Source organism: Vicia villosa, linkage group LG1 (genome assembly GCF_029867415.1).
Source record: "Vicia villosa cultivar HV-30 ecotype Madison, WI linkage group LG1, Vvil1.0, whole genome shotgun sequence".
In the NCBI taxonomy this organism is placed as follows: Eukaryota; Viridiplantae; Streptophyta; class Magnoliopsida; order Fabales; family Fabaceae; genus Vicia; species Vicia villosa.
This window is the reverse complement of record NC_081180.1, coordinates 217,747,663-217,819,751: the sequence shown is the minus strand read 5'-3', so window position 1 is coordinate 217,819,751 and position 72,089 is coordinate 217,747,663. Positions and strand designations below refer to the sequence as shown.

Here is a 72,089-nt window from a genome sequence, read left to right as displayed (position 1 = left end):
CACCATGATCACTTCTGACCTTTATGATTTTGCATTCCTTCTCAGATTGAATCTGAGTGCAGAAGTCAAAGAACACAAAATGAGACTCATCCTTGTGTTTCAAGAACTTTACCCACGTCCATCTGCTATAATCATCTACGATGACTAATCCATATTTCTTCCCTCTGACAGATGCTGTTTTGACTGGGCCAAACAGATCAATGTGCAGAAGTTCTAGCGGCCTAGAGGAAGAGACATCATTCTTAGATTTGAATGCAGGTTTGGAAAACCTCTCTTTTTGACATGCTTCGCAAAGAGCATCTGATTTGTATTTCAGATTAGGGAGTCCTCTGACCAGATTAAGTTTGTTAATCTGAGAAATCTTTCTCAAATTAGCATGACCTAATCTTCTGTGCCAGACCCACTGCTCTTCACTAACAGACATAAGGCAAGTGACCTTCTGATTCTTAAGATCTTGAAGATCAATCTTGTAAATGTTGTTCTTTCTCTTGCCTGTAAATAGGATAGAGCCATCCTTCTGACAAATAGCTTTGCAGGACTTTTGATTGAAGATTATGTCATAACCATTGTCACTTAATTGACTTATGGACAATAAGTTATAAGCTAATCCATCTACTAGAAGTACATTAGTTATGGAAGGAGAGTTACCCATACAAATGGTTCCAGAACCAATGATTTTGCCTTTTTGGTTCCCTCAAAACTTGACTTCACCAGCAGATTTAAGCACCAGGTCTTGGAACATAGACCTTTTTCCTGTCATGTGTCGCGAGCACCCAGAGTCCAGGTACCATGACATGTTTTCCTTTGTCCTTTTGGCTACCAAGGATATCTGCAACAGGAATAATCTCTTCCTTAGGTACCCACAATTTCTTGGGTCCTTTTTTGTTAGTTCTCCTCAAGTTCTGATTGAACTGAGGTTTAGCATGAAAATTAACAGGAGGAACAACATGAGATTCCCTATTCTGAATAGCATGATATTTCTTTGTGTGTGCAACATGCTTCTTGGTGTGTATAACATGAGAACTCTTAGAATTAGAAGTGAGCTTTATATCATGCGAGTGGCCAAACTTGAATTGATCATACAAGGGTTTGTATGTGATTTTCATATCATCAACCGGTTCAAGTTTGTATGGGGTTTCACCCTCATAGCCTATGCCAACTCTTTTGTTTCCACTAACTGCATATATCATAGAGGCAAGTTGACTTCTTCCAATACCTCTAGATAGAAATTTCTTGAAACTCAAGTCATATTCTTTAAGAATATTGTTCATGCTTGGAATAGACTTTTTTGAACTAGAAGATGACTCGGCATCTTTAGATAGTTTTAAACCTTTTCTTTGAGTTTAGCATTTTCTATTTAAAGCTTCTTAGTTTCAGATGCAAAGAGCTTTCTCAGCTTTTTGTATTTGATACTAAGTTTTGCCTTGATTTCCAGAATTTCAAATAAACTGGAAACTAGCTCATCTCTAGACAGTTTAGGAAATACCTCTTCAGAGTCTGAGTCTGATTCTGATGTAGATTGTGATTCAGCATCAACAGTAGCCATCGGCGCTATGTTTTCTTGATCGTCTTCAGAGTCTGACTCTAATTCTGATGAATCTGAGTCATCCCAAGTAGCCATAAGGCCTTTCTTCTTTTGAAACTTATTCTTGGGCTTTTCCCTCTGAAGCTTTGGACACTCATTCTTGTAATGTCCAGGCTCCTTGCATTTAAAGCACGTGACCTTCTTTTTGTCAGATCTTTTGAGTCCAAAAGATTCTCCTCTTTCAGGCCTTTTGGAACATCTGAAGTTCTTGAACTTCCTCTGTTTGCTCTTCCAGAGTTGATTTACTCTTCTGGAGATCATAGAGAGTTCATCTTCTTCTTCTTCTTCTTCTTCTGATTCTGACTCTTCAGAATCTTCTTCTTTCGCCTGAAAAGCGTTAGTGCATTTTTTATTCATAGATTTTAAAGCAATTGACTTACCTTTCTTCTGAGGTTCATTTGCGTCCAGCTCTATTTCATGACTTCTTAAGGCACTAATCAGCTCTTCAAGAGAAACTTCATTCAGATTCTTAGCAATCTTGAATGCAGTCACCATTGGGCCCCATCTTCTGGACAAGCTTCTGATGATCTTCTTGACGTGATCAGCCTTTGTATATCCCTTGTTAAGCACTCTTAATCCAGCAGTCAGAGTTTGAAATCTTGAGAACATTGCTTCAATGTTTTCATCTTACTCCATCTTGAAGGCTTCATACTTCTGGATTAAAGCAAGAGCTTTTGTCTCATTGACTTGGGCATTTCCTTCGTGAGTCATCTTCAAGGATTCAAAGATGTCATAGGCAATTTCTCTGTTTGTTATTTTCTCATATTCAACATGAGAAATAGCATTCAGTAGAATAGTCCTTGACTTGTGATGATTTTTGAATTGCTTCTTTTGATCATCACTCATTTCTTGTCTAGACATCTTTACTCCACGAGCATTTACAGGATGTCTGTAACCATCCAAGACTAGATCCCACAAGTCACCATCTTGACAAAGAAAGTAACTTTCGAGTCTATCTTTCCAATATTCAAAATTCTCACCATCAAAGACTGGTGGTCTATTATAGCCATTGAAGCTACTGCTTCCATTTCCATTGTTGTGTTGATCAGGTGTAGATGTGGATGTAGTTGTTTCAACCATATTGACTTTGTGTTTTTCTCCCTGAATCTTTTATCTAACACGGTTAAGTGCTTTCACCTAGAATCGACCATCTAATGCCAATTGAAGGATAGAAAAACACTTAGAAAGGGGGGTTTGAATAAGTGTGACTTCAAAAACTTGTAAGATAAAAACAATTAACACAATTATTTTTATTCTGGTTCATTGTTAACGAAACTACTCTAGTCCACCCCCTTAGAGTGATTTACCTCAACTGAGGATTTAATCCACTAATCAAACTGATTACAATGGTTATCCACTTAGATACCCTCTAAGTCTTCTAGTGTATATGATCACAACTTGATCACTCTAGGAAATCACCACTTAGAAAACCTCTAAGTCTTCTAGAGTCTACTGATCTAAATGATCACTCTAGGAACCTTTTACAATCAATGTAAAATAAATGTTTACAAGAGTAAGATTGCTTCTTATAAAGCTGTAATCACACTGTGATATTTCTCTTAAGTTCTAAGCTTAACACTCACTAAATATTACAAGAGTTTGTGAGGTTGAAGATGAAGTTCGTGAGCTTTGAATTTGACAGTGTTTCGGTATTTTGCAAGAGTTTTTATTGGCTGCTTTTGATCAAAACTTCTATATATAGGCGTTTGAGAAGATGACCATTGGGTTGCATTTATACAAAATTCATATATAACGTTATCATCAAAACATAGAATATTGCTCAGAACAAATCTTGTTCTAACATTTTGTAGCTTCTAACGTTCCTTTTGTCAGTCAGACAGATTTGACGTTTTAGCCTTTTTAATCTTGTACTTGCTTCTGGACTCAGACTATTAGAATAAACGTTTGAATATCAGAGTCTTCAGCTTTGGTGCAGATGCAACTTCAGTCATCAGACTTTGGAAGTGCTTTTGAGCGTAATACCATCAGATCTTTAGAGCCTTGCTTCTGACTACCATCTTCTGATGCTTTCCAGATCACGTTCTGATTTCTTCAAGACCATCTTCTGTTGTCTGCCAGACCATGTTCTGATGAAGCCATCCAGATCTTTTGGGTCAGAGCTTCTGAACACTGATTTTGTGCATACTCTTTTAGGCTTTTCCTTAAATGAAAAACGTAAAGAATTAGAGTACCACATTGTCTTATACAAAATTCATATATAATGTTATCATAAAAACTAAGAAAATTGATCAGAACATTTCTTGTTCTAACTGTTCTGTTATTTTTCTGCATAATCGCACGTCCGCTAAGCGGCCCTGGCTCGCTAAGTGGATGCTGAGGGAAAATTTGAAAATGCGCGAGCCCGCTAAGCGGATCTGGTCCGCTAAGCGAAGCTGCGAAAACTAAAAGTTTTTGGATTTAGTCGTAGGAAGCGTGCTTCAATCTGGGTTGATGAAAATTGAACTTCATCAAGCGCGCTGGAGGGTCGCTAAGCGGACTCTACTGTGTAAAACTTTTTGTAACTTTGAAACGTTGTATCTTTTAATTTGTAACTCCTTTTTTAGTGTCGTTTGAACCTCCGTGAAGTTCTAATTGATGTCTTTCTAATGGATATGATTTGAAAACCTTTGGATATCTTTTTGAAACTTTTCCTTAACTTGTATGTTGCCGAATTAATGAAGTTTTGTGAAGTAGTACGTGATGTATGCTTGTATTCCGTAACGATGTGATTGAGAAGTGGTAAATTACCATGATGGTAATGATACGGTTATTGCCATAGAATCGTGGCATTGATTTGATGATGTTTAGTTGATGTCGTTTATGTTGTTTAAGTTGTGATAATGGATGTGCATCATTGAGTCGCATCCATTGCATTGTTTAAGTTGGCCTATATGGAAATGTTTAAGTTATCCTATATGGCAATGTTTAAGTTGGCCCAAGTGGCAATTGTTTAAGTTGGGAGTTTTACTCCAAATGGTACCACATACATACGCATAAAGTCAAGTCGCATATTGAGTTGCATTTTGAATGTTTGTGATTATGAAGAGAAGGTTGTGATATGTCATTGATGTAGTTATGTTATTGAATGTGTTATTGCAATTGAATAATAACATTGTTGTTTGTGATGAAAGTTGTTGTAAGATGTTAGGTAATGAGAAGTGGTGAACTATGTATGATCTTTTCCTTGCAATGAATATTATCATTCGTTCCTTTATACTGTTTGATATCTTACCCCTTCTATTTAAATGTTACCATTTGTTGGTAACGTGCAGGTAACAACGTGGAGTAGCCGTTTACCTTATAGCTCGAGTCGGTGTGTCTATGCTCTGATACATAGCACTCGGGGGATGTTTATTTGTTTTGAATATGTTGTCATGCCTTGTTGGATTTTGTTGTCGTTCTCTTTATTTTGAGACATGTTGGATGTTGTTGCCATGTCGGCAAAGACGTTATGATTTGGATTATGTTGGTATTGAATTCCGCTGCGATGTTTTAAAGTTGTTTGGATTTAAATGACTAATGATGTATGATTTTCATCCGTTATACGTGTTATGTATCTTCATATATGAGCTTGCATGAGATTTGTTTAAGTTAATAAATGTGACGCCTCAAATATGATGTTTGTTTGAGATTTTTGTACTTTGATTTTCCTATTAATACGGGGTAGATTTGGGGTGTTATAGCCCAAACCACACCGCGAACACCCCTACGCCATCTATTGAATTTAAAACATAAGGTCTATTTGATAAAATATAGAGGTTGATTGATAAGTTAGCTGATAGCTTATAGTTTATAGTGGATGGCTGATGATTGATAGCTTATAGCTTATGGCTGATGGTTGAGACTGATAATTGATAAGTTAATTGAAGTGTTTGGTAAAATTAACGGTTCAAGTAACTTATAAATATAAAATGACATAAAAAAAATTTAATACATAATTATTTAATTTAAAATTAAAATAAATTATACAGAATAAAAAAAGAAAAATAACTATAGTTCATAAGTTAAAATGCTATTTAAAATAATGTCTGAAAATTATGTCTTATCAAACATAGGTATAGTTTAAAATATGTAATAATAATAATAATAATAATAATAATAATAATAATAATAATAATAATAATAATAATAATAATAATAATAATAATAATAATAATTGTCCTTTAAAAAACTAAAAAGCAGGCATTTGGAAAATTAATTGTAAGGGAAAAAAATCTAAAGCATATCTTTTTAATGTGATTTTTATTGTTTTATAATGTTATATGTCGTGTGCATCTTATATTTTAATCAAGCAGAAGAGTTCGTTTGATGATAAAGTTAGTCTTTATCTCATAGTTATCGTCACACATTGAGCCACATTCACTCATAAAAGCCACAACAGCATGGTAATTTCACAAAAAAATATTTTATACCGTTAATGATTTCGGGAATATTTTGATACATTTGTATACCTTGTATAAATACAACAAGTTATTATAAATTTATAATAATTATCTAAATACATAAATATTAAATTAATTGTTTAATCTTTTAAACTTCAAATCGGTGCATCTAGTGTTTTTTCCTCTTTCTTTTGGCTCTCTCTTTTAATTTTACTTTCCACTCATTGTTCCTTCTTCTTCACGGTAAAAACATTATTGAGTGCATGCCTCTCATAGCAAGTAATTGTTTATGTGTAGTTCAAGAAATGAATATTTTAATTTAGCATAAACTTAGAAATCGATGATAAAAAACCTATAAAACAATTTAACATGACTTTAGAGCATCTCCAAGGCAAATTATTTTTGGCTGTTTGAGTTATTTTATATGGGATTAATAGCTATTTTACATTTTAGTAACGTTTAAACAATCTAAACTAATTTTACGTCAATGATGATTTTAATAGATAATATATATATATATATATATATATATATATATATATATATATATATATATATATATATATATATATATATATATATATATATATAATTCAATCAATTTATATTTGACTCCAATTTATATGTCCTTTCTATTGATAAGCTAATACTTCTAGACCCAAGATTCTTTAGGATTTCACCGATAGATTTGGTCTAATTTATTAATTTATGAAAGTTTTTCACATAATTTGTTCACAAATCTTCTTACAATCAAACAAGAGTTTTATAATAGGTATTCTCATGCTTTGAACAACTCTTTAAAATTTGCAATTCGCTCTTTTAAAGCTGCAAAACATTTATGCAAAACAAATAAATTTTTTACCTTTGGTACCCAGATCTTTTTGGGTCCTAGTGCGTTAGTGACTTTAAGAGTTCTAGAGTTATTTTCTGAAAACCATCTTAGTTCATTTAATTTTGCATAACAATAAGCCTTGTTATGAGAAGATTAGCCTTATAACAATAGTTAGACTATGTACCACTTGTTGGACAAGTGACTTCAAACACAAGAGATGAGAAGTGAATTGCGTGAGTTTGAAAAATGATGTCCAATTAAAAATCTTTGATAAGTGAAATTGCTTAAAACAATATTGTAAACCAAACAAAGAATATGGAATGGAATAAACAAATAATCATAAATTAGAGTAAATAGCACAAATTGAAGGATAGAAAAACACTTAGAAAGGGGGGTTTGAATAAGTGTAGTTTAAAAACTTGAAAGATAAAAACAATTTGCACAGTTATTTTTATCCTGGTTCGTTGTTAACTAAACTACTCCAGTCCACCCCCACGGAGTGATTTACCTCACCTGAGGATTTAATCCACTAATCGCAACAGATTACAATGGTTTTCCACTTAGCCCACGACTAAGTCTTCTAGAGTATCCTGATCACAACCTGATCACTCTAGGAACAAATGCTTAGACACAAGCTAAGACTTTCTTAGAGTATCCTGACCACCACGTAATCACTCTAATTACAACTGCTTAGACACAAGCTAAGACTTCCTAGAGTATCCTGATCAACACTTGATAACTCTAGTTACTTACAAATTAATGTAATCAATTCTAAGAGTATTACAAATGCTTCTGAAAAGCTATAATCACAACAGTGATATTTCTCTTAACGTTTAAGCTTAATCTCACTAATATATTACAACAGCAATGTAGTGAGCTTTGATGAAGATGAAGTTTCTGAGCTTTGAGTTTGAACAGCGTTTCAGCAAGTTTTTCAGAATTAGTTCTTTTCAAAATCGTCTTCCTTGCTTCTCATCAGAACTTCATATTTATAGGCACTTGAGAAGATGACCGTTGGGAGCATTTAATGCTTTGCGTGTTCCGTACAGCATTGCATTTAATGTTTCACGCTTTTGTCAACTACCTCGAGCCTTGTTCACGCTGTGTCTACTGACGTTGCCTTTAATAGCTTCCAACGTTCCTTTTGTCAGTCAGCGTAGCCTGCCACCTGTACTTTCTTCTGATCTCATGTTTGTGAATATAATATTTGAATATCATCAGAGTCAAACAGCTTGGTGCATAGCATCTTCTTGTCTTCTGACCTTGAAGTGCTTCTGAGCGTGATACCATGAGAACTTCAGTGCTTCTGCTTCTGATCTCAAGTTCTTCTGATGCTTCCATAGACCCATGTTCTGATTCTGCCTTGACCATCTTCTGATGTCTTGCCAGACCATGTTCTGATGTTGCATGCTGAACCTTCTGAGACAAAGCTTCTAAGCGCTGATTTGTGCATACTCTTTATATATTTCCTGAAAGGGAAATTGCAATGTATTAGAGTACCACATTATCTCACACAAAATTCATATCCTTGTTATCATCAAAACTAAGAATATTGATCAGAACAAATCTTGTTCTAACAATCTCCCCCATTTTGATGATGACAAAAACATATATAAATGATATGAATTTGCGATCAGAAAGAGCAGACGGCTAAAGACAAATTACACAGCTATAGCATAAGCATGTGAATATGTCTCCCCCTTAACAATCTCCCCCTGAGATGAATAATCTCCCCCTGAAATTAATACTAGAAGAATTTTAATAATAAAAGACTTCCCTGATTATTTCGGTAGAGACGTTCACAGTGCTTGATCTTCAGAACATTCATGACTTCTGACTTCTGCTTCCATAGGACAGCTTCAGAACTCGAATTTCTTTAGATCCTCAGAACATTCACAGCTTCTGATTCCTGCTTCCATCGGACAGCTTCAGAACTTGAATTTCTTTGATCTTCAGAACATTCACAACTTCTGACTTTTGCTTCCATCGGACAGCTTCAGAACTTGAATTTCTTTGATCTTCAGAACATTCACAGCTTCTGACTTTTGCTTCCATCGGACAGCTTCAGAGCTTGAATTTCTTCTTACTTCACTTCATGCTAGAATGTATCAGAACATTGTTGAATGTACCAGAGCTTCATCAGAGCATCTCTACATCCTGAAATGTTACAGAACAAAACTAAACGACAAAAGTCGGCATGAATGAATCAAAACATAAAATATGTTTCAGAGCATATAATATGTATCAGAGCCATATAAGCCATATAGACTGTATCAGATCCATATAAAATGTATCAGAACAAATAGACATAATGTTTTAGATCATATTCTATCATCAGAATATCTGAACATTCTTGCTTCTGCTTCTGCTTCTGATTCTGAAGCTTCATAGCACTCAGCTTGCTTCAAGAATCCAAGAGCTTGATTCTCTTTTTGCTTCTAATGTTGATCTTGAATCTTCGATTCCTGCAACAACACAACTTAAAGCATAGAACTTTGCAAGTTCTGTTAGTAATGTGGGGCCTTTTTACCCGGTAACTGATAATATTAATCAGATCATTTATCATATATTTTCTCCCTCTTTTTGTCATAACATCAAAAAGAATATAAAAGATTCAGATGTAAAAAAAAACGACAAAGGAAAGAAACAGAAATAAACTTTTCATTGATTAAACAAACAGGATTACAAAAGATGTATGCAGAAAAACAGATGCAACAAGGAAGGAAAAACTACAAAGACTTAACGACTAAGACCCTAGCCTAGACAAAATCTGCGCCAGAAAAAATGAACACGTGTTTACCATCTGGATAGCCAGTTACAGCTGTTTTACTTTTAAAGAGATTCTGAATCAACTTAGACAATGAAACGTTAGTAATAACTGAATCACTACTTCTAATTGATTACAAACAGAACTTCTTATAAAAGACTAATCCAATCTCATTTCAGAAGATACTCATACATAAGATCTTCTCATCTTCTCATTCTGGGCATAAATCCATACTGATATTCTTCAGAATGAACTTAAACCTATCTTCAGCAAGGGGTTTTGTAAAGATATCAGCCCATTGATGGTCTGTATCCACAAAGTTTAAAGATATAACACCCTTCTGAACATAGTCCCTTATGAAATGATGTTTAATCTCAATATGTTTAGCTTTTGAATGTAAGATAGGATTCTTAGATAAACATATAGCAGAAGTATTATCACAGAAAATAGGAATGTTACTCTCATATATCTGATAATCTTCTAGCTGACTTCTCATCCAGAGCATTTGTGTGCTACATCCAGCAGCAGCAACATATTCTGCTTCTGTTGTTGAGAGGGCAATTGTAGCTTGCTTCTTGCTGTACCATGAGATCAGATGACTTCCAAGAAATTGACAACTTCCAGAAGTACTCTTCCTTTCTATTCTATCTCCAGCATAGTCAGCATCACAGAATCCTACTAAGTTGTAATCTTTGGATCTTCTGTAAACTAAACCAACATTAGTAGTACCTTTCAGATACCTCAGAATTCTCTTAACCGCAGTTAAATGAGATTCTCTCGGATCTGATTGGAATCTAGCACACAAACAAACACTGAAGAGAATGTCAGGTCTAGAAGCAGTTAGGTATAGAAGAGATCCAATCATACCTCTGTACAACTTCTGATCTACCTTCTTACTTACCTCATCCTTACCTAGGACACATGTTGGTTGCATAGGAGTTTTGGCTTCTTTGCTTTCAGAAAGATTAAACTTCTTCAGAAGTTCTTTCACATAATTCGTTTGATGAACATAGGTTCCATCAGAAGTTTGGTTGATTTGAATCCCAAGGAAATACTTGAGTTCTCCCATCATGCTCATTTCAAATTCAGCCTGCATAAACTTAGCAAACTCCTTTCCAAGTGTAGCATTAAATGTTCCAAAGATAATATCATCAACATATATTTGACAAATTAAAATATCCTTTTTAAATGATTTACAAAAGAGAGTAGTGTCCACTTTTCCTCTAGTGAAACCATTTTCCAGTAGGAAAGAACTCAAACGTTCATACCAAGCTCTAGGAGCTTGTTTCAATCCGTATAATGATTTCTTTAATTTAAAAACATGATTTGGAGACATGGAGTCTTCAAAACCAGGAGGTTGATGGACATAAACTTCTTCATCTATATAACCATTTAAGAAGGCACTTTTGACATCCATCTGATAAAGAGTGATGTTATGTTGAGTGGCAAAAGAAATTAATAGACGAATAGATTCTAACCTGGCCACTGGTGCAAAGGTTTCTGTGTAGTCAATCCCTTCTTGCTGACTATAACCTTGAGCAACCAGTCTGGCTTTGTTTCTTACCACTTCTCCCTTCTCGCTTAGCTTGTTTCTGAACACCCACTTAGTGCCGATGTTGTTAAATCCTTTTGGTCTAGGAACCAAGTCCCATACATCATTCCTTTTAAACTGATTGAGTTCTTCTTGCATGGCAATTATCCAGTCTGGATCTTCTAGAGCTTGATCAACAGAAGTTGGCTCGATCAAAGAAACAAGACCTAATTGACATTCTGCATTGTTCTTAAGGAATGCCCTTGTTCTGATGGGATCATCTTTCTTCCCAAGGATCACATCTTCTGAATGAGCTGAAGCAAGTCTAGGTGATCTCCTGACTGTTGGCTCTTCAGAAATCCTGAGATTCTCTAAAGATGCAGCAACTTGATCTTCTGATCCATTGCTTCTGAGACTGCCAGCTTCTGCAGCTTTGCTTCTTGGTTCTACAGCTTCTGATATATCAATATCTATATCTGCAAAATTCTCAAACTGCTTTGGTTTTTCAAGACCAAGCTTATCATCAAACCTGATATTGATTGATTCTTCTACAATCAATGTTTCAGTATTGTATACTCTGTAGCCTTTAGAGCGTTCAGAATATCCAAGAAGGAAACACTTTTGAGCTTTAGAATCAAACTTACCAAGATGATCTTTAGTATTCAGAATAAAACATACACATCCAAAAGGATGGACATATGAAATGTTGGGCTTTCTGTTCTTCCACAATTCATAAGGAGTCTTATTTAGAATAGGTCTGATAGAGATTCTATTCTGAATATAACATGCAGTGTTTATTGCTTCTGCCCAGAAATGCTTAGCCATATTGGTTTCATTGATCATGGTTCTGGCCATTTCTTGTAGAGTCCTATTCTTTCGCTCTACAACTCCATTTTGTTGTGGAGTTCTAGGACAAGAGAAATCATGGGCAATACCATTTTCTTTGAAGAACTCCTCAAAGAATTTGTTCTCAAATTCACCACCATGATCACTTCTGACCTTTATGATTTTGCACTCCTTCTCAGATTGGATCTGAGTGCAGAATTCAAAGAACACTGAATGAGACTCATCCTTGTGTTTCAAGAACTTTACCCATGTCCAGCGGCTATAATCATCAACGATGACTAATCCATATTTCTTCCCTCTGACAGATGCTGTTTTGACTGGGCCAAACAGATCAATGTGCAAGAGTTCTAACGGCCTTGAGGTAGAAACAACATTCTTAGACTTGAATGCAGGTCTGGAGAACTTGCCCTTCTGACATGCTTCACAAAGAGCATCTGATTTGAATTTCAGATTTGGGAGTCCTCTGACCAGATTTAGTTTGTTAATCTGAGAAATCTTTCTCAAACTAGCATGACCTAATCTTCTGTGCCAGACCCATTGCTCCTCAGAAACAGACATAAGACAAGTCACCTTCTGCTTCTCAAGATCAGAAAGATCAATCTTATAAATGTTGTTCTTCCTCTTGCCTGTAAATAGGATTGAGCCATCCTTCTGACTTACAGCCTTGCAAGACTTTTGATTGAAGATTATATCATAACCATTGTCACTTAATTGACTTATGGACAATAAGTTATGCGTTAATCCTTCAACAAGAAGTACATTAGATATGGAAGGAGAGTTACCAAGACTTATGGTTCCAAAACCAATGATTTTGCCCTTCTGATCTCCTCCAAACTTGACTTCTCCACCTGGTTTAAGCACCAGGTCTTGGAATGTAGACCTTCTTCCCGTCATGTGTCGCGAGCACCCAGAGTCCAGGTACCATGACATTTTGCTTTTTGTCCTCTTTGCCGCCAAGGATATCTGCAACAGAAATTATCTTCTCCTTAGGTACCCACAATTTCTTGGGTCCTTTCTTGTTAGTTCTCCTCAAGTTTTGATTGAACTTGGGTTTAGCAAAATATTTAACAGGAGGAACAGCATGATATTCATTAGGTTTGTCAGCATGATATTTCTTAGGATGTGTCACAAGCTTCTTGGTGTGAACAGTGTTAAACTTCTGTGCATGTGAAGTGAGCCTAATATCATGTGCATGGCCATATTTGAACTGATCATACAATGGCTTGTATGTGATCTTCAGATCATCAATAGGTTCAAATTTATGTGAGGTATCACCCTCATATCCAAAACCAAACCTTCTGTTTCCAGAAACACCATATATCATAGAAGCAAGATGACTTCTGCCAATACTTCTAGATAAGAACTTTCTGAAGCTCGAGTCATATTCTTTCAGAATATGATTCATGCTAGGAATGGATTTTTCTGTTTCAGAAGGAGATCCACTATCTTTGGATAGATTTAAAACTTTTTCCTTCAGTTCAGAATTTTCCAATTACAGCTTCTTAGTTTCAAATTCAAACTGCTTTTTCAGCTTTTTGTATTTGATACTAAGATGAGCCTTGAGTTCCAGAAGTTCTGTTAAACTGGAAACTAACTCTTCTCTAGATAGTTCAGAAAATACCTCTTCAGAATCTGATTCTGATGTAGATTCTGATCCATCATCTTCTGTAGCCATCAGCGCGAAGTTGGCCTGCTCTCCTTCAGAGTCTGATTCTGATTCTGATTCAGAATCATCCCATGTTTCCATAAGACCTTTCTTCTTATGAAACTTCTTCTTGGGATTCTCCTTCTGAAGTTTTGGACACTCGTTCTTGTAATGTCCAGGCTCATTGCACTCATAGCAGACAACCTTCTTCTTGTCATATCTTCTGTCACCAGAAGATTCTCCACGTTCAAATCTCTTTGAACTTCTGAAGCCTCTAAACTTCCTTTGCTTGCTCTTCCAGAGTTGGTTTACCTTTCTGGAGATCATGGACAGTTCATCTTCTTCTTCAGATTCTGATTCTTCAGGATCTTCTTTTCTAGCCTGAAAAGCGTTAGTGCATTTTTTAACATTAGATTTTAATGCAATAGACTTACCTTTCTTCAGAGGCTCGTTTGCGTCCAGCTCTATTTCATGGCTTCTCAAGGCACTGATAAGCTCTTCCAAAGAAACTTCATTCAGATTCTTTGCAATCTTGAATGCTGTTACCATTGGACCCCATCTTCTGGGTAAGCTTCTGATAATCTTCTTTACATGATCAGCCTTGGTGTAGCCTTTGTCCAGAACTCTTATTCCAGCAGTCAGAGTTTGAAATCTTGAAAACATCTTCTCAATGTCTTCATCATCCTCCATCTTGAAGGCTTCATATTTCTGGATTAGAGCAAGAGCTTTAGTCTCCTTGACTTGAGCATTTCCCTCATGAGTCATTTTCAATGACTCATATATATCATGGGCAGTTTCCCTGTTAGATGTCTTCTCATACTCAGCATGAGAGATAGCATTCAGCAAAACAGTCCTACATTTATGATATTCTTGAAATCTTTCTTTTGATCATCAGTCATTTCGCTTCTCGTGAGCCTTACACCAGTAGCTTTAACAGGATGTTTGTAACCATCCAGCAGAAGATCCCATAGATCAGCATCCAGACCAAGAAAGTAACTTTCCAGTTTATCTTTCCAATATTCAAAGTTTTCACCATTGAATATTGGTGGTCTAGTATAACCATTGTTACCATTGTATTGCTCAGCAGAGCCAGATGTAGATGCAGTTGGATTTGATTGAGATTCACCAGCCATCTTTTACTTAAGCGTTTTTCTCTTCCTGAATCTTTTCTAAACACGGTTAAGTGCTTGCACCTTAGAACCAGGCTCTGATACCAATTGAAGGATAGAAAAACACTTAGAAAGGGTGGTTTGAATAAGTGTAGTTTAAAAACTTAAAAGATAAAAACAATTTGCACAGTTATTTTTATCCTGGTTCGTTGTTAACCAAACTACTCCAGTCCACCCCCACGGAGTGATTTACCTCACCTGAGGATTTAATCCACTAATCGCAACAGATTACAATGGTTTTCCACTTAGCCCACGACTAAGTCTTCTAGAGTATCCTGATCACAACCTGATCACTCTAGGAACAAATGCTTAGACACAAGCTAAGACTTTCTTAGAGTATCCTGACCACCACGTGATCACTCTAATTACAACTGCTTAGACACAAGCTAAGACTTCCTAGAGTATCCTGATCAACACTTGATCACTCTAGTTACTTACAAATTAATGTAATCAATTCTAAGAGTATTACAAATGCTTCTGAAAAGCTATAATCACAACAGTGATATTTCTCTTAACGTTTAAGCTTAATCTCACTAATATATTACAACAGCATTGTAGTGAGCTTTGATGAAGATGAAGTTTCTGAGCTTCGAGTTTGAACAGCGTTTCAGCAAGTTTTTCAGAATTAGTTCTTTTCAAAATCGTCTTCCTTGCTTCTCATCAGAACTTCATATTTATAGGCACTTGAGAAGATGACCGTTGGGAGCATTTAATGCTTTGCGTGTTCCGTATAGCATTGCATTTAATGTTTCACACTTTTGTCAACTACCTCGAGCCTTGTTCACGCTGTGTCTACTGACGTTGGCTTTAATAGCTTCCAACGTTCCTTTTGTCAGTCAGCGTAGCCTGCCACCTGTACTTTCTTCTGATCTGATGTTTGTGAATATAATATTTGAATATCATCAGAGTCAAACAGCTTGGTGCATAGCATCTTCTTGTCTTCTGACCTTGAAGTGCTTCTGAGCGTGATACCATGAGAACTTCAGTGCTTCTGCTTCTGATCTCAAGTTCTTCTGATGCTTCCATAGACCCATGTTCTAATTCTGCCTTGACCATCTTCTGATGTCTTGCCAGACCATGTTCTGATGTTGCATGCTGAACCTTCTGAGACAAAGCTTCTAAGCGCTGATTTGTGCATACTCTTTATATATTTCCTAAAAGGGAAATTGCAATGTATTAGAGTACCACATTATCTCACACAAAATTCATATCCTTGTTATCATCAAAACTAAGAATATTGATCCGAACAAATCTTATTCTAACAATCTCCCCCTTTTTGATGATGACAAAAACATATATAAATGATATGAATTTGCGATCAGAAAGAGCAGACGGCTAAAGACAAATTACACAGCTATAGCATAAGCATGTGAATATGTCTCCCCCTGAGATTAACAATCTCCCCCTGAGATGAATAATCTCCCCCTGAAATTAATACTAGAAGAATTATAATAATAAAAGACTTCCCTGATTATTTCGGTAGAGACGTTCACAGTGCTTGATCTTCAGAACATTCATGACTTCTGATGTAACACCCCATACATAACTGACTAGTATATTATGCATGAAACATTATAAATTGATATTGAGTACATACAAAAGCTAAAGTTATAGAAAGATCCATATAAAATACAACATGAAATCCTAATAAGAATTACAAAACATGTGTCTTCAATGGATCTGCACAGCGGAGAATGAGATCTGACGAGGTCTCCAAGCCATCACCACTTCCAAGTCTTCAGTCCAAACCTGCTACTGACCAAAAGCTACTAAACCGCACCTGAAAAAAATATAAGTTGATTGGGGTGAGATTACTAAATCTCAGTGAGCCCTCCTATCCTATGGGTCCTCTCGGTTCTACAGGGTACATGCATCAACAGAACCGAATCCACCATTGATCCAGGGTTTATCCCCACATCCGGTACAAGTACGGAGCAAACACATGAATCGTCCACCATAGGAGTCATCGTATCACAAGTACACAAATAGTACAACAAACACGTATGCAGACCCATACCCATGTACGGGGAATCCAGAAGCGGTAACAACCAACTACCAAGGCTGCACACACACCCTCGGTGAGTAACCAAGTACCTGTCGTCAAGAAGACTCGCACAAGACCCATCGCTAGATGAAACAGATAGATCCTATGTGGCATTCCATCTGTGAAGAGTTATAGCGGTGACGTTGCCTACACGGCGTCACGGCCTCATCATCATCCATACGCAATATGGTATCCACAAGTGCGAATACGCCTAATTGACTGTACAAGCCCATCCGGTTAGGAGCCTAGTGGTGTAGCCTACGTGGCACCACTATAGGTGAGTTATCCAAGTGATATTGCCTAATTGGCATCACAACTCCACCATACCAAGCACGCCGATGTATCACGCCTTTGGGAAACGCTCTGAAAGACCCCGCAGGTACATCGCAATGATAGCTCAGGTGTGTAAATCATACCAAGAACGCCAATGTATCACGCCTTTGGGAAACGCCCTGAATGACCCCGCAGGTACATCGCAATGGTATCTTTGGAAACTAGTCCATACACAATGGTGCCTTACCACCTGGTATTGGCCCACTTCGATTCTAGCATACCACACGCATAACAAGCGTCAATCACACAATACAATCAATGACGATCGTTTAACCAAAACGACGGTGTCAACAAGATTTCATGCACATCACATAGTTGCATATCATCTCAAACATGGATATAATGTTCGTAATAGAAATAAACATTCTACTTAATACATGATATAATAGTTAATAACAATCGGAAAGACATAAATTCTCATGATAAGTTAATATTCTGGTTTGGGGACCAATTTAATTAGAAAGTACACGTCGCTGGCTTTCCAACGATATAAAGTTTGCGTAATTCCGATACCCGAGCTGAAAGTTACGAATTTCCGAAGTTTGCTGATTTTTCCCCCCTGCGCCCAGGGTATCCGATTACCCAGAGTCCAGTAACCGATTACTGGCTCTAAAACAGCCCAGAATTGCATTTTTAACAGCGTAATCGGTTACCCAAAGACCCGTAACCGATTACTCTGCATCAGAATGTGTTTTTCAGCATTTTAAGGGTTCTAAATCCATTCTAACTTTAATCCAAACACTTCTAACATCCCAATATCATTCCAAAAGAGTGCATTATCGATTATTAGTAGAAACAACATGGAACACAAGCACACTATCAACATGCAATATAGTTTAATCAGCAAAGAACATATATCATGCATCAAGTGTATCTCACCCTAGCCCCATAACATACAATTTCCCAATTTCTACCCAAGTTGCTATCTAAGGACTCACATTGGATTAATAGAGCTTTAGATGATGAACATGCTGCAATTGAGTTCCTATCTTGATCAAAACTCCAACTCCAAACTCATCAAACCCGTAGCCCATTCTTCATCACATTCAGCATGCATGTCCCAACTTCAAACTCGTTTTTCTCCTTCAAAACAGAAGCTATAAATGCGAACCATAGGTGCAAGTCGAAGAGAAATTCATTAGCTTTCCAATGGGACCAGAATCGTTACAATCGGAGTTACGAGTTGAGAGATATACCTGATTTAGTGGAGGCTGTACCCAAGGTGCGAAAATGGAATTGATGAACATAACTTCCTCCTTTCTCTCTTGCTCCAAATTCTGAATTGTGAAACAAAAATGAATAGCATGCACCCAAACAAGGCCTTATATCATGCAACATTACTCAAGGTCCATTATGCCCTCAAACTAAGTGATAATTACCATCATGCCATTAGTTGAATTCTAACTAAACTCTTTCCATTCTAACAACTTCCCTTCCTAATGCATAATTAATCCATAATTCTCTCTTAGTACTTCATAATCGTACTCAGGTAAATAGGGATGTTACATTCTCCCCCCCTTAAATTGAATTCGTCCTCGAATTCTTTTTGATCACCACGGAAACAACGTGTCCAAAACTATACCAACCAGGGGATGAAATGTTCCTTACATTTCTCTTCAGATAATCTCACTACTCTGTCTGAGGGTCATTCCATACGAAGAAGCATAATCAGCCAAAACACCTGTGTCCCACTATGCATGGTTAGGACCTTGACTCTCAAGCAACACATCTATCCAGATACTTCGTCTTGACATATCTGGGGAAATATCCTTCCAGGGTCCTTGACCTTCACTGCTCTGCTCTGAATCTCCCAAACTTCAAAAACTCTAAAAATCCACTCATGTCGGATATCCTTCGCTTCATTCTCTGGTGTGCTCACCCTCGTTCAATCAAACATTACTGATTCACCCAGCTCCTTGAATTACTTCCCACTTGAGGATTACCGCCACAACGTCGCTTCTGCGACAACACTTCAAGTTATTCTCCACTCGAGTCCATACAATGTCATTAGGTGATCTCCAAATTCCTCGGTCTTAACCTCTGGTTCCTAAAGTCTTAGGATAGTTGCCCCAAGCTTACCTTTACTTATACAACTGAATGTCCTCTCTAGCCTTCAGCATTTCGACGGTCTGATACTCAGTCCAACCCTTGTGACTTGCATGCTAAACTGATGACCTACGAACGTCGTACTGCATGCCATCCACAAAAAGTATTCCCAAGTTGGTCCATTGACAACACCTCTCGAGTTTATGGTGGACCCTCGAGAGACTGGAATGAACAAAACATTGTTTCAACAATTTGCCTTAGGAAGATACTTTCATCCCAACATAAAATCCTACAATTAGTCCATTCGTTCCTACCTCCGACTTATCTGATTCTTCCTTGATCTGTTGCGCTACTCTGATTCCAACAATTCACACACCTTGAAAATCCTCTGAGTCACATTATATCCATAATTCACTTAGCTTCCATTAATACACAATAATTCCTTATCCACAGTTTTCCAATTACAACACGTGCCAGAACTCTATATACATCCATCATCGACTACTACTCTTTGAAGTTGCGTACTTTCCAGAATCAAGCTTCTACTTGCTCTTCCATTCCATATAGTTCATCTACCACGACTTAGGTACACGTTTCGATCTCAGGACATTGAAACCCAAAAATTCACTGACTTAGAGGTTCGTCCTTGTCATTGATTTCCACAGCCTCCAACTGCTATGTTTGTCATTCCCACAAATCTTTGTTGCTCAACCGGTATATTGAATCCTTCACGACATACTGCAGTTCATGATAACTCTAGCAGTTCTACACAACTATTACTCAACCATACACCCTCATTCTCTTAGCGTAGTATCACCTCTGATAACTCGTGTGACTTACCGATATAACGATCCTCCCATAGCCACACTCCATTCACACAGTCATCTAACTATGTTCCACCTCTGAATCAGACACTGAACTGACTTCCTCAGCGGCTGCATCCTTCATTGCAGTGCTTCTAACAGTCAGAGTGTAGCCACAATGCAAGAAATTGCACTTTGCACTTCGAACATCTCTCTTATAAACTCCTTAGCAGTTCCTAAACCAAAATGTCCATGCTTTACCAAGATTAACACTTCTCCATTCAGAGTATCTAGCAATACCTTACCGGACACATCACACATCGAGCCGATCCAAGATACAACTTGCATATTCCATCACCGGTCGCCAATGGTACATGATAGCCACTCACTATGCTGACCAGGATATCATGAGCGCACATGAGTCCCACTCTAGACACTCATGGAAAAAAAATGCCAACTTAACACTTCATGAAACGAGAACGTCTCCAAGGTACAATCTAATACTAACTCACGCGATCACGATCACTCAGGGTCTCCATAAGTATAGCATTGGATCTTGATCCATTTCACCATCGGCTGCCTAGTCACTCCTCTACTATCGAGCGCGACGTATAGATCCTTATCCCACATACCTTATGAGAGTCTGGATCTGTGTCTCACGAGTGCCAAATCAGAATTCTACCTTGAGCTTCAGATCACCTTTGTCCCACACATGTCAGAAAAAGGATTACTCACGCATCTTGTGCACAATAGCGATACTGTGGCATTATACCCGTCTGGTAGTACCAACATGGTGGTCCAACTCCGAGGCCATGTATCTAGGTAACCTACCTCAGTGGCGTATAATAATCTCCACGCGTATCCTAAAGTCACAACTGACAAGTGTCTGAACAGGCCTCCAATAGGTTCATCGTTCCTCAAATCCTTCGAATCACACTACTCAGGATGCTAAAACCTGAGAGTGCTACACTTCAAGGTTCACTTACTTGGAAAGCCAAAACTCCAAGCACGAAGATTTGAAGTTCAACTTCGGATTACCATGCAGTGCGTGTACCCACTCGTCCCACGCATGCATGAGATTCCAAGGATAATTCAGTCCAGATAGGAATACTATGGTTCCTAACAACCAACTCAACTGCGATTATCCTACTGATGTTCCAGATAGATCTTAGTTCTTACTCGCCTGAACGCCCAACGCCAAGCGTAGTTCTATGGCTTCACTCGGGGTCAGACAAACAACAACTAACAAGAACTTAGGTCACTGCATTTCACGCTTCTGCATCATTTCATATTCCATCTAGCGTAGTTCTAGAACATAAATACAAAATGATAAGAACGGAAATGCATGCCTCTTCCACCGACAAGGTATTCAAGCCTCGCCAATCTTAAGTTACCACACTTATACATTCCACCAACATCTACTAGGTAACTACTCTCGCTTAGGGTACTTCAAGTTAAATCAGGATCTAATACTTCACCCATCCAATTACTGTCCGTACCAGCGCGATCAGAAAGGTCTGACTTCTGTGTCCGCACTTCCAAAGGTTATTCTGTCCTCTCAGCTCATCAGTCGCACTTAACACCGGCAGCATCATTAGTACTGAATCCTACTAATTCACAGCTCAACACCTTCGGAGAATCTCCCTTACAAGGCTCCTACTCAATCCTATTCGGATTTCCCTTGCTATTACCAAGACTTAGAGAAATCTTCACTTTGTTCAGTCAAAATCCTGGGGGTTCTAGTTGTCTCCATCCACATCTTTACAGTTCGGGTATCACTACTTTGCGTCAACCGCTCTCCTGAAGCTTGACGACTCCAATATCCCTTCTACTTACGTCGTCCAATAAATCCAGCTTCCATATACAATTCACCACCCAACTAATCCTTGCTACTTGGGTTCACGAAACTTACAGGTTTACGAGACCTTGTGGCGGCTCTGCCGTAATTCTACTGTCTCACACTCAGTCGATGAGTTGATCAAGTTCAACAACTGAATTAGATATCAGTAAAATCAAGCTAGCAACGCGCACATGTGAGGAAGAACGGAATTGCTAGTGATGTCTCATGGCTCGGCCGAGAATCGACCTGCTCTGATACCAACTGTAACACCCCATACATAACTGACTAGTATATTATGCATGAAACGTTATAAATTGATATTGAGTACATACAAAAGCTAAAGTTATAGAAAGATCCATATAAAATACAACATGAAATCCTAATAAGAATTACAAAACATGTGTCTTCAATGGATCTGCACAGCGGAGAATGAGATCTGACGAGGTCTCCAAGCCATCACCACTTCCAAGTCTTCAGTCCAAACCTGCTACTGACTAAAAGCTACTAAACCGCACCTGAAAAAAATATAAGTTGATTGGGGTGAGATTACTAAATCTCAGTGAGCCCTCCTATCCTATGGGTCCTCTCGGTTCTACAGGGTACATGCATCAACAGAACCGAATCCACCATTGATCCGGGGTTTATCCCCACATCCGGTACAAGTACGGAGCAAACACATGAATCGTCCACCATAGGAGTCATCGTATCACAAGTACACAAATAGTACAACAAACACGTATGCAGACCCATACCCATGTACGGGGAATCCAGAAGCGGTAACAACCAACTACCAAGGCTGCACACACACCCTCGGTGAGTAACCAAGTACCTGTCGTCAAGAAGACTCGCATAAGACCCATCGCTAGATGAAACAGATAGATCCTATGTGGCATTCCATCTGTGACGAGTTATAGCGGTGACGTTGCCTACACGGCGTCACGGCCTCATCATCATCCATACGCAATATGGTATCCACAAGTGCGAATACGCCTAATTGACTGTACAAGCCCATCCGGTTAGGAGCCTAGTGGTGTAGCCTACGTGGCACCACTATAGGTGAGTTATCCAAGTGATATTGCCTAATTGGCATCACAACTCCACCATACCAAGCACGCCGATGTATCACGCCTTTGGGAAACGCTCTGAAAGACCCCGCAGGTACATCGCAATGATAGCTCAGGTGTGTAAATCATACCAAGAACGCCAATGTATCACGCCATTGGGAAACGCCCTGAAAGACCCCGCGGGTACATCGCAATGGTATCTTTGGAAACTAGTCCATACACAATGGTGCCTTACCACCTGGTATTGGCCCACTTCGATTCTAGCATACCACACGCATAACAAGCGTCAATCACACAATACAATCAATGCCGATCGTTTAACCAAAACGACGGTGTCAACAAGATTTCATGCACATCACATAGTTGCATATCATCTCAAACATGGATATAATGTTCGTAATAGAAATAAACATTCTACTTAATACATGATATAATAATTAATAACAATCGGAAAGACATAAATTCTCATGATAAGTTAATATTCTGGTTTGGGGACCAATTTAATTAGAAAGTACACGTCGCTGGCTTTCCAACGATATAAAGTTTGCGTAATTCCGATACCCGAGCCGAAAGTTACGAATTTCCGAAGTTTGCTGATTTTTCCCCCCTGCGCCCAGGGTATCCGATTACCCAGAGTCCAGTAACCGATTACTGGCTCTAAAACAGCCCAGAATTGCATTTTTAACAGCGTAATCGGTTACCCAAAGACCCGTAACCGATTACTCTGCATCAGAATGTGTTTTTCAGCATTTTAAGGGTTCTAAATCCATTCTAACTTTAATCCAAACACTTCTAACATCCCAATATCATTCCAAAAGAGTGCATTATCGATTATTAGTAGAAACAACATGGAACACAAGCACACTATCAACATGCAATATAGTTTAATCAGCAAAGAACATATATCATGCATCAAGTGTATCTCACCCTAGCCCCATAACATACAATTTCCCAATTTCTACCCAAGTTGCTATCTAAGGACTCACATTGGATTAATAGAGCTTTAGATGATGAACATACTGCAATTGAGTTCCTATCTTGATCAAAACTCCAACTCCAAACTCATCAAACCCGTAGCCCATTCTTCATCACATTTAGCATGCATGTCCCAACTTCAAACTCGTTTTTCTCCTTCAAAACAGAAGCTATAAATGCGAACCATAGGTGCAAATCGAAGAGAAATTCATTAGCTTTCCAATGGGACCAGAATCGTTACAATCGGAGTTACGAGTTGAGAGATATACCTGATTTAGTGGAGGCTGTACCCAAGGTGCGAAAATGGAATTGATGAACATAACTTCCTCCTTTCTCTCTTGCTCCAAATTCTGAATTGTGAAACAAAAATGAATAGCATGCACCCAAACAAGGCCTTATATCATGCAACATTACTCAAGGTCCATTATGCCCTCAAACTAAGTGATAATTACCATCATGCCATTAGTTGAATTCTAACTAAACTCTTTCCATTCTAACAACTTCCCTTCCTAATGCACAATTAATCCATAATTCTCTCTTAGTACTTCATAATCGTACTCAGGTAAATAGGGATGTTACATCTGATTTCTGCTTCCATAGGACAGCTTCAGAACTTGAATTTCTTTAGATCCTCAGAACATTCACAGCTTCTGATTCCTGCTTCCATCGGACAGCTTCAGAACTTGAATTTCTTTGATCTTCAGAACATTCACAGCTTCTTACTTTTGCTTCCATCGGACAGCTTCAGAACTTGAATTTCTTTGATCTTCAGAACATTCACAGCTTCTGACTTTTGCTTCCATCGGACAGCTTCAGAGCTTGAATTTCTTCTTACTTCAATTCATGCTAGAATGTATCAGAACATTGTTGAATGTACCAGAGCTTCATGAGAGCATCTCTACATCCTGAAATGTTACAGAACAAAACTAAACGACAAAAGTCAGCATGAATGAATCAGACCATAAAATATTTTTCAGAGCATATAATATGTATCAGAGCCATATAAGCCATATAGACTGTATCAGATCCATATAAAATGTATCAGAACAAATAGACATAATGTTTCAGATCATATTCTATCATCAGAATATCTGAACATTCTTGCTTCTGCTTCTGCTTCTGATTCTGAAGCTTCATAGCACTCAGCTTGCTTCAAGAATCCAAGAGCTTGATTCTCTTGTTGCTTCTAATGTTGATCTTGAATCTTCGATTCCTGCAACAACACAACTTAAAGCATAGAACTTTGCAAGTTCTGTTAGTAATGTGGGGCCTTTTTACCCGGTAACTGATAATATTAATCAGATCATTTATCATATATTTTCTCCCCCTTTTTGTCATAACATCAAAAAGAATATAAAAGATTCAGATGTAAAAAAAAACGACAAAGGAAAGAAACAGAAATAAACTTTTCATTGATTAAACAAACAGGATTACAAAAGATGTATGCAGAAAAACAGATGCAACAAGGAAGGAAAAACTACAAAGACTTAACGACTAAGACCCTAGCCTAGACAAAATCTGCACCAGAAAAAATGAACACGTGTTTACCATCTGGATAGCCAGTTACAGCTGTTTTACTTTTAAAGAGATTCTGAATCAACTTAGACATTGAAACGTTAGTAATAACTGAATCACTACTTCTAATTGATTACAAACAGAACTTCTTATAAAAGACTAATCCAATCTCATTTCAGAAGATACTCATACATAAGATCTTCTCATCTTCTCATTCTGGGCATAAATCCATACTGATATTCTTCAGAATGAACTTAAACCTATCTTCAGCAAGGGGTTTTGTAAAGATATCAGCCCATTGATGGTCTGTATCCACAAAGTTTAAAGATATAACACCCTTCTGAACGTAGTCCCTTATGAAATGATGTTTAATCTCAATATGTTTAGCTTTTGAATGTAAGATAGGATTCTTAGATAAACATATAGCAGAAGTATTATCACAGAAAATAGGAATGTTACTCTCATATATCCGATAATCTTCTAGCTGACTTCTCATCCAGAGCATTTGTGTGCTACATCCAGCAGCAGCAACATATTCTGCTTCTGTTGTTGAGAGGGCAATTGTAGCTTGCTTCTTGCTGTACCATGAGATCAGATGACTTCCAAGAAATTGACAACTTCCAGAAGTACTCTTCCTTTACATTCTATCTCCAGCATAGTCAGCATCACAGAATCCTACTAAGTTGTAATCTTTGGATCTTCTGTAAACTAAACCAACATTAGTAGTACCTTTCAGATACCTCAGAATTCTCTTAACCGCAGTTAAATGAGATTCTCTCGGATCTGATTGGAATCTAGCACACAAACAAACACTGAAGAGAATGTCAGGTCTAGAAGCAGTTAGGTATAGAAGAGATCCAATCATACCTCTGTACAACTTCTGATCTACCTTCTTACTTACCTCATCCTTACCTAGGACACATGTTGGATGCATAGGAGTTTTGGCTTCTTTGCTTTCAGAAAGATTAAACTTCTTCAGAAGTTCTTTCACATACTTCGTTTGATGAACATAGGTTCCATCAAAAGTTTGGTTGATTTGAATCCCAAGGAAATACTTGAGTTCTCCCATCATGCTCATTTCAAATTCAGCCTGCATAAACTTAGCAAACTCCTTTCCAAGTGTAGCATTAGATGTTCCAAAGATAATATCATTAACATATATTTGACAAATTAAAATATCCTTTTTAAATGATTAACAAAAGAGAGTAGTGTCCACTTTTCCTCTAGTGAAACCATTTTCCAGAAGGAAAGAACTCAAACGTTCATACCAAGCTCTAGGAGCTTGTTTCAATCCTTATAATGATTTCTTTAATTTAAAAACATGATTTGGAGACATGGAGTCTTCAAAACCAGGAGGTTGATGGACATAAACTTCTTCATCTATATAACCATTTAAGAAGGCACTTTTGACATCCATCTGATAAAGAGTGATGTTATGTTGAGTGGCAAAAGAAATTAATAGACGAATAGATTCTAACCTGGCCACTGGTGCAAAGGTTTCTGTGTAGTCAATCCCTTCTTGCTGCCTATAACCTTGAGCAACCAGTCTGGCTTTGTTTCTTACCACTTCTCCCTTCTCGCTTAGCTTGTTTCTGAACACCCACTTAGTGCCGATGATGTTAAATCCTTTTGGTCTAGGAACCAAGTCCCATACATCATTCCTTGTAAACTGATTGAGTTCTTCTTGCATGGCAATTATCCAGTCTGGATCTTCTAGAGCTTGATCAACAGAAGTTGGCTCGATTAAAGAAACAAGACCTAATTGACATTCTGCATTGTTCTTAAGGAATGCCCTTGTTCTGATGGGATCATCTTTCTTCCCAAGGATCACATCTTCTGAATGAGCTGAAGCAAGTCTAGGTGATCTTCTGACTGTTGGCTCTTCAGAAATCCTGAGATTCTCTAAAGATGCAGCAACTTGATCTTCTGATCCATTGCTTCTGAGACTGCCAGCTTCTGCAGCTTTGCTTCTTGGTTCTACAGCTTCTGATATATCAATATCTATATCTGCAAAATTCTCAAACTGCTTTGGTTTTTCAAGACCAAGCTTATCATCAAACCTGATATTGATTGATTCTTCTACAATCAATGTTTCAGTATTGTATACTCTGTAGCCTTTAGAGCGTTCAGAATATCCAAGAAGGAAACACTTTTGAGCTTTAGAATCAAACTTACCAAGATGATCTTTAGTATTTAGAATAAAACATACACATCCAAAAGGATGGAAATATGAAATGTTGGGCTTTCTGTTCTTCCACAATTCATAAGGAGTCTTATTTAGAATAGGTCTGATAGAGATTCTATTCTGAATATAACATGCAGTGTTTATTGCTTCTGCCCAGAAATGCTTAGCCATATTGGTTTCATTGATCATGGTTCTGGCCATTTCTTGTAGAGTCCTATTCTTTCGCTCTACAACTCCATTTTGTTGTGGAGTTCTAGGACAAGAGAAATCATGGGCAATACCATTTTCTTTGAAGAACTCCTCAAAGAATTTGTTCTCAAATTCACCACCATGATCACTTCTGACCTTCATGATTTTGCACTCCTTCTCAGATTGGATCTGAGTGCAGAATTCAAAGAACACTGAATGAGACTCATCCTTGTGTTTCAAGAACTTTACCCATGTCCAGCGGCTATAATCATCAACGATGACTAATCCATATTTCTTCCCTCTGACAGATGCTGTTTTGACTGGGCCAAACAGATCAATGTGCAAGAGTTCTAACGGCCTTGAGGTAGAAACAACATTCTTAGACTTGAATGCAGGTCTGGAGAACTTTCCCTTCTGACATGCTTCACAAAGAGCATCTGATTTGAATTTCAGATTTGGGAGTCCTCTGACCAGATTTAGTTTGTTAATCTGAGAAATCTTTCTCAAACTAGCATGACCTAATCTTCTGTGCTAGACCCATTGCTCCTCAGAAACAGACATAAGACAAGTCACCTTCTGCTTCTCAAGATCAGAAAGATCAATCTTATAAGTGTTGTTCTTCCTCTTGCCTGTAAATAGGATTGAGCCATCCTTCTGACTTACAGCCTTGCAAGACTTTTGATTGAAGATTATATCATAACCATTGTCACTTAATTGACTTATGGACAATAAGTTATGCGTTAATCCTTCAACAAGAAGTACATTAGATATGGAAGGAGAGTTACCAAAACTTATGGTTCCAGAACCAATGATTTTGCCCTTCTGATCTCCTCCAAACTTGACTTCTCCACCTGGTTTAAGCACCAGGTCTTGGAATGTAGACCTTCTTCCCGTCATGTGTCGCGAGCACCCAGAGTCCAGGTACCATGGCATTTTGCTTTTTGTCCTCTTTGCCGCCAAGGATATCTGCAACAGAAACTATCTTCTCCTTAGGTACCCACAATTTCTTGGGTCCTTTCTTGTTAGTTCTCCTCAAGTTCTGATTGAACTTGGGTTTAGCAAAATATTTAACAGCAGGAACAGCATGATATTCTTTAGGTTTGTCAGCATGATATTTCTTAGGATGTGTCACAAGCTTCTTGGTGTGAACAGTGTTAAACTTCTGTGCATGTGAAGTGAGCCTAATATCATGTGCATGGCCATATTTGAACTGATCATACAATGGCTTGTATGTGATCTTCAGATCATCAATAGGTTCAAATTTATGTGAGGTATCACCCTCATAGCCAAAACCAAACCTTCTGTTTCCAGAAACACCATATATCATAGAAGCAAGATGACTTCTGCCAATACTTCTAGATAAGAACTTTCTGAAGCTCGAGTCATATTCTTTCGGAATATGATTCATGCTAGGAATGGATTTTTCTGTTTCAGAAGGAGATCCACTATCTTTGGATAGATTTAAAACTTTTTCCTTCAGTTCAGAATTTTCCAATTACAGCTTCTTAGTTTCAAATTCAAACTGCTTTTTCAGCTTTTTGTATTTGATACTAAGATGAGCCTTGAGTTCCAGAAGTTCTGTTAAACTGGAAACTAACTCTTCTCTAGATAGTTCAGAAAATACCTCTTCAGAATCTGATTCTGATGTAGATTCTGATCCATCATCTTCTGTAGCCATCAGCGTGAAGTTGGCCTGCTCTCCTTCAGAGTCTGATTCTGATTCTGATTCAGAATCATCCCATGTTGCCATAAGACCTTTCTTCTTATGAAACTTCTTCTTGGGATTCTCCTTCTGAAGTTTTGGACACTCGTTCTTGTAATGTCCAGGCTCATTGCACTCATAGCAGACAGCCTTCTTCTTGTCAGATCTTCTGTCACCAGAAGATTCTCCACGTTCAAATCTCTTTGAACTTCTGAAGCCTCTGAACTTCCTTTGCTTGCTCTTCCAGAGTTGGTTTACCCTTCTGGAGATCATGGACAGTTCATCTTCTTCTTCAGATTCTGATTCTTCAGGATCTTCTTTTCTAGCCTGAAAAGCGTTAGTGCATTTTTTAACATTAGATTTTAATGCAATAGACTTACCTTTCTTCAGAGGCTCGTTTGCGTCCAGCTCTATTTCATGGCTTCTCAAGGCACTGATAAGCTCTTCCAAAGAAACTTCATTCAAATTCTTTGCAATCTTGAATGCTGTTGCCATTGGACCCCATCTTCTGGGTAAGCTTCTGATAATCTTCTTTACATGATCAGCCTTGGGGTAGCCTTTGTCCAGAACTCTTAATCCAGCAGTCAGAGTTTGAAATCTTGAAAACATCTTCTCAATGTCTTCATCATCCTCCATCTTGAAGGCTTCATATTTCTGGATTAGAGCAAGAGCTTTAGTCTCCTTGACTTGAGCATTTCCCTCATGAGTCATTTTCAATGACTCATATATATCATGGGCAGTTTCCCTGTTAGATGTCTTCTCATACTCAGCATGAGAGATAGCATTCAGCAAAACAGTCCTACATTTATGATATTCTTGAAATCTTTCTTTTGATCACCAGTCATTTCGCTTCTCGTGAGCCTTACACCAGTAGCTTTAACAGGATGTTTGTAACCATCCAGCAGAAGATCCCATAGATTAGCATCCAGACCAAGAAAGTAACTTTCCAGTTTATCTTTCCAATATTCAAAGTTTTGACCATCGAATATTGGTGGTCTAGTATAACCATTGTTACCATTGTATTGCTCAGCAGAGCCAGATGTAGATGCAGTTGGATTTGATTGAGATTCACCAGCCATCTTTTACTTAAGCGTTATTCTCTTCCTGAATCTTTTCTAAACACGGTTAAGTGCTTGCACCTTAGAACCAGGCTCTGATACCAATTGAAGGATAGAAAAACACTTAGAAAGGGGGGTTTGAATAAGTGTAGTTTAAAAACTTAAAAGATAAAAACAATTTGCACAGTTATTTTTATCCTGGTTCGTTGTTAACCAAACTACTCCAGTCCACCCCCACGGAGTGATTTACCTCACCTGAGGATTTAATCCACTAATCGCAACAGATTACAATGGTTTTCCACTTAGCCCACGACTAAGTCTTCTAGAGTATCCTGATCACAACCTGATCACTCTAGGAACAAATGCTTAGACACAAGCTAAGACTTTCTTAGAGTATCCTGACCACCACGTGATCACTCTAATTACAACTGCTTAGACACAAGCTAAGACTTCCTAGAGTATCCTGATCAACACTTGATCACTCTAGTTACTTACAAATTAATGTAATCAATTCTAAGAGTTTTACAAATGCTTCTGAAAAGCTATAATCACAACAGTGATATTTCTCTTAACGTTTAAGCTTAATCTCACTAATATATTACAACAGCAATGTAGTGAGCTTTGATGAAGATGAAGTTTCTGAGCTTTGAGTTTGAACAGCGTTTCAGCAAGTTTTTCAGAATTAGTTCTTTTCAAAATCGTCTTCCTTGCTTCTCATCTGAACTTCATATTTATAGGCACTTGAGAAGATGACCGTTGGGAGCATTTAATGCTTTGCGTGTTCCGTACAGCATTGCATTTAATGTTTCACGCTTTTGTCAACTACCTCGAGCCTTGTTCACGCTGTGTCTACTGACGTTGGCTTTAATAGCTTCCAACGTTCCTTTTGTCAGTCAGCGTAGCCTGCCACCTGTACTTTCTTCTGATCTGATGTTTGTGAATATAATATTTGAATATCATCAGAGTCAAACAGCTTGGTGCATAGCATCTTCTTGTCTTCTGACCTTGAAGTGCTTCTGAGCGTGATACCATGAGAACTTCAGTGCTTCTGCTTCTGATCTCAAGTTCTTCTGATGCTTCCATAGACCCATGTTCTAATTCTGCCTTGACCCTCTTCTGATGTCTTGCCAGACCATGTTCTGATGTTGCATGCTGAACCTTCTGAGACAAAGCTTCTAAGCGCTGATTTGTGCATACTCTTTATATATTTCCTAAAAGGGAAATTGCAATGTATTAGAGTACCACATTATCTCACACAAAATTCATATCCTTGTTATCATCAAAACTAAGAATATTGATCAGAACAAATCTTATTCTAACAATCTCCCCCTTTTTGATGATGACAAAAACATATATAAATGATATGAATTTGCGATCAGAAAGAGCAGACGGCTAAAGACAAATTACACAGCTATAGCATAAGCATGTGAATATGTCTCCCCCTGAGATTAACAATCTCCCCCTGAGATGAATAATCTCCCCCTGAAATTAATACTAGAAGAATTATAATAATAAAAGACTTCCCTGATTATTTCGGTAGAGACGTTCACAGTGCTTGATCTTCAGAACATTCATGACTTCTGATGTAACACCCCATACATAACTGACTAGTATATTATGCATGAAACGTTATAAATTGATATTGAGTACATACAAAAGCTAAAGTTATAGAAAGATCCATATAAAATACAACATGAAATCCTAATAAGAATTACAAAACATATGTCTTCAATGGATCTGCACAGCGGAGAATGAGATCTGACGAGGTCTCCAAGCCATCACCACTTCCAAGTCTTCAGTCCAAACCTGCTACTGACCAAAAGCTACTAAACCGCACCTGAAAAAAATATAAGTTGATTGGGGTGAGATTACTAAATCTCAGTGAGCCCTCCTATCCTATGGGTCCTCTCGGTTCTACAGGGTACATGCATCAACAGAACCGAATCCACCATTGATCCGGGGTTTATCCCCACATCCGGTACAAGTACGGAGCAAACACATGAATCGTCCACCATAGGAGTCATCGTATCACAAGTACACAAATAGTACAACAAACACGTATGCAGACCCATACCCATGTACGGGGAATCCAGAAGCGGTAACAACCAACTACCAAGGCTGCACACACACCCTCGGTGAGTAACCAAGTACCTGTTGTCAAGAAGACTCGCACAAGACCCATCGCTAGATGAAACAGATAGATCCTATGTGGCATTCCATCTGTGACGAGTTATAGCGGTGACGTTGCCTACACGGCGTCACGGCCTCATCATCATCCATACGCAATATGGTATCCACAAGTGCGAATACGCCTAATTGACTGTACAAGCCCATCCGGTTAGGAGCCTAGTGGTGTAGCCTACGTGGCACCACTATAGGTGAGTTATCCAAGTGATATTGCCTAATTGGCATCACAACTCCACCATACCAAGCACGCCGATGTATCACGCCTTTGGGAAACGCTCTGAAAGACCCCGCAGGTACATCGCAATGATAGCTCAGGTGTGTAAATCATACCAAGAACGCCAATGTATCACGCCTTTGGGAAACGCCCTGAAAGACCCCGCAGGTACATCTCAATGGTATCTTTGGAAACTAGTCCATACACAATGGTGCCTTACCACCTGGTATTGGCCCACTTCGATTCTAGCATACCACACGCATAACAAGCGTCAATCACACAATACAATCAATGCCGATCGTTTAACCAAAACGACGGTGTCAACAAGATTTCATGCACATCACATAGTTGCATATCATCTCAAACATGGATATAATGTTCGTAATAGAAATAAACATTCTACTTAATACATGATATAATAATTAATAACAATCGGAAAGACATAAATTCTCATGATAAGTTAATATTCTGGTTTGGGGACCAATTTAATTAGAAAGTACACGTCGCTGGCTTTCCAACGATATAAAGTTTGCGTAATTCCGATACCCGAGCCGAAAGTTACGAATTTCCGAAGTTTACTGATTTTCCCCCCCTGCGCCCAGGGTATCCGATTACCCAGAGTCCAGTAACCGATTACTGGCTCTAAAACAGCCCAGAATTGCATTTTTAACAGCGTAATCGGTTACCCAAAGACCCGTAACCGATTACTCTGCATCAGAATGTGTTTTTCAGCATTTTAAGGGTTCTAAATCCATTCTACCTTTAATCCAAACACTTCTAACATCCCAATATCATTCCAAAAGAGTGCATTATCGATTATTAGTAGAAACAACATGGAACACAAGCACACTATCAACATGCAATATAGTTTAATCAGCAAAGAACATATATCATGCATCAAGTGTATCTCACCCTAGCCCCATAACATACAATTTCCCAATTTCTACCCAAGTTGCTATCTAAGGACTCACATTGGATTAATAGAACTTTAGATGATGAACATGCTGCAATTGAGTTCCTATCTTGATCAAAACTCCAACTCCAAACTCATCAAACCCGTAGCCCATTCTTCATCACATTCAGCATGCATGTCCCAACTTCAAACTCGTTTTTCTCCTTCAAAACAGAAGCTGTAAATGCGAACCATAGGTGCAAATCGAAGAGAAATTCGTTAGCTTTCCAATGGGACCAGAATCGTTACGATCGGAGTTACGAGTTGAGAGATATACCTGATTTAGTGGAGGCTGTACCCTAGGTGCGAAAATGGAATTGATGAACATAACTTCCTCCTTTCTCTCTTGCTCCAAATTCTGAATTGTGAAACAAAAATGAATAGCATGCACCCAAACAAGGCCTTATATCATGCAACATTACTCAAGGTCCATTATGCCCTCAAACTAAGTGATAATTACCATCATGCCATTAGTTGAATTCTAACTAAACTCTTTCCATTCTAACAACTTCCCTTCCTAATGCATAATTAATCCATAATTCTCTCTTAGTACTTCATAATCGTACTCAGGTAAATAGGGATGTTACATTCTCCCCCCCTTAAATTGAACTCGTCCTCAAATTCTTTTTGATCACCACGGAAACAACGTGTCCAAAACTATACCAACCAGGGGATGAAATGTTCCTTACATTTCTCTTCAGATAATCTCACTACTCTGTCTGAGGGTCATTCCATACGAAGAAGCATAATCAGCCAAAACACCTGTGTCCCACTATGCATGGTTAGGACCTTGACTCTCAAGCAACACGTCTATCCAGATACTTCGTCTTGACATATCTGTGGAAATATCCTTCTAGGGTCCTTGACCTTCACTGCTCTGCTCTGAATCTCCAAAACTTCAAAAACTCTAATAATCCACTCATGTCGGATATCCTTCGCTTCATTCTCTGGTGTGCTCACCCTCGTTCAATCAAACATTACTGATTCACTCAGCTCCTTGAATTACTTCCCACTTGAGGATTACCGCCACAACGTCGCTTCTGCGATAACACTTCAAGTTATTCTCCACTCGAGTCCATACAATGTCATTAGGTGATCTCCAAATTCCTCGGTCTTAACATCTGGTTCCTAAAGTCTTAGGATAGTTGCCCCAAGCTTACCTTTACTTATACAACTGAATGTCCTCTCTAGCCTTCAGCATTTCGACGGTCTGATACTCAGTCCAACCCTTGTGACTTGCATGCTAAACTGATGACCTACGAATGTCGTACTGCATGCCATCCACAAAAAGTATTCCCAAGTTGGTCCATTGACAACACCTCTCGAGTTTATGGTGGACCCTCGAGAGACTGGAATGAACAAAACATTGTTTCAACAATTTGCCTTAGGAAGATACTTTCATCCCAACATAAAATCCTACAATTAGTCCGTTCGTTCCTACCTCCGACTTATCTGATTCTTCCTTGATCTGTTGCGCTACTCTGATTCCAACAATTCACACACCTTGAAAATCCTCTGAGTCACATTATATCCATAATTCACTTAGCTTCCATTAATACACAATAATTCCTTATCCACAGTTTTCCAATTACAACACGTGCCAGAACTCTATATACATCCATCATCGACTACTACTCTTTGAAGTTGCGTACTTTCCCGAATCAAGCTTCTACTTGCTCTTCCATTCCATATAGTTCATCTACCACGACTTAGGTACACGTTTCGATCTCAGGACATTGAAACCCAAAAATTCACTGACTTAGAGGTTCGTCCTTGTCATTGATTTCCACAGCGTACAACTGCTATGTTTGTCATTCCCACAAATCTTTGTTGCTCAACCGGTATATTGAATCCTTCACGACATACTGCAGTTCATGATAACTCTAGCAGTTCTACACAACTATTACTCAACCATACACCCTCATTCTCTTAGCGTAGTATCACCTCTGATAACTCGTGTGACTTACCGATATAACGATCCTCCCATAGCCACACTCCATTCACACAGTCATCTAACGTATGTTCCACCTCTGAATCAGACACTGAACTGACTTCCTCAGCGGCTGCATCCTTCATTGCAGTGCTTCTAACAGTCAGAGTGTAGCCACAATGCAAGAAATTGCACTTTGCACTTCGAACATCTCTCTTATAAACTCCTTAGCAGTTCCTAAACCAAAATGTCCATGCTTTACCAAGATTAACACTTCTCCATTCAGAGTATCTAGCAATACCTTACCGGACACATCACACATCGAGCCGATCCAAGATACAACTTGCATATTCCATCACCGGTCGCCAATGGTACATGATAGCCACTCACTATGCTGACCAGGATATCATGAGCGCACATGAGTCCCACTCTAGACACTCATGGAAAAAAAATGCCAACTTAACACTTCATGAAACGAGAACGTCTCCAAGGTACAATCTAATACTAACTCACGCGATCACGATCACTCAGGGTCTCCATAAGTATAGCATTGGATCTTGATCCATTTCACCATCGGCTGCCTAGTCACTCCTCTACTATCGAGCGCGACGTATAGATCCTTATCCCACATACCTTATGAGAGTCTGGATCTGTGTCTCACGAGTGCCAAATCAGAATTCTACCTTGAGCTTCAGATCACCTTTGTCCCACACATGTCAGAAAAAGGATTACTCACGCATCTTGTGCACAATAGCGATACTGTGGCATTATACCCGTCTGGTAGTACCAACATGGTGGTCCAACTCCGAGGCCATGTATCTAGGTAACCTACCTCAGTGGCGTATAATAATCTCCACGCGTATCCTAAAGTCACAACCGACAAGTGTCTGAACAGGCCTCCAATAGGTTCATCGTTCCTCAAATCCTTCGAATCACACTACTCAGGATGCTAAAACCTGAGAGTGCTACACTTCAAGGTTCACTTACTTGGAAAGCCAAAACTCCAAGCACGAAGATTTGAAGTTCAACTTCGGATTACCATGCAGTGCGTGTACCCACTCGTCCCACGCATGCATGAGATTCCAAGGATAATTCAGTCCAGATAGGAATACTATGGTTCCTAACAACCAACTCAACTGCGATTATCCTACTGACGTTCTAGATAGATCTTAGTTCTTACTCGCCTGAACGCCCAACGCCAAGCGTAGTTCTATGGCTTCACTCGGGGTCAGACAAACAACAACTAACAAGAACTTAGGTCACTGCATTTCACGCTTCTGCATCATTTCATATTCCATCTAGCGTAGTTCTAGAACTTAAATACAAAATGATAAGAACGGAAATGCATGCCTCTTCCACCGACAAGGTATTCAAGCCTCGCCAATCTTAAGTTACCACACTTATACATTCCACCAACATCTACTAGGTAACTACTCTCGCTTAGGGTACTTCAAGTTAAATCAGGATCTAATACTTCACCCATCCAATTACTGTCCGTACCAGCGCGATCAGAAAGGTCTGACTTCTGTGTCCGCACTTCCAAAGGTTATTCTGTCCTATCAGCTCATCAGTCGCACTTAACACCGGCAGCATCATCAGTACTGAATCCTACTAATTCACAGCTCAACACCTTCGGAGAATCTCCCTTACAAGGCTCCTACTCAATCCTATTCGGATTTCCCTTGCTATTACCAAGACTTAGAGAAATCTTCACTTTGTTCAGTCAAAATCCTGGGGGTTCTAGTTGTCTCCATCCACATCTTGACAGTTCGAGTATCACTACTTTGCGTCAACCGCTCTCCTGAAGCTTGACGACTCCAATATCCCTTCTACTTACGTCGTCCAATGAATCCAGCTTCCATATACAATTCACCACCCAACTAATCCTTGCTACTTGGGTTCACGAAACTTACAGGTTTACGAGACCTTGTGGCGGCTCTGCCGTAATTCTACTGTCTCACACTCAGTCGATGAGTTGATCAAGTTCAACAACTGAATTAGATATCAGTAAAATCAAGCTAGCAACGCGCACATGTGAGGAAGAACGGAATTGCTAGTGATGTCTCATGGCTCGGCCGAGAATCGACCTGCTCTGATACCAACTGTAACACCCCATACATAACTGACTAGTATATTATGCATGAAACGTTATAAATTGATATTGAGTACATACAAAAGCTAAAGTTATAGAAAGATCCATATAAAATACAACATGAAATCCTAATAAGAATTACAAAACATGTGTCTTCAATGGATCTGCACAGCGGAGAATGAGATCTGACGAGGTCTCCAAGCCATCACCACTTCCAAGTCTTCAGTCCAAACCTGCTACTGACCAAAAGCTACTAAACCGCACCTGAAAAAAATATAAGTTGATTGGGGTGAGATTACTAAATCTCAGTGAGCCCTCCTATCCTATGGGTCTTCTCGGTTCTACAGGGTACATGCATCAACAGAACCGAATCCACCATTGATCCGGGGTTTATCCCCACATCCGGTACAAGTACGGAGCAAACACATGAATCGTCCACCATAGGAGTCATCGTATCACAAGTACACAAATAGTACAACAAACACGTATGAAGACCCATACCCATGTACGGGGAATCCAGAAGCGGTAACAACCAACTACCAAGGCTGCACACACACCCTCGGTGAGTAACCAAGTACCTGTCGTCAAGAAGACTCGCACAAGACCCATCGCTAGATGAAACAGATAGATCCTATGTGGCATTCCATCTGTGACGAGTTATAGCGGTGACGTTGCCTACACGGCGTCACGGCCTCATCATCATCCATACGCAATATGGTATCCACAAGTGCGAATACGCCTAATTGACTGTACAAGCCCATCCGGTTAGGAGCCTAGTGGTGTAGCCTACGTGGCACCACTATAGGTGAGTTATCCAAGTGATATTGCCTAATTGGCATCACAACTCCACCATACCAAGCACGCCGATGTATCACGCCTTTGGGAAACGCTCTGAAAGACCCCGCAGGTACATCGCAATGATAGCTCAGGTGTGTAAATCATACCAAGAACGCCAATGTATCACGCCTTTGGGAAACGCCCTGAAAGACCCCGCAGGTACATCGCAATGGTATCTTTGGAAACTAGTCCATACACAATGGTGCCTTACCACCTGGTATTGGCCCACTTCGATTCTAGCATACCACACGCATAACAAGCGTCAATCACACAATACAATCAATGCCGATCGTTTAACCAAAACGACGGTGTCAACAAGATTTCATGCACATCACATAGTTGCATATCATCTCAAACATGGATATAATGTTCGTAATAGAAATAAACATTCTACTTAATACATGATATAATAATTAATAACAATCGGAAAGACATAAATTCTCATGATAAGTTAATATTCTGGTTTGGGGACCAATTTAATTAGAAAGTACACGTCGCTGGCTTTCCAACGATATAAAGTTTGCGTAATTCCGATACCCGAGCCGAAAGTTACGAATTTCCGAAGTTTACTGATTTTTCCCCCTGCGCCCAGGGTATCCGATTACCCAGAGTCCAGTAACCGATTACTGGCTCTAAAACAGCCCAGAATTGCATTTTTAACAGCGTAATCGGTTACCCAAAGACCCGTAACCGATTACTCTGCATCAGAATGTGTTTTTCAGCATTTTAAGGGTTCTAAATCCATTCTAACTTTAATCCAAACACTTCTAACATCCCAATATCATTCCAAAAGAGTGCATTATCGATTATTAGTAGAAACAACATGGAACACAAGCACACTATCAACATGCAATATAGTTTAATCAGCAAAGAACATATATTATGCATCAAGTGTATCTCACCCTAGCCCCATAACATACAATTTCCCAATTTCTACCCAAGTTGCTATCTAAGGACTCACATTGGATTAATAGAGCTTTAGATGATGAACATGCTGCAATTGAGTTCCTATCTTGATCAAAACTCCAACTCCAAACTCATCAAACCCGTAGCCCATTCTTCATCACATTCAGCATGCATGTCCCAACTTCAAACTCGTTTTTCTCCTTCAAAACAGAAGCTGTAAATGCGAACCATAGGTGCAAATCGAAGAGAAATTCGTTAGCTTTCCAATGGGACCAGAATCGTTACGATCGGAGTTACGAGTTGAGAGATATACCTGATTTAGTGGAGGCTGTACCCAAGGTGCGAAAATGGAATTGATGAACATAACTTCCTCCTTTCTCTCTTGCTCCAAATTCTGAATTGTGAAACAAAAATGAATAGCATGCACCCAAACAAGGCCTTATATCATGCAACATTACTCAAGGTCCATTATGCCCTCAAACTAAGTGATAATTACCATCATGCCATTAGTTGAATTCTAACTAAACTCTTTCCATTCTAACAACTTCCCTTCCTAATGCATAATTAATCCATAATTCTCTCTTAGTACTTCATAATCGTACTCAGGTAAATAGGGATGTTACATTCTCCCCCCCTTAAATTGAACTCGTCCTCGAATTCTTTTTGATCACCACGGAAACAACGTGTCCAAAACTATACCAACCAGGGGATGAAATGTTCCTTACATTTCTCTTCAGATAATCTCACTACTCTGTCTGAGGGTCATTCCATACGAAGAAGCATAATCAGCCAAAACACCTGTGTCCCACTATGCATGGTTAGGACCTTGACTCTCAAGCAACACGTCTATCCAGATACTTCGTCTTGACATATCTGGGGAAATATCCTTCCAGGGTCCTTGACCTTCACTGCTCTGCTCTGAATCTCCAAAACTTCAAAAACTCTAATAATCCACTCATGTCGGATATCCTTCGCTTCATTCTCTGGTGTGCTCACCCTCGTTCAATCAAACATTACTGATTCACTCAGCTCCTTGAATTACTTCCCACTTGAGGATTACCGCCACAACGTCGCTTCTGCGATAACACTTCAAGTTATTCTCCACTCGAGTCCATACAATGTCATTAGGTGATCTCCAAATTCCTCGGTCTTAACCTCTGGTTCCTAAAGTCTTAGGATAGTTGCCCCAAGCTTACCTTTACTTATACAACTGAATGTCCTCTCTAGCCTTCAGCATTTCGACGGTCTGATACTCAGTCCAACCCTTGTGACTTGCATGCTAAACTGATGACCTACGAACGTCGTACTGCATGCCATCCACAAAAAGTATTCCCAAGTTGGTCCATTGACAACACCTCTCGAGTTTATGGTGGACCCTCGAGAGACTGGAATGAACAAAACATTGTTTCAACAATTTGCCTTAGGAAGATACTTTCATCCCAACATAAAATCCTACAATTAGTCCGTTCGTTCCTACCTCCGACTTATCTGATTCTTCCTTGATCTGTTGCGCTACTCTGATTCCAACAATTCACACACCTTGAAAATCCTCTGAGTCACATTATATCCATAATTCACTTAGCTTCCATTAATACACAATAATTCCTTATCCACAGTTTTCCAATTACAACACGTGCCAGAACTCTATATACATCCATCATCGACTACTACTCTTTGAAGTTGCGTACTTTCCAGAATCAAGCTTCTACTTGCTCTTCCATTCCATATAGTTCATCTACCACGACTTAGGTACACGTTTCGATCTCAGGACATTGAAACCCAAAAATTCACTGACTTAGAGGTTCGTCCTTGTCATTGATTTCCACAGCGTACAACTGCTATGTTTGTCATTCCCACAAATCTTTGTTGCTCAACCGGTATATTGAATCCTTCACGACATACTGCAGTTCATGATAACTCTAGCAGTTCTACACAACTATTACTCAACCATACACCCTCATTCTCTTAGCGTAGTATCACCTCTGATAACTCGTGTGACTTACCGATATAACGATCCTCCCATAGCCACACTCCATTCACACAGTCATCTAACTATGTTCCACCTCTGAATCAGACACTGAACTGACTTCCTCAGCGGCTGCATCCTTCATTGCAGTGCTTCTAACAGTCAGAGTGTAGCCACAATGCAAGAAATTGCACTTTGCACTTCGAACATCTCTCTTATAAACTCCTTAGCAGTTCCTAAACCAAAATGTCCATGCTTTACCAAGATTAACACTTCTCCATTCAGAGTATCTAGCAATACCTTACCGGACACATCACACATCGAGCCGATCCAAGATACAACTTGCATATTCCATCACCGGTCGCCAATGGTACATGATAGCCACTCACTATGCTGACCAGGATATCATGAGCGCACATGAGTCCCACTCTAGACACTCATGGAAAAAAAATGCCAACTTAACACTTCATGAAACGAGAACGTCTCCAAGGTACAATCTAATACTAACTCACGCGATCACGATCACTCAGGGTCTCCATAAGTATAGCATTGGATCTTGATCCATTTCACCATCGGCTGCCTAGTCACTCCTCTACTATCGAGCGCGACGTATAGATCCTTATCCCACATACCTTATGAGAGTCTGGATCTGTGTCTCACGAGTGCCAAATCAGAATTCTACCTTGAGCTTCAGATCACCTTTGTCCCACACATGTCAGAAAAAGGATTACTCACGCATCTTGTGCACAATAGCGATACTGTGGCATTATACCCGTCTGGTAGTACCAACATGGTGGTCCAACTCCGAGGCCATGTATCTAGGTAACCTACCTCAGTGGCGTATAATAATCTCCACGCGTATCCTAAAGTCACAACCGACAAGTGTCTGAACAGGCCTCCAATAGGTTCATCGTTCCTCAAATCCTTCGAATCACACTACTCAGGATGCTAAAACCTGAGAGTGCTACACTTCAAGGTTCACTTACTTGGAAAGCCAAAACTCCAAGCACGAAGATTTGAAGTTCAACTTCGGATTACCATGCAGTGCGTGTACCCACTCGTCCCACGCATGCATGAGATTCCAAGGATAATTCAGTCCAGATAGGAATACTATGGTTCCTAACAACCAACTCAACTGCGATTATCCTACTGACGTTCTAGATAGATCTTAGTTCTTACTCGCCTGAACGCCCAACGCCAAGCGTAGTTCTATGGCTTCACTCGGGGTCAGACAAACAACAACTAACAAGAACTTAGGTCACTGCATTTCACGCTTCTGCATCATTTCATATTCCATCTAGCGTAGTTCTAGAACTTAAATACAAAATGATAAGAACGGAAATGCATGCCTCTTCCACCGACAAGGTATTCAAGCCTCGCCAATCTTAAGTTACCACACTTATACATTCCACCAACATCTACTAGGTAACTACTCTCGCTTAGGGTACTTCAAGTTAAATCAGGATCTAATACTTCACCCATCCAATTACTGTCCGTACCAGCGCGATCAGAAAGGTCTGACTTCTGTGTCCGCACTTCCAAAGGTTATTCTGTCCTATCAGCTCATCAGTCGCACTTAACACCGGCAGCATCATCAGTACTGAATCCTACTAATTCACAGCTCAACACCTTCGGAGAATCTCCCTTACAAGGCTCCTACTCAATCCTATTCGGATTTCCCTTGCTATTACCAAGACTTAGAGAAATCTTCACTTTGTTCAGTCAAAATCCTGGGGGTTCTAGTTGTCTCCATCCACATCTTGACAGTTCGAGTATCACTACTTTGCGTCAACCGCTCTCCTGAAGCTTGACGACTCCAATATCCCTTCTACTTACGTCGTCCAATAAATCCAGCTTCCATATACAATTCACCACCCAACTAATCCTTGCTACTTGGGTTCACGAAACTTACAGGTTTACGAGACCTTGTGGCGGCTCTGCCGTAATTCTACTGTCTCACACTCAGTCGATGAGTTGATCAAGTTCAACAACTGAATTAGATATCAGTAAAATCAAGCTAGCAACGCGCACATGTGAGGAAGAACGGAATTGCTAGTGATGTCTCATGGCTCGGCCGAGAATCGACCTGCTCTGATACCAACTGTAACACCCCATACATAACTGACTAGTATATTATGCATGAAACGTTATAAATTGATATTGAGTACATACAAAAGCTAAAGTTATAGAAAGATCCATATAAAATACAACATGAAATCCTAATAAGAATTACAAAACATGTGTCTTCAATGGATCTGCACAGCGGAGAATGAGATCTGACGAGGTCTCCAAGCCATCACCACTTCCAAGTCTTCAGTCCAAACCTGCTACTGACCAAAAGCTACTAAACCGCACCTGAAAAAAATATAAGTTGATTGGGGTGAGATTACTAAATCTCAGTGAGCCCTCCTATCCTATGGGTCTTCTCGGTTCTACAGGGTACATGCATCAACAGAACCGAATCCACCATTGATCCGGGGTTTATCCCCACATCCGGTACAAGTACGGAGCAAACACATGAATCGTCCACCATAGGAGTCATCGTATCACAAGTACACAAATAGTACAACAAACACGTATGAAGACCCATACCCATGTACGGGGAATCCAGAAGCGGTAACAACCAACTACCAAGGCTGCACACACACCCTCGGTGAGTAACCAAGTACCTGTCGTCAAGAAGACTCGCACAAGACCCATCGCTAGATGAAACAGATAGATCCTATGTGGCATTCCATCTGTGACGAGTTATAGCGGTGACGTTGCCTACACGGCGTCACGGCCTCATCATCATCCATACGCAATATGGTATCCACAAGTGCGAATACGCCTAATTGACTGTACAAGCCCATCCGGTTAGGAGCCTAGTGGTGTAGCCTACGTGGCACCACTATAGGTGAGTTATCCAAGTGATATTGCCTAATTGGCATCACAACTCCACCATACCAAGCACGCCGATGTATCACGCCTTTGGGAAACGCTCTGAAAGACCCCGCAGGTACATCGCAATGATAGCTCAGGTGTGTAAATCATACCAAGAACGCCAATGTATCACGCCTTTGGGAAACGCCCTGAAAGACCCCGCAGGTACATCGCAATGGTATCTTTGGAAACTAGTCCATACACAATGGTGCCTTACCACCTGGTATTGGCCCACTTCGATTCTAGCATACCACACGCATAACAAGCGTCAATCACACAATACAATCAATGCCGATCGTTTAACCAAAACGACGGTGTCAACAAGATTTCATGCACATCACATAGTTGCATATCATCTCAGACATGGATATAATGTTCGTAATAGAAATAAACATTCTACTTAATACATGATATAATAATTAATAACAATCGGAAAGACATAAATTCTCATGATAAGTTAATATTCTGGTTTGGGGACCAACTTAATTAGAAAGTACACGTCGCTGGCTTTCCAACGATATAAAGTTTGCGTAATTCCGATACCCGAGCCGAAAGTTACGAATTTCCGAAGTTTACTGATTTTTCCCCCTGCGCCCAGGGTATCCGATTACCCAGAGTCCAGTAACCGATTACTGGCTCTAAAACAGCCCAGAATTGCATTTTTAACAGCGTAATCGGTTACCCAAAGACCCGTAACCGATTACTCTGCATCAGAATGTGTTTTTCAGCATTTTAAGGGTTCTAAATCCATTCTAACTTTAATCCAAACACTTCTAACATCCCAATATCATTCCAAAAGAGTGCATTATCGATTATTAGTAGAAACAACATGGAACACAAGCACACTATCAACATGCAATATAGTTTAATCAGCAAAGAACATATATTATGCATCAAGTGTATCTCACCCTAGCCCCATAACATACAATTTCCCAATTTCTACCCAAGTTGCTATCTAAGGACTCACATTGGATTAATAGAGCTTTAGATGATGAACATGCTGCAATTGAGTTCCTATCTTGATCAAAACTCCAACTCCAAACTCATCAAACCCGTAGCCCATTCTTCATCACATTCAGCATGCATGTCCCAACTTCAAACTCGTTTTTCTCCTTCAAAACAGAAGCTGTAAATGCGAACCATAGGTGCAAATCGAAGAGAAATTCGTTAGCTTTCCAATGGGACCAGAATCGTTACGATCGGAGTTACGAGTTGAGAGATATACCTGATTTAGTGGAGGCTGTACCCAAGGTGCGAAAATGGAATTGATGAACATAACTTCCTCCTTTCTCTCTTGCTCCAAATTCTGAATTGTGAAACAAAAATGAATAGCATGCACCCAAACAAGGCCTTATATCATGCAACATTACTCAAGGTCCATTATGCCCTCAAACTAAGTGATAATTACCATCATGCCATTAGTTGAATTCTAACTAAACTCTTTCCATTCTAACAACTTCCCTTCCTAATGCATAATTAATCCATAATTCTCTCTTAGTACTTCATAATCGTACTCAGGTAAATAGGGATGTTACATTCTCCCCCCCTTAAATTGAACTCGTCCTCGAATTCTTTTTGATCACCACGGAAACAACGTGTCCAAAACTATACCAACCAGGGGATGAAATGTTCCTTACATTTCTCTTCAGATAATCTCACTACTCTGTCTGAGGGTCATTCCATACGAAGAAGCATAATCAGCCAAAACACCTGTGTCCCACTATGCATGGTTAGGACCTTGACTCTCAAGCAACACGTCTATCCAGATACTTCGTCTTGACATATCTGGGGAAATATTCTTCCAGGGTCCTTGACCTTCACTGCTCTGCTCTGAATCTCCAAAACTTCAAAAACTCTAATAATCCACTCATGTCGGATATCCTTCGCTTCATTCTCTGGTGTGCTCACCCTCGTTCAATCAAACATTACTGATTCACTCAGCTCCTTGAATTACTTCCCACTTGAGGATTACCGCCACAACGTCGCTTCTGCGATAACACTTCAAGTTATTCTCCACTCGAGTCCATACAATGTCATTAGGTGATCTCCAAATTCCTCGGTCTTAACCTCTGGTTCCTAAAGTCTTAGGATAGTTGCCCCAAGCTTACCTTTACTTATAAAACTGAATGTCCTCTCTAGCCTTCAGCATTTCGACGGTCTGATACTCAGTCCAACCCTTGTGACTTGCATGCTAAACTGATGACCTACGAACGTCGTACTGCATGCCATCCACAAAAAGTATTCCCAAGTTGGTCCATTGACAACACCTCTCGAGTTTATGGTGGACCCTCGAGAGACTGGAATGAACAAAACATTGTTTCAACAATTTGCCTTAGGAAGATACTTTCATCCCAACATAAAATCCTACAATTAGTCCGTTCGTTCCTACCTCCGACTTATCTGATTCTTCCTTGATCTGTTGCGCTACTCTGATTCCAACAATTCACACACCTTGAAAATCCTCTGAGTCACATTATATCCATAATTCACTTAGCTTCCATTAATACACAATAATTCCTTATCCACAGTTTTCCAATTACAACACGTGCCAGAACTCTATATACATCCATCATCGACTACTACTCTTTGAAGTTGCGTACTTTCCCGAATCAAGCTTCTACTTGCTCTTCCATTCCATATAGTTCATCTACCACGACTTAGGTACACGTTTCGATCTCAGGACATTGAAACCCAAAAATTCACTGACTTAGAGGTTCGTCCTTGTCATTGATTTCCACAGCGTACAACTGCTATGTTTGTCATTCCCACAAATCTTTGTTGCTCAACCGGTATATTGAATCCTTCACGACATACTGCAGTTCATGATAACTCTAGCAGTTCTACACAACTATTACTCAACCATACACCCTCATTCTCTTAGCGTAGTATCACCTCTGATAACTCGTGTGACTTACCGATATAACGATCCTCCCATAGCCACACTCCATTCACACAGTCATCTAACGTATGTTCCACCTCTGAATCAGACACTGAACTGACTTCCTCAGCGGCTGCATCCTTCATTGCAGTGCTTCTAACAGTCAGAGTGTAGCCACAATGCAAGAAATTGCACTTTGCACTTCGAACATCTCTCTTATAAACTCCTTAGCAGTTCCTAAACCAAAATGTCCATGCTTTACCAAGATTAACACTTCTCCATTCAGAGTATCTAGCAATACCTTACCGGACACATCACACATCGAGCCGATCCAAGATACAACTTGCATATTCCATCACCGGTCGCCAATGGTACATGATAGCCACTCACTATGCTGACCAGGATATCATGAGCGCACATGAGTCCCACTCTAGACACTCATGGAAAAAAAATGCCAACTTAACACTTCATGAAACGAGAACGTCTCCAAGGTACAATCTAATACTAACTCACGCGATCACGATCACTCAGGGTCTCCATAAGTATAGCATTGGATCTTGATCCATTTCACCATCGGCTGCCTAGTCACTCCTCTACTATCGAGCGCGACGTATAGATCCTTATCCCACATACCTTATGAGAGTCTGGATCTGTGTCTCACGAGTGCCAAATCAGAATTCTACCTTGAGCTTCAGATCACCTTTGTCCCACACATGTCAGAAAAAGGATTACTCACGCATCTTGTGCACAATAGCGATACTGTGGCATTATACCCGTCTGGTAGTACCAACATGGTGGTCCAACTCCGAGGCCATGTATCTAGGTAACCTACCTCAGTGGCGTATAATAATCTCCACGCGTATCCTAAATTCACAACCGACAAGTGTCTGAACAGGCCTCCAATAGGTTCATCGTTCCTCAAATCCTTCGAATCACACTACTCAGGATGCTAAAACCTGAGAGTGCTACACTTCAAGGTTCACTTACTTGGAAAGCCAAAACTCCAAGCACGAAGATTTGAAGTTCAACTTCGGATTACCATGCAGTGCGTGTACCCACTCGTCCCACGCATGCATGAGATTCCAAGGATAATTCAGTCCAGATAGGAATACTATGGTTCCTAACAACCAACTCAACTGCGATTATCCTACTGACGTTCTAGATAGATCTTAGTTCTTACTCGCCTGAACGCCCAACGCCAAGCGTAGTTCTATGGCTTCACTCGGGGTCAGACAAACAACAACTAACAAGAACTTAGGTCACTGCATTTCACGCTTCTGCATCATTTCATATTCCATCTAGCGTAGTTCTAGAACTTAAATACAAAATGATAAGAACGGAAATGCATGCCTCTTCCACCGACAAGGTATTCAAGCCTCGCCAATCTTAAGTTACCACACTTATACATTCCACCAACATCTACTAGGTAACTACTCTCGCTTAGGGTACTTCAAGTTAAATCAGGATCTAATACTTCACCCATCCAATTACTGTCCGTACCAGCGCGATCAGAAAGGTCTGACTTCTGTGTCCGCACTTCCAAAGGTTATTCTGTCCTATCAGCTCATCAGTCGCACTTAACACCGGCAGCATCATCAGTACTGAATCCTACTAATTCACAGCTCAACACCTTCGGAGAATCTCCCTTACAAGGCTCCTACTCAATCCTATTCGGATTTCCCTTGCTATTACCAAGACTTAGAGAAATCTTCACTTTGTTCAGTCAAAATCCTGGGGGTTCTAGTTGTCTCCATCCACATCTTGACAGTTCGAGTATCACTACTTTGCGTCAACCGCTCTCCTGAAGCTTGACGACTCCAATATCCCCTCTACTTACGTCGTCCAATAAATCCAGCTTCCATATACAATTCACCACCCAACTAATCCTTGCTACTTGGGTTCACGAAACTTACAGGTTTACGAGACCTTGTGGCGGCTCTGCCGTAATTCTACTGTCTCACACTCAGTCGATGAGTTGATCAAGTTCAACAACTGAATTAGATATCAGTAAAATCAAGCTAGCAACGCGCACATGTGAGGAAGAACGGAATTGCTAGTGATGTCTCATGGCTCGGCCGAGAATCGACCTGCTCTGATACCAACTGTAACACCCCATACATAACTGACTAGTATATTATGCATGAAACGTTATAAATTGATATTGAGTACATACAAAAGCTAAAGTTATAGAAAGATCCATATAAAATACAACATGAAATCCTAATAAGAATTACAAAACATGTGTCTTCAATGGATCTGCACAGCGGAGAATGAGATCTGACGAGGTCTCCAAGCCATCACCACTTCCAAGTCTTCAGTCCAAACCTGCTACTGACCAAAAGCTACTAAACCGCACCTGAAAAAAATATAAGTTGATTGGGGTGAGATTACTAAATCTCAGTGAGCCCTCCTATCCTATGGGTCTTCTCGGTTCTACAGGGTACATGCATCAACAGAACCGAATCCACCATTGATCCGGGGTTTATCCCCACATCCGGTACAAGTACGGAGCAAACACATGAATCGTCCACCATAGGAGTCATCGTATCACAAGTACACAAATAGTACAACAAACACGTATGCAGACCCATACCCATGTACGGGGAATCCAGAAGCGGTAACAACCAACTACCAAGGCTGCACACACACCCTCGGTGAGTAACCAAGTACCTGTCGTCAAGAAGACTCGCACATGACCCATCGCTAGATGAAACAGATAGATCCTATGTGGCATTCCATCTGTGACGAGTTATAGCGGTGACGTTGCCTACACGGCGTCACGGCCTCATCATCATCCATACGCAATATGGTATCCACAAGTGCGAATACGCCTAATTGACTGTACAAGCCCATCCGGTTAGGAGCCTAGTGGTGTAGCCTACGTGGCACCACTATAGGTGAGTTATCCAAGTGATATTGCCTAATTGGCATCACAACTCCACCATACCAAGCACGCCGATGTATCACGCCTTTGGGAAACGCTCTGAAAGACCCCGCAGGTACATCGCAATGATAGCTCAGGTGTGTAAATCATACCAAGAACGCCAATGTATCACGCCTTTGGGAAACGCCCTGAAAGACCCCGCAGGTACATCGCAATGGTATCTTTGGAAACTAGTCCATACACAATGGTGCCTTACCACCTGGTATTGGCCCACTTCGATTCTAGCATACCACACGCATAACAAGCGTCAATCACACAATACAATCAATGCCGATCGTTTAACCAAAACGACGGTGTCAACAAGATTTCATGCACATCACATAGTTGCATATCATCTCAAACATGGATATAATGTTCGTAATAGAAATAAACATTCTACTTAATACATGATATAATAATTAATAACAATCGGAAAGAAATAAATTCTCATGATAAGTTAATATTCTGGTTTGGGGACCAATTTAATTAGAAAGTACACGTCGCTGGCCTTCCAACGATATAAAGTTTGCGTAATTCCGATACCCGAGCCGAAAGTTACGAATTTCCGAAGTTTGCTGATTTTTCCCCCCTGCGCCCAGGGTATCCGATTACCCAGAGTCCAGTAACCGATTACTGGCTCTAAAACAGCCCAGAATTGCATTTTTAACAGCGTAATCGGTTACCCAAAGACCCGTAACCGATTACTCTGCATCAGAATGTGTTTTTCAGCATTTTAAGGGTTCTAAATCCATTCTAACTTTAATCCAAACACTTCTAACATCCCAATATCATTCCAAAAGAGTGCATTATCGATTATTAGTAGAAACAACATGGAACACAAGCACACTATCAACATGCAATATAGTTTAATCAGCAAAGAACATATATCATGCATCAAGTGTATCTCACCCTAGCCCCATAACATACAATTTCCCAATTTCTACCCAAGTTGCTATCTAAGGACTCACATTGGATTAATAGAGCTTTAGATGATGAACATGCTGCAATTGAGTTCCTATCTTGATCAAAACTCCAACTCCAAACTCATCAAACCCGTAGCCCATTCTTCATCACATTCAGCATGCATGTCCCAACTTCAAACTCGTTTTTCTCCTTCAAAACAGAAGCTATAAATGCGAACCATAGGTGCAAATCGAAGAGAAATTCGTTAGCTTTCCAATGGGACCATAATCGTTACGATCGGAGTTACGAGTTGAGAGATATACCTGATTTAGTGGAGGCTGTACCCAAGGTGCGAAAATGGAATTGATGAACATAACTTCCTCCTTTCTCTCTTGCTCCAAATTCTGAATTGTGAAACAAAAATGAATAGCATGCACCCAAACAAGGCCTTATATCATGCAACATCACTCAAGGTCCATTATGCCCTCAAACTAAGTGATAATTACCATCATGCCATTAGTTGAATTCTAACTAAACTCTTTCCATTCTAGCAACTTCCCTTCCTAATGCATAATTAATCCATAATTCTCTCTTAGTACTTCATAATCGTACTCAGGTAAATAGGGATGTTACATCTGATTTCTGCTTCCATAGGACAGCTTCAGAACTTGAATTTCTTTAGATCCTCAGAACATTCACAGCTTCTGATTCCTGCTTCCATCGGACAGCTTCAGAACTTGAATTTCTTTGATCTTCAGAACATTCACAGCTTCTGACTTTTGCTTCCATCGGACAGCTTCAGAACTTGAATTTCTTTGATCTTCAGAACATTCACAGCTTCTGACTTTTGCTTCCATCGGACAGCTTCAGAGCTTGAATTTCTTCTTACTTCAATTCATGCTAGAATGTTTCAGAACATTGTTGAATGTACCAGAGCTTCATGAGAGCATCTCTACATCCTGAAATGTTACAGAACAAAACTAAACGACAAAAGTCAGCATGAATGAATCAGAACATAAAATATGTTTCAGAGCATATAATATGTATCAGAGCCATATAAGCCATATAGACTGTATCAGATCCATATAAAATGTATCAGAACAAATAGACATAATGTTTCAGATCATATTCTATCATCAAAATATCTGAACATTCTTGCTTCTGCTTCTGCTTCTGATTTTGAAGCTTCATAGCACTCAGCTTGCTTCAAGAATCCATGAGCTTGATTCTCTTGTTGCTTCTAATGTTGATCTTGAATCTTCGATTCCTGCAACAACACAACTTAAAGCATAGAACTTTGCAAGTTCTGTTAGTAATGTGGGGCCTTTTTACCCGGTAACTGATAATATTAATCAGATCATTTATCATATATTTTCTCCCCCTTTTTGTCATAACATCAAAAAGAATATAAAAGATTCAGATGTAAAAAAAAAACGACAAAGGAAAGAAACAGAAATAAACTTTTCATTGATTAAACAAACAGGATTACAAAAGATGTATGCAGAAAAACATATGCAACAAGGAAGGAAAAACTACAAAGACTTAACGACTAAGACCCTAGCCTAGACAAAATCTGCACCAGAAAAAATGAACACGTGTTTACCATCTGGATAGCCAGTTACAGCTGTTTTACTTTTAAAGAGATTCTGAATCAACTTAGACATTGAAACGTTAGTAATAACTGAATCACTACTTCTAATTGATTACAAACAGAACTTCTTATAAAAGACTAATCCAATCTCATTTCAGAAGATACTCATACATAAGATCTTCTCATCTTCTCATTCTGGGCATAAATCCATACTGATATTCTTCAGAATGAACTTAAACCTATCTTCAGCAAGGGGTTTTGTAAAGATATCAGCCCATTGATGGTCTGTATCCACAAAGTTTAAAGATATAACACCCTTCTGAACATAGTCCCTTATGAAATGATGTTTAATCTCAATATGTTTACCTTTTGAATGTAAGATAGGATTCTTAGATAAACATATAGCAGAAGTATTATCACAGAAAATAGGAATGTTACTCTCATATATCTGATAATCTTCTAGCTGACTTCTCATCCAGAGCATTTGTGTGCTACATCCAGCAGCAGCAACATATTCTGCTTCTGTTGTTGAGAGGGCAATTGTAGCTTGCTTCTTGCTGTACCATGAGATCAGATGACTTCCAAGAAATTGACAACTTCCAGAAGTACTCTTCCTTTATATTCTATCTCCAGCATAGTCAGCATCACAAAATCCTACTAAGTTGTAATCTTTGGATCTTCTGTAAACTAAACCAACATTAGTAGTACCTTTCAGATACCTCAGAATTCTCTTAACCGCAGTTAAATGAGATTCTCTCGGATCTGATTGGAATCTAGCACACAAACAAACACTGAAGAGAATGTCAGGTCTAGAAGCAGTTAGGTATAGAAGAGATCCAATCATACCTCTGTACAACTTCTGATCTACCTTCTTACTTACCTCATCCTTACCTAGGACACATGTTGGATGCATAGGAGTTTTGGCTTCTTTGCTTTCAGAAAGATTAAACTTCTTCAGAAGTTCTTTCACATACTTCGTTTGATGAACATAGGTTCCATCAGAAGTTTGGTTGATTTGAATCCCAAGGAAATACTTGAGTTCTCCCATCATGCTCATTTCAAATTCAGCCTGCATAAACTTAGCAAACTCCTTTCCAAGTGTAGCATTAGATGTTCCAAAGATAATATCATCAACATATATTTGACAAATTAAAATATCCTTTTTAAATGATTTACAAAAGAGAGTAGTGTCCACTTTTCCTCTAGTGAAACCATTTTCCAGAAGGAAAGAACTCAAACGTTCATACCAAGCTCTAGGAGCTTGTTTCAATCCGTATAATGATTTCTTTAATTTAAAAACATGATTTGGAGACATGGAGTCTTCAAAACCAGGAGGTTGATGGACATAAACTTCTTCATCTATATAACCATTTAAGAAGGCACTTTTGACATCCATCTGATAAAGAGTGATGTTATGTTGAGTGGCAAAAGAAATTAATAGACGAATAGATTCTAACCTGGCCACTGGTGCAAAGGTTTCTCTGTAGTCAATCCCTTCTTGCTGACTATAACCTTGAGCAACCAGTCTGGCTTTGTTTCTTACCACTTCTCCCTTCTCGCTTAGCTTGTTTCTGAACACCCACTTAGTGCCGATGATGTTAAATCCTTTTGGTCTAGGAACCAAGTCCCATACATCATTCCTTGTAAACTGATTGAGTTCTTCTTGCATGGCAATTATCCAGTCTGGATCTTCTAGAGCTTGATCAATAGAAGTTGGCTCGATCAAAGAAACAAGACCTAATTGACATTCTGCATTGTTCTTAAGGAATGCCCTTGTTCTGATGGGATCATCTTTCTTCCCAAGGATCACATCTTCTGAATGAGCTGAAGCAAGTCTAGGTGATCTTCTGACTGTTGGCTCTTCAGAAATCCTGAGATTCTCTAAAGATGCAGCAACTTGATCTTCTGATCCATTGCTTCTGAGACTGCCAGCTTCTGCAGCTTTGCTTCTTGGTTCTACAGCTTCTAATATATCAATATCTATATCTGCAAAATTCTCAAACTGCTTTGGTTTTTCAAGACCAAGCTTATCATTAAACCTGATATTGATTGATTCTTCTACAATCAATGTTTCATTATTGTATACTCTGTAGCCTTTAGAGCGTTCAGAATATCCAAGAAGGAAACACTTTTGAGCTTTAGAATCAAACTTACCAAGATGATCTTTAGTATTCAGAATAAAACATACACATCCAAAAGGATGGAAATATGAAATGTTGGGCTTTCTGTTCTTCCACAATTCATAAGGAGTCTTATTTAGAATAGGTCTGATAGAGATTCTATTCTGAATATAACATGCAGTGTTTATTGCTTCTGCCCAGAAATGCTTAGCCATATTGGTTTCATTGATCATGGTTCTGGCCATTTCTTGTAGAGTCCTATTCTTTCGCTCTACAACTCCATTTTGTTGTGGAGTTCTAGGACAAGAGAAATCATGGGCAATACCATTTTCTTTGAATAACTCCTCAAAGAATTTGTTCTCAAATTCACCACCATGATCACTTCTGACCTTCATGATTTTGCACTCCTTCTCAGATTGGATCTGAGTGCAGAATTCAAAGAACACTGAATGAGACTCATCCTTGTGTTTCAAGAACTTTACCCATGTCCAGCGGCTATAATCATCAACGATGACTAATCCATATTTCTTCCCTCTGACAGATGCTGTTTTGACTGGGCCAAACAGATCAATGTGCAAGAGTTCTAACGGCCTTGAGGTAGAAACAACATTCTTAGACTTGAATGCAGGTCTGGAGAACTTGCCCTTCTGACATGCTTCACAAAGAGCATCTGATTTGAATTTCAGATTTGGGAGTCCTCTGACCAGATTTAGTTTGTTAATCTGAGAAATCTTTCTCAAACTAGCATGACCTAATCTTCTGTGCTAGACCCATTGCTCCTCAGAAATAGACATAAGACAAGTCACCTTCTGCTTCTCAAGATCAGAAAGATCAATCTTATAAGTGTTGTTCTTCCTCTTGCCTGTAAATAGGATTGAGCCATCCTTCTGACTTACAGCCTTGCAAGACTTTTGATTGAAGATTATATCATAACCATTGTCACTTAATTGACTTATGGACAATAAGTTATGCGTTAATCCTTCAACAAGAAGTACATTAGATATGGAAGGAGAGTTACCAAGACTTATGGTTCCAGAACCAATGATTTTGCCCTTCTGATCTCCTCCAAACTTGACTTCTCCACCTGGTTTAAGCACCAGGTCTTGGAATGTAGACCTTCTTCCCGTCATGTGTCGCGAGCACCCAGAGTCCAGGTACCATGGCATTTTGCTTTTTGTCCTCTTTGCCGCCAAGGATATCTGCAACAGAAACTATCTTCTCCTTAGGTACCCACAATTTCTTGGGTCCTTTCTTGTTAGTTCTCCTCAAGTTCTGATTGAACTTGGGTTTAGCAAAATATTTAACAAGAGGAACAGCATGATATTCTTTAGGTTTGTCAGCATGATATTTCTTAGGATGTGTCACAAGCTTCTTGGTGTGAACAGTGTTAAACTTCTGTGCATGTGAAGTGAGCCTAATATCATGTGCATGGCCATATTTGAACTGATCATACAATGGCTTGTATGTGATCTTCAGATCATCAATAGGTTCAAATTTATGTGAGGTATCACCCTCATAGCCAAAACCAAACCTTCTGTTTCCAGAAACACCATATATCATAGAAGCAAGATGACTTCTGCCAATACTTCTAGATAAGAACTTTCTGAAGCTCGAGTCATATTCTTTCAGAATATGATTCATGCTAGGAATGGATTTTTCTGTTTCAGAAGGAGATCCACTATCTTTGGATAGATTTAAAACTTTTTCCTTCAGTTCAGAATTTTCCAATTACAGCTTCTTAGTTTCAAATTCAAACTGCTTTTTCAGCTTTTTGTATTTGATACTAAGATGAGCCTTGAGTTCCAGAAGTTCTGTTAAACTGGAAACTAACTCTTCTCTAGATAGTTCAGAAAATACCTCTTCAGAATCTGATTCTGATGTAGATTCTGATCCATCATCTTCTGTAGCCATCAGCGCGAAGTTGGCCTGCTCTCCTTCAGAGTCTGATTCTGATTCTGATTCAGAATCATCCCATGTTGCCATAAGACCTTTCTTCTTATGAAACTTCTTCTTGGGATTCTCCTTCTGAAGTTTTGGACACTCGTTCTTGTAATGTCCAGGCTCATTGCACTCATAGCAGACAGCCTTCTTCTTGTCAGATCTTCTGTCACCAGAAGATTCTCCACGTTCAAATCTCTTTGAACTTCTGAAGCCTCTGAACTTCCTTTGCTTGCTCTTCCAGAGTTGGTTTACCCTTCTGGAGATCATGGACAGTTCATCTTCTTCTTCAGATTCTGATTCTTCAGGATCTTCTTTTCTAGCCTGAAAAGCGTTAGTGCATTTTTTAACATTAGATTTTAATGCAATAGACTTACCTTTCTTCAGAGGCTCGTTTGCGTCCAGCTCTATTTCATGGCTTCTCAAGGCACTGATAAGCTCTTCCAAAGAAACTTCATTCAGATTCTTTGCAATCTTGAATGCTGTTACCATTGGACCCCATCTTCTGGGTAAGCTTCTGATAATCTTCTTTACATGATCAGCCTTGGTGTAGCCTTTGTCCAGAACTCTTAATCCAGCAGTCAGAGTTTGAAATCTTGAAAACATCTTCTCAATGTCTTCATCATCCTCCATCTTGAAGGCTTCATATTTCTGGATTAGAGCAAGAGCTTTAGTCTCCTTGACTTGAGCATTTCCCTCATGAGTCATTTTCAATGACTCATATATATCATGGGCAGTTTCCCTGTTAGATGTCTTCTCATACTCAGCATGAGAGATAGCATTCAGCAAAACAGTCCTACATTTACGATATTCTTGAAATCTTTCTTTTGATCATCAGTCATTTCGCTTCTCGTGAGCCTTACACCAGTAGCTTTAACAGGATGTTTGTAACCATCCAGCAGAAGATCCCATAGATCAGCATCCAGACCAAGAAAGTAACTTTCCAGTTTATCTTTCCAATATTCAAAGTTTTGACTATCGAATATTGGTGGTCTAGTATAACCATTGTTACCATTGTATTGCTCAGCAGAGCCAGATGTAGATGCAGTTGGATTTGATTGAGATTCACCAGCCATCTTTTACTTAAGCGTTATTCTCTTCCTGAATCTTTTCTAAACACGGTTAAGTGCTTGCACCTTAGAACCAGGTTCTGATACCAATTGAAGGATAGAAAAACACTTAGAAAGGGGGGTTTGAATAAGTGTAGTTTAAAAACTTGAAAGATAAAAACAATTTGCACAGTTATTTTTATCCTGGTTCGTTGTTAACTAAACTACTCCAGTCCACCCCCACGGAGTGATTTACCTCACTTGAGGATTTAATCCACTAATCGCAACAGATTACAATGGTTTTCCACTTAGCCCACGACCAAGTCTTCTAGAGTATCCTGATCACAACCTGATCACTCTAGGAACAAATGCTTAGACACAAGCTAAGACTTTCTTAGAGTATCCTGACCACCACGTGATCACTCTAATTACAACTGCTTAGACACAAGCTAAGACTTCCTAGAGTATCCTGATCAACACTTGATCACTCTAGTTACTTACAAATTAATGTAATCAATTCTAAGAGTATTACAAATGCTTCTGAAAAGCTATAATCACAACAGTGATATTTCTCTTAACGTTATGCTTAATCTCACTAATATATTACAACAGCAATGTAGTGAGCTTTGATGAAGATGAAGTTTCTGAGCTTTGAGTTTGAACAGCGTTTCAGCAAGTTTTTCAGAATTAGTTCTTTTCAAAATCGTCTTCCTTGCTTCTCATCAGAACTTCATATTTATAGGCACTTGAGAAGATGACCGTTGGGAGCATTTAATGCTTTGCGTGTTCCGTACAGCATTGCATTTAATGTTTCACGCTTTTGTCAACTACCTCGAGCCTTGTTCACGCTGTGTCTACTGACGTTGCCTTTAATAGCTTCCAACGTTCCTTTTGTCAGTCAGCGTAGCCTGCCACCTGTACTTTCTTCTGATCTGATGTTTGTGAATATAATATTTGAATATCATCAGAGTCAAACAGCTTAGTGCATAGCATCTTCTTGTCTTCTGACCTTGAAGTGCTTCTGAGCGTGATACCATGAGAACTTCAGTGCTTCTGCTTCTGATCTCAAGTTATTCTGATGCTTCCATAGACCCATGTTCTGATTCTGCCTTGACCATCTTCTGATGTCTTGCCAGACCATGTTCTGATGTTGCATGCTGAACCTTCTGAGACAAAGCTTCTAAGCGCTGATTTGTGCATACTCTTTATATATTTCCTGAAAGGGAAATTGCAATGTATTAGAGTACCACATTATCTCACACAAAATTCATATCCTTGTTATCATCAAAACTAAGAATATTGATCAGAACAAATCTTGTTCTAACACAAATATAAAGAGATAAGGGTTCATAGAATTGCACCAGGGTTTATACAGGTTAGACATAACCACTTAGCCTACTCTTATCTTGAATAATTTCTTTTTGAGATTTTTCACTATATAAGAGCTTTTCATAGGTTATGGCCACAAAAACCAAACATGAGTTTTACAATGGCTATCCCGCAAAACAAATACGTGATTTTACATCAAGACAATCTCAAAATCAGACAAAACTTTTACATAGGGCCGGGCTCTAGAACTTAACAAAAATTTTGACGTACAATCAGATGAACCAAACAGGAGACAAAGTCATATTGAGTAAATTACAACACTAACCCTAACACTAGAACAAAAAAATTTCACTTGATATTTTTCATTCTAAAAGCACTAAGGCAGTTTATTGAAAAAGAAAGAAATGAAAGGGAGAGAGTATAAAGTGAGAAAGTATGTAAAAAATGTGATTGGGTGTGTGTTTTGAAAAAATAAGAGAAGCCTTCTATTTATAGGAGAAAATTTTGGTTCAAAAAGAAAAGATACATTGGTCTTTAATTGCTTTAATCCATCATACCATACAGTCAATTGATTATGAGCTTCAAAATACAAATATTATAATTCCTAATAAGGAAACCATATAACAACTAGTGTCTTAATCGATTCGGAGTGTTCCTAATTGATTAAGAAGCTTAATTTCTCTAATTAATTTATTAAGATACCTAAATGATTAGGCAATGTATACAAGCTTCCTAAATGACCAGGACCAATCTTGGTCAATCCCACAAACACCTTGATGGTTCCTCTATAGGCTGTAAGGTACATTAGAAAATTTAAAGAGATTTAACACACATTAATATGAGTTTGGGAATTGCATTTGTAATTTGAGAATTACTCTAACATCTTTACAATACTTTGATCATTCAGACACATTGTTAGCTGGAGATTTCGACAAGAATAAATGTGTTTTTCAGAACATTATGTTTCAAAGAGAAGCAGGACATATGGCTGTATTAGGTCATTATGAGTTCTTTTTATAAAGAATATTTTACCATATCAGAGTGGAGTCCAATTAATTCCTTCAAAGTCGAAGAAATAAAAGACTTAAAAGATTTTAGGATATTTTGAAAACACACTTCAACAGTCATGTTGGTTGCCCTTTAGAGTTTCGAGCGGGAAGGTTTGAAATTCAAACTAATTCGTTTTGGCCAAAAGGATACGTGGAAGTCTCAAAGAAATTGAAGCACATGCAAGCATCGAACGTGGTGTATTTGTGTAGAAAGACCGTTAGGGTCGAATTAGTATAAATAGGGGTCTTAATGTTAGGATTCGGGGTGTTCATTTTGTACAAAAATCACTCAAATACACTCAAAGTACCAGCGTAGAGAAACGACTTTTGTTGAGAATGTACGTATAAGAAACACCATCATTATCATTCAAAGTTATTTTATTTTATCAATACAAAGTTCTTTATATACCTTTTTATTTCCTTTACTTTTCCAGTCGAAGTCTTTACTTTCAGAGTCATTTCATACGCTTTTTACCTTCCCTTAAGTTTTCAGTTTGAGCCTTTAAATTCTAGTCATTTAGAATTCGTAGTCAAAGTCATCTTTATCTACATTTTCACATAGTCATAATATTTAGAGAATTCTCATTATCTTCATAGAAACGAAGTAACATTAGAATATGAATCCAACTATAGAAATAATAAAACTTAGACACATGTCCTAAGATCAATCTAGTCGATCCTGTAAGTTACCAAAATACTTAATTTGGAAGACTAGCGGTTGTTTATCAGAAATCACTGTAAACACACATATCAGACGAGATTTTACACTTCCTCTCTTTCACACCTTTGAAGCTTGAAGATCCCTTGTTTGATTTTTCATTAATTTAGTACTTCATATGGGACTTGGCCTTTTCTAATTGATGAGGCTTGATAGAGATTTTTAATATACACCATCATCAAAGATTACCTGATTCCATCGAATGCTGCTTGAAATTATGTGTTGTACTTAAGATATTGGCTTTGACATATTGTTCTCACAAGCATAAAAATAATGATCATCTAGTTCATTACTTCAGATGAAAACTTAACATCATATTATTGTCATCATCAAAACCATTGTGAACATCAGATGAAAACTTCACATCATATTATTTTGGTTAGACATAACAACATTGGTGAAATGCGGCATGTCTATTTTTTTAAAAAATAAATAAAAATTAAATAACATTTTACCCCGTCAGGTTTTCCGACCGTGCGGGGAAATATCCCTCTTTGGGACACGCTTGGAATCCCATCACATACTGTTTAATTTTTCATTCATTTTAAGACACTTTTTTGTTTCAATATCTTCGTTCATTTTTACTATCTTGAAAATTTTGATGTTGAAGATCAACGTCAAGGTTCAAGCATATCGTTTACTTGATAAAGAGAAACTTGACATTAATCTTTAAACCAAGTTTTTCAATATACTATTTTAACATCTTCAAAACCTAAACTTTCAGGGTCATTGATACATAAACACAACAAGAATGGAAGATGAAGTTTCGAGGCGAAATGAGTTAGGCTTAGTAAAAAGGTTAATGAACGTGGTGATCGCTTATATAGACAAATTTGTATAAATTTTCTCCATGCTTGGAAAAAGTGTGATGCCCTAAATTTTGATCTATGACATTACATTAGAATTTATATTTACTTAAAAATATGCGACTATTTTTTGAAAGATCTTAAAATAATTCGTATTAAAAATAAAATTTACTATTTCTTAACGGAGTGAAAACTTTTACATATTCTATTGTATATTAAATTAAATTAAAATTTCGATAAACACTCAATTTTTTATTCTCGCAACCATATTTATTGTACCTAAAATGTTAGTTTGTAAGGGTCGACTTCCATAATCCACAATCTAGCAAAACAATGCTAAATAAAGAATTAAAAACATTACCAAATTTTCTCAAATTAGAAAATAAAAACATTAAAGCCAAAGTCAAAAAATATATCCACGCAACTTAAAATAAAGATTTACTATTCTTTTAACCAAATAAATTATAACATATATAAATAAATATATTTTTATAATTAAGTTTGTCTTTGCAATCTATATATTCTCAAAAACATAGATCAATATTATTATAGTCAATCCATTAAAATATTATCAAAATAAGTATGTTCATAGGATCCTATAATACGGTGGGAGAACTGACTTTTAAATAAATGTGTGGATAGCAAGAGTCGCCGCCGACTTTTATTTTATCCAATTAGAAAAGGCAAAAAGAACAGGAAAGACCTTTTAAAGATTTTGAGTTCGGGGGGTAGGTTATACAAAGGGAAGGTGTAAGCACCTTTTGTATCCATGGGCTCTTAATTTCTTAGCTCACTTTGTTTGAATTGTTTGAAAAGGAAGTGTAATGTGTGATTAGAAAAGATTTTTGAATAAGGACTTTAACTTGTAAATAAGTGTAGCCTTTTGGGAATTGTTTAGAAAAGAGGTGTGAAAAGTAATTTGAATTTGAATTGAATGTTGAGCAAGCAATTAAAAGCTACCTATCCTAAGTTTGTCTTTCTTGTTCTTTAAATCTTTCGTTTAAAAGGGCTATCCATACCATAAGGAGGGTAGGAAGTTCTATGCATTAGATGTGAATATTCATAAAAGGCAACAAGTAAGGATACATTAGCATTCGAAGGGACTATCATCATTTAATCGAGGGACGAGATCATTTTATATCGTAGGCAACATCGAAGGGACCATGATCTTTAAATCGGAGGGACTATGATGATTTAAATCGGAGGGACATTTGCTAAGGTATCCCTACGCTCGAGGGACTTGGCTATTATTCGTCGAAAGGCAGCATAAGAGAGGATTACCCTAAAGGTGAGTGTGTGAGAAGTGTGTTATTTTCAGATATTTTATCTTGAATTATTTGTTAGCTATGTTCAATTTTAATCTTGCCATACAATCCTATTAACATACATCTAGCAGTTAAATAACAGTTTAAAGGGGGCAGAAAATAAAGTGCGGAAAATTAAATCCTACGCTATTACATGGCTTTGGGAGATATACATAATTATAAAACCTTTGCAGAAAATAAAATACGGAAAATAAATCCTAATTCCTATTACACGGCTTCGGGAGAAATACATAATCGTAAAACCTGTGCAGAAAATAAAATGCGGAAAATAAAAGTCCTAATTACTATTACAAACTAGGGGCAGTTACACAATTATATCGCACGAATTAGGAAATCGAGAAAAGATTGGGGATAGAGAGAAAGAGATTTAAATTAGAAAAATATTTTAAGTTATAAAAAACCTAAATCTAATTATTTAAAGAAATATTCTAATTAATAAATCTAATCTAATCTAATTAAATTTTAAATTGTAAATTAATTCTAATTATTAAATCCTAATCAAATCCTAAATCTAATCAAATAAAATTAATGTTAGGAAAAAAAATCAAATCAAATTAGAACTAATATTTTTGTATATTTTTATGATTTTATTTTAATTAAAAGACAAATTAACCTAATTATAAATTATTTACAAATTAATTAAATTATAAAAATTTATCTCTAATTAATTAATTAAAAAAAAGTTATGTCAAAACAAATAAAAACCCTAATACTAGTTATTACAAAGCATCACTAGTTATAAATATTGGCCAAAAACTGCTAGAAATTAAACTAAACTATTAAAGTGCATTTAAATTATACAATTTTCCCAAGAAATAAAGAAAGTTTCAGAAAATTAGATCAAGACCAAAAGGGAAGGAATACCTGATTTGGCTTTTAGCCAAAAAGTATGGATTCAAAAATAGAGATTTTATCAAGGAGAAGTGGCCAACAAAGTGTTTGGCCAAAACAGGGTTAATGGCCAAAGGGTGTTGTCATACCCTAATTTTTGACCCCCCTGAGATGACATATCTTCAGGGTTTTCATCAGGTCAAAGCAAGTACCCAGAACAGTCACTTCTTCATTTGGCATTTAATCGAGGATGTTCAAAGACAAGAAAACTCAGGCAAAGGATCAATCAGTAGAAGGATTAGTCTCTAACATAATCATAGGACTCAAGAGCTTCATTTTCTCACCTATGATTGATTAGACACCCAGTCCTCTGAATACAGATTTACTCAGGTCACCAGGCTAGGGTTTTTAAGCCTATCAAGGACTAAAATCAGGGATCACCTTTGGGAAACCCTAAAAAGCCCCAGGGGATCATTCAAAGACATCAATCATCTTCAAATAGCTCATATAACAAGATCCACTGGACATCACACCTCAATTCAAAGTCTACAGTCATTATTTTCATATGGTCGACAATTTGGGTTTTTGACCTAATTCCCCAGGATAGTTGACTTTTAATCAGGGCATGGATCCAAAACTCAAGACATGATTCAAGAACCTCTACTACCTCAAAATAACCCATTTACATCACTCATTTGAGGAGAAGATCTTGATTCTACACAAAAGTCCAAATCTCACTTTATTTGGAAAAAAGTCAACTGTATGGGATCACCTTTGACTTTTAAGATTTTTGGTAAAAACATGACTTTCAAGGATAAATTTCATTAATATATGGATAATAAAGTCATTTGACCAAAGAAATTCAAGAAGAATCTTCAAGGAGCAAAAAGTCGGGAATTAGGTTTTTTGAGGGCATTGTGGGAACTCAAAATTTCACCTACACAACTCAAAAAACTTCCAACATGAAAGTTGTAGATCTTGCAAAATAAAACAACATCTTACAATGGAACTTTTTTCAAAAGATCAATCATTTAAGAGTTTTGGAAATTTTGAAGTTTTAGGTCATAAACACTTAGAAAAATTTCTTAGTGTTTTAACCTAGTTTTCTTCCAACTTTGGCCTCATTTTTCACAAATTTGCCAAAGGATTCTGAAGAAACTCCAAACTAATGATTTGAAGTAGATGTTTAGGGCTTTCCAAATTGTGTTCAACCTTCTCCAAATTCATTTTGAGCTAGGAGTTATGCTTGTTCAAAGTTGGCCTCATGAAGTGAAATTATAGGTCATGCATCATTTTTAAACTTTGCAATTTTGTGCACATGACCTCAATTATGGATGCTACACGACCCATAACACATCTGAAAACATGCCATGCATCCATTTTCACCATGCCATGATCATTGAGGAAGATTCCTAAAACAAGAACATGTGATTATGTAATGATTACATTTGAGAATTTATGGCAAATTGATGAATCACCCAAGGAATCTTCTCACCAACCAATTAGAGCTCACTTTGTATCTGAAATATTCCCTAAGATCAGATAGAAACAAATGATAGGGATCTGGCTCGAAAATGCAATGATCACACTTGGATATTCTTTGAAATTTCTTCATGGCTAAGAAACCAAATTCACTTCACTAAGCAAGCTCACTCTCTCAATCAGTACTGAATCATTTGCCTATAAATAGGAGAGCATACCTCAATAGAAAAACACACCAAAGCAACCATATTCCTTGCTTTCTCTTTCTCTCCTCATGCTTATTGTTTTTCAAAGTTCTTTGGCAAGAAGAATCGTTTTCTTCAAACCAGAGCTTATCTTTGGAAAGTAAGCATTCTAACATCTCAAGGGGGATCATTTGAGGTGATCCAAGCACCTGGATCACTTCTGTAAGTGAGGGAACGCCATTGCAGCTCTCACTTTGGAGCTGTTGCAGTTGGAGGTCCACAGAGCAATTCAGAAGGCTCCAAGCAAGGTTAAGCATCCAGGCACGTTCCATAGGAGGTAGTGAAGCTATCCAGATGGTCGCAGCTCATCTGTAACTGCAGATTCATCATCCCCCATGTTCACTTGAAGCTCAAATCGAGGGAGGTCCATAAAGCAATTCAGAAGAATTGAAGTTACAATAGGCATTCAGTTAGCATCACTGAGTCCCAAGGAAGCTTTTGGGATCATTCATACAAGCCCAGGTGCTCTCTAACATCCTCACGACCTCCATTTTCAGAGGTAAGTTTCTGAACTCCACCTCTTTAATTTAAGCACTCTTTGTGATAAAGCTCGATTCTATCTTGTTCAGCATCATCAGAGGATTGAAAACCCTCTATCATCATTCATTTATCTTTAAGTATAGCCATTTAATTTGATTTTTAAATTTTAGGGTTCTTCACGTTTTCTGGTAAATTAGTTAGATATAGTTAATATAAATTTATGTTAGTTACATATCTAGAATCGTGAGTAAATTTAGAGCAAGTTTGGTCTTTATATCGTTGCAAATGGATGAGAATTGAGAGAGTTCAGAAATTCAAATTGTTGGAGCTTGAGGAAGAAGATGATAATGGTGGTGGCGCGCAAATTTTAAATCTGAGGGCCAAGTTTATTTTATTTTGAATGGTTTGTGTTTTACAAACGAATTCATCGTTTGCCCTAGTGGCCTCACATGCGCTCTTAGTCTCCTCATGCCCAAGGTCTGGGGTTCGAATCCCCCTCGCCCCAGACTTTTTGTTTCTTTTATTTTTCCATGATTTACCACTTGTTTGAAAATATAATGAACTGGGTGCGTGTTATAATCACCAAGCGCGCGTTGGCTCAGTGGTGTTGTTTTGGGACTGGTAACATAAAGGGCGTGGGTTCAAACCATGGTGAGACCAAAACATTATTTTTACCACTAATTTCCTTCATTTTTCTCACAACTTCACACAATTAATTCACCTATCAAATTAAATCATTTTCACCTCATTTTTCACACACTTGCTATTTAATATATCTATTTTGTGAATAATCAAAAAAATCATAAAAATATTATTTATTTCATATATTTTTATTAGGTTTAAAATAGTATGTTTTAAGTGTTTTATTAAATACTTTAAAATATATATTTTCATTTGGTTTTAACCTAATTACTTTGTGAATAATTTTATGATAAAACCCTAATTATTTAGGTCTTAATTAGGTATAGATTTCATCTTTGCCTTAATTAAGTTGACTTTTGTCAATTTGCAAAACTGTTTTCAATCTCCGATCAAACAGATGATTAAGGTTTTCAAACAACAAAACCTTATATCATTACAAATCATTTTCAACTGTTTCTCATAAACAGTAAATCATTTTCAAATGGGCCTCTAATAGAGTATAAGTCCCAACACCTTCTTCTCTTCTTAGCTTGTTTTCAAAACTGAATTTTCAAAATCTTCTTTCTGTTTTCAAAACATTCTTCTGGTATTTGAAGGGCATTATTCCCGGTGAAACTCTTCAGATACCTATGTGACCTATGTCCATCTTCACTTCTTCTGTTTTCAAAAAAACCATTAACTGTTTATCATATATATATTCAACTGTTATCCACCAATTACTGTTGAGGCTCTATACATACTTCTTCAATGGCCTCCACTCCATCCAGGTTAGGCTTTACAAGCTTTCAATTTACAGTCTTTATTTAAATTACTGTCAAATATAAACTGTGCATATATATTAGTTTAGAACTACGTTTGAGTGTAAACCCTAGGACAGTTAAACTATATATATATATATTATAGGAATATGACCTAGGATTGAGAATGTCTTCCCGGTGAAGGCTCTTTCCTAATTAGAGATCTGTAGTTCAAACCCCCAAGATGAATTATTCCCAGTGAAACATCTTGGCAAAAACCTTAGAATCCAAAAAAATAGGACACATCCACCCAAAGAGGAATTATTCCCGGTGAAACCTCTTACCCATTTGCTTAGAGCCAAAATAAGTTCAAAACCACATAGCTTTCTCTTGTGCTATAACAAGGACCCTCGATGACCCTCGACTAGCCTCCTCTTGGGCTTTGTACAAGGACCCACAGGCTTCTTAAAAGCATTTCCAGCTTCCTCTTGAGCTTGTATACAAGGACCCATCAAGTTTCTTATAAACATAGGAACAGGTCTTTAGTCACCTTTTAACATACCCTGGTGAGTTTCTTCCAATTTAAACTAGACTTTAAACAAGCTAAGTTTGTCTCAATTTCACATTGAGTACACCTTTTGGAATGAGAGACATGGACAGTCTCTGTCACCCTTATCTTCATCAATTTTCCTTAGCAGAGTCTAGGATCCATGTTTGCTTATCCTCAGCAAGAGTCAGCCTTCATCTTGGGCTTTAAACAAGAAGTCTCACTAGATAATCTTTCTGCCAATCATTTTAATAAAAACCCCTGGAAAGGGTTAGCCTCCACATCATTCTTTCATTTTAACAAAAACCCCTGGAAAGGGTTAGCCTCCAATTCATTCTTTCATTCTTAACAAAAACCCCTGGAAAGGGTTAGCCTCCAATTCATTCTTTCATTCTTAACAAAAACCCCTGGAAAGGGTTAGCCTCCAAAAATCACTTCAAAAACCAAAGATTCATTTCTCTTAGGAGATAATTTCCCCAAAAGAGTCAAAATCCCTGGAAAGGGTTAGCTTCCAAAAATCAGTCTTTTAACAAGATAATGTCTCCAGCTGAGTCAAAATCCCTGGAAAGGGTTAGCTTCCAAAAATCAGTCTTTTAATAGATAAATTCTCCAGTAGAGTCAAAAATCCAACAAAAACAGTCAGCCTCAACCTTGGGCTTCATACAAGGCACCAAAACAATAAAACCCTCTTGTTAATAGTCAGCCTCAACCTTGGGCATTGTACAAGGCAGAATATAGAGTCTCCCCTAGTGAGTCCTTCATTTTTCAGTAGCCACAACCTTGGGCTTTGTACAAGGCAGATAAACCATATTTCATGTGTCAAAGATTCCTAACATCCAGGATCTTTTCCCATAGAGTCATCCATACTCAGTTTACTTAAGAGTCCGCCACAACCTTGGGCTTCATACAAGGCAGAAAATAATGTTTTCCCTAGTTAGAGTCAGCCTCAATTCTGGGCTTTGTACAGAACACCAAATAAAACCCATCAAAATAGTTTCTCCCCAAGTAGAGTCAGCCTCAATTCTGGGCTTTGTACAGAACACCAAAATTCCTTGTAATTAATCCCCAATGGAGTTTTCTCCCAGAGTCAATAAACAATCAATTAATCAAAAAGCCTCAAGCTTGGGCCTCACACAAGCCAGTTAAAAATCAAATCTTTTATACAGTAGATAGACATAGCTTATCTCTATAGAGAGATCTTTACTCTATCTCACCACATTCAAACAAACAAACATTACATATTTCAATTTCAATCAAAGTCTCCCATTTAGGACTCTGAAAGGCATGCTCTGGCACATCCCCAGACTTGTACACTTTCCCTAATTTGGACGAGCATCTTTCTTTCATTTAAGAGATACTAGCATACTTGCAAACACACAAGTAAGGTCACTCTCTTAATGAAATGAATTCAATCATTCTGTCACTCTTTTAAAAATGTTTGTGGTGGAATAGTAGAAATACCTCTCTATAAAGATGACTTCATGTCTCTTTACTGTAAACAGAGATTTAATTCAAGCTTCAACCTTGAGCTTCAAGCAAGGCACCCAAAAATAATTAATAATCAATTAGTTCCCCGAACTACATTAAGCTCTGACTTCCATTAGGGATATGTAGGCATGAGGTTCACAAGGAATCTCAGCGAGCTAATAAAATACCAAAAATAGTCAGTCTGTCTGTCTGTCTTTCTTTTATTCAATTCAATTCCTTCTCCTAACACAAAGGAGAAACTTTCCCAATAATCATTAGCAGCACAAACACATTTAGACACAGAGAAGGTTCCTGTAGAGTACTACAGATATGTAGGGTGTTTAAACACTTCCCTATGTATAACCGACCTCCCAGACTCCAGAATTTCTAGTCTAGGTGAAATCCCTACACTTAGCAAACTCCTAGGGTTTAGTTGAGATCTTTTTTCCCCTTTCCTACTCGTAGGACAAATAAGAAAGTTCGTGTGATATCGTAGGAAGAACTGAAATTAAATTCATCCCACCATGTGGTTGTCGTTTTTTTTACCTCCCCGTTTCACTTGGGAGGACGGCACGCTAGACCCTTCACGCGAAATTTAGAAGGAGAATGCGCCCGTGGTGGGATGAATTTTATTTCAGTTCTTCCTACGATATCACACGAACTTTCTTATTTGTCCTACGAGTAGGAAAGGGGAAAAAAGATCTCAACTAAACCCTAGGAGTTTGCTAAGTGTGGGGATTTCACCTAGACTAGAGATTCTGGAGTCCGGGGGGTAGGTTATACATAGGGAAGTGTCTAAACACCCTACATATCTGTAGTACTCTACAGGAACCTTCTATGTGTCATTTGTGTTTGTGTTTACTGCTAATGATTGGGAAAGTTTCTCCTTTGTATTAGGAGAAGGAATTGAATTGAATAAAAGAAGGACAGACAGACTGACTGACTATTTTTGGTATTTTATTAGCTCGCTGAGATTCCTTGTGAACCTCATGCCTACATATCCCTAATGGAAGTCAGAGCTTAATGTAGTTCGGGGAACTAACTAGGGAAATTAATTATTTTTGGGTGCCTTGCTTGAAGCTCAAGGTTGAAGCTTGAATTAAATCTCTGTTTACAGTAAAGAGACATGAAGTCATCTTTATAGAGAGGTATTTCTACTATTCTACCACAAACATTTTGAAAGAGTGACAGAATAACTGGATTCATTTCATTAAGAGAGTGACCTTACTTGTGTGTTTGCAAGTATGCTAGTATCTCTTGAATGAAAGAAAGATGCTCGTCCAAATTAGGGAAAGTTACCACATGTCTGGGTTTTACTGCCAGCTCATGCCTTTCAAAATCCTAAATGGGAGACTTGATTGAAATTGAAATTGAAATGTTGAAATGTTTGTTTGTTTGAATGTGGTAGAGTAGTAAAAATATCTCTCCATAGAGATAAGCTATGTCTATCTATTGTATAAAAGATTTGACTTTAGCTGGCTTGCATGAGGCCCAAGCTTGAGGCTTTTTAATTGATTGATTGATTGTTGACTCTGGGAGAAAACTCCATTGGGGATTAATTACAAGGAATTTTGGTGTTCTGTACAAAGCCCAGAATTGAGGCTGACTCTACTTGGGGAGAAACTATTTTGATGGGTTTTATTTGGTGTTCTGTACAAAGCCCAGAATTGAGGCTGACTCTAGCTAGGGAAAACATTATTTTCTGCCTTGTACAAAGCCCAAGGTTGTGGCGGACTCTTAAATAAACTGAGTATGGATGACTCTAATAAGGAAAAGATCCTAGATGTTAGGAATCTTTGACACATGAAATATGGTTTATCTGCCTTGTACAAAGCCCAAGGTTGTGGCTACTGAAAAATGAAGGACTCACTAGGGGAGACTCTATTATCTGCCTTGTACAATGCCCAAGGTTGAGGCTGAATATTAACAAGGGAGTTTTATTGTTTTGGTGCCTTGTATGAAGCCCAAGGTTGAGGCTGACTGTTTTTGTTGGATTTTTGACTCTACTAGAGAATTTATCTATTAAAAGACTGATTTTTGGAAGCTAACCCTTTCTAGGGATTTTGACTCAGCTGGAGACATTATCTTGTTAAAAGACTGATTTTTGGAAGCTAACCCTTTCCAGGGATTTTGACTCTTTTGGGGAAATTATCTCCTAAGAGAAATGAATCTTTGGTTTTTGAAGTGATTTTTGGAGGCTAACCCTTTCCAGGGGTTTTTGTTGAAAATGAAAGAATGAATTGGAGGCTAACCCTTTCCAGGGGTTTTTGTTAAGAATTATTGAATGATATGGAGGCTAACCCTTTCCAGGGATTTTGATTAAGATGAAAGAATGATGTGGAGGCTAACCCTTTCCAGGGGTTTTTGATTAAGATGAAAGGCAGAAAGATTATCTAGTAGAGACTTCTTGTTTAAAGCCCAAGATGAAGGCTGACTCTTGCTGAGGATAAGCAAACATGGATCCTAGACTCTGCTAAGAAAGATTGATGAAGATAAGGGTGACAGAGACTGT

General features: G+C 38.4%; 4 long non-coding RNA genes across 4 annotated transcripts; all 4 read right to left on the bottom strand.

The window, feature by feature from the left end:
• Positions 1–16,339: 16,339 nt before the first annotated feature.
• LOC131622617 (uncharacterized) lies at positions 16,340–18,560 on the bottom strand. The gene is made up of 3 exons (XR_009289957.1): positions 18,331–18,560; positions 18,073–18,231; positions 16,340–16,537 (listed from the first exon to the last, which is right to left on the bottom strand). It is a non-coding gene; the product is annotated as an uncharacterized LOC131622617 (long non-coding RNA).
• A 19,327-nt stretch (positions 18,561–37,887) lies between these two features.
• LOC131622612 (uncharacterized) lies at positions 37,888–40,082 on the bottom strand. Its single transcript, XR_009289956.1, has 3 exons — positions 39,943–40,082; positions 39,685–39,843; positions 37,888–38,150 (listed from the first exon to the last, which is right to left on the bottom strand). It is a non-coding gene; the product is annotated as an uncharacterized LOC131622612 (long non-coding RNA).
• Positions 40,083–43,687: 3,605 nt separating this feature from the next.
• LOC131622607 (uncharacterized) lies at positions 43,688–45,882 on the bottom strand. Its single transcript, XR_009289955.1, has 3 exons — positions 45,743–45,882; positions 45,485–45,643; positions 43,688–43,950 (listed from the first exon to the last, which is right to left on the bottom strand). It is a non-coding gene; the product is annotated as an uncharacterized LOC131622607 (long non-coding RNA).
• Positions 45,883–49,488: 3,606 nt separating this feature from the next.
• On the bottom strand, positions 49,489–51,628 carry LOC131622600 (uncharacterized). Its single transcript, XR_009289954.1, has 3 exons — positions 51,545–51,628; positions 51,287–51,445; positions 49,489–49,751 (listed from the first exon to the last, which is right to left on the bottom strand). It is a non-coding gene; the product is annotated as an uncharacterized LOC131622600 (long non-coding RNA).
• Positions 51,629–72,089: the final 20,461 nt, after the last annotated feature.